Source organism: Bubalus bubalis, chromosome 3 (assembly GCF_019923935.1).
Source record: "Bubalus bubalis isolate 160015118507 breed Murrah chromosome 3, NDDB_SH_1, whole genome shotgun sequence".
Classification (NCBI taxonomy): domain Eukaryota; kingdom Metazoa; phylum Chordata; class Mammalia; order Artiodactyla; family Bovidae; genus Bubalus; species Bubalus bubalis.
Genome location: NC_059159.1, coordinates 141534794 through 141606882, shown reverse-complemented (window position 1 = coordinate 141606882; position 72089 = coordinate 141534794). Strand labels below are relative to the sequence as shown.

The window sequence follows — 72089 nt, the reverse complement described above, 5'->3', positions numbered from 1 at the left end:
GACTGAGTGACTGAACTGAACTGAACTGAATCAATTAGCATTGTGATATTTTAACATTCTCACGTATATTGTTCTTATGCATCCTCTACTATGATTGGAGTCCCTTCTCAGAATGCTGATAATCTCAGGTACAGAACTGAGACCCTAAACTCCAGGCTTGACTCATGAGAAATAGAGGTAATGAATGTACCAACACCTAGGCTGGTGTTGGTCACAGCATTCTGGCTCTCTTTTCCTGAGCCTACAACACACATGACTTCTACAGTGACCATGTACATGTGTTTTTTACAGTTGCCTCTTCCAGGTTCCATAAACTCTGAAAAGCTATATGTACTTTTTTCCTGGCAAACAGAAGTCATGGTGACTCCAAATTCCAACAAATCTAAGGAGGCAACATTGCAGCTAAATGGGTGAGTCTAAGTGCATATGCCTGTGGAAAACTCTTACAGAGATGGGAATACTAGACCATCTTACCTGTCTCCTGAGAAACCTGTATGTGAGTCAAGAAGCAAGAGTTGGAACCCTGTATGGAAAAACTGACTGGTTCAGGATTGAGAAAGGAGTACGACATGGCTGTTTATTGTCATCCTGTTTATTTAACTTATATGCAGAGCACATCATGTGAAATACCAGGCTGAATAAGTTATAAGCTGGAATCAAGATAACTTATAGACACAGAGAGAGGGAAGGAGAAGGTGAGATGTATGGAGACAGTAACAGAGAAGCTTACATTACCATATGCAAAATAGATAGCCAATGGGAATTTACTGCATGTCTCAGGAAACTCAAACAGGGGCTCTTTATCAACCTAGAGGAGTGGGATGGGGAGGGAGATGGGAAAGGGGTTTAAGAGGGAGAGGTCGTATGTATACTTATGGTTGATTCATGTTGAGGTTTGACAGAAAACAACAATATTCTGTAAAGCAATTATTCTTCAATTAAAAAATAAAAAAAGACTTAAAATTTTTTTAAAAAAGAAAAAAAAAGATTGCCAGGAGAAATATCAGTGACCTCAGATATGCAGATGATACCATTCTAATGACAGAAAGTGAAGAGGAACTAAAGAGTCTCTTGATGAGGGTAAAGGAGGAGAGGGAAAAAGCCTTCTTAAAACTCAATTTAAAAATACTAAGATCATGGCATCCAGCCCCATCACTTTATGGCAAATGGAAGGGGAAAGGTGGAAGCAGTGACAGATTTCCTCTTTTTGGGCTCTAAAATCACTGCGGATGGTGACTGCAGCCACAAAATTAGAAGATGATTGCTTCTTGGCAGGAAAGCTATGACAAACGTATACAGTGTGTTTAAAAGCAAAGACATTCTTTTGCCAACAAATGTCCTTATAGTCAAAGCTATGGTCTTTCTAGTAGTCATGAATGGATGAGAAACCTGGACATTAAAGACAGCAGAGCACTGAAGGATTGATACTTTTGAACAGTGGTGCTGAAGACTCTTGAGAGTCCCTTGGAAAGCAAGAAGATCAAATCAGTCAATCTTAAAGGAAGTCAATCCTGAATACTCTTTGGAAGGTCTGATGCTGAAGCTCCAATACTTTGACCACCTGATGCATACACCTGACTCATTGGAAAGGACCCTGATGCTTTCCAGTGATTGAGGGCAAGAGGAGAAGAGGCTAACAGAGGATGAGATGGTTGGATGGCATCACCAATTCATTGGACATGAACTTGGGCAATTCCGGGAGATGGTGAGGGACAGAGAAGTCTGGTGTACTGCAGTCCATGGGTCGCAAAGAGTTGGACACAACTTGGTGATTGAACAACAACAAAAATAAATGAATGCACCTCTGGGAAATTAAAGTGACTTGACCTTTTCATTGTATTGCATTTTTTCTTGATACCTTTATGCAGTTTTTCCTATGTTATACATTTATACCATTTTATTGATGATAAATGGTTATGAGAAATAACATTAGCTAGATTCTGAGGGTTATTTTTATGTGGCTTTAATTGGCATTCCAAACATCAGGAAGAACACATCACTGGATGTAAGAAAAGCCACATTTTTAATTTATGAAGTGAGAACACTAACTGACCCATCTTACAGAATGCTGGATGGAATAAGATGGTGATTAGAGCAAAGAGAGAATAATTGTGGTTATTTTCTATGCTATGACTACTTTCCCATCAAATAATGTAATAGTTGTGATAATTACTGGTTTCTTTAAGTAAGAATTTGCATCTTTAAATATGTGAAAGTCACCAGCAATCCCTGCTGTTGTTTCTGATGTTTTGGCATCACATTAAAAAGTTCCAGATTTTTAATGAAGATCAAATTCCTCCATAACAGGAAAACATCTGTCATAAACACTGTACAAATATTTACAGGGCTTGGCTGGGCAGTTTGCAGTCTTCCCGTCCTAATCGGAGCTGAATGTCCAAGGGCAAACACAACAAGGGGACTGCAGACAAAGCAGGTTTCAGGGTGCCGATATGAGGGGCACTTAAATGCCATCAACATGTAAAGTCTCCAGGCTGGGAAAGAAAGCATGTTGTGGGTAGTTGCCAGTTATTCAAGGTCCTCTGATAGACTCTCTGGTCTATTTTATTTAATGACAGTCTCCCATCCTTTGATCCTGTCATTGCAGATGTTTTGTTTGGAAGCTCGCAACTGAGCTGCATTGTTTTCTCCATGAGGAATACCTGAGTCCCAGAGGTGTTCGTTTTCCCTGATAAACCCCTCTACACATCTATTCTGTCTGATCTAATTCAATTTGGCATTTTCATTTTATCCCATATCCAAATAACATTTATAAGGAATATTTACATCAATGAGGCCAAAAAAGAAAGGGACTGAAAAGATTTGATCAGCTTCTTAGTAAAAAGACAGCAGAAATGTCAGAGCCTTGGTTGAAAAGAACACTATCTGTCTTCCAACCTTTGTTTCTCAGCCTTACTATCACCACCATCACACAAAGTGGATCTCCAGATGGGGAACACTATTCTCTACCAGTTCTCTGTAAGTCAGTGGATGGGAGGTAGAATTTTGCTTTGGATGCTGTATTCAACCATAGGGACTTACATGAACTCTAAGATACTTATAAGTTTCATCAGCTTTGACTTTGAGGTTTACAAATCTATAAAAAATGTCAGAGTCTAGATGTCATTTAGGAATCAGTATCAAAGCTCACTCCAGGAAAAATTAAGAGCTTGATTTGCATGATCTCCTATTATTTTGATTTGCTACCTCTCACCCCAAGTGTGGGAACGAGATAAGATAGTGTGAGTTTTGGAGATGGGCAGACATGGAGTCCAATTCAAAATCTTGCACTTCTTATGTAACCTGAGCTCATTAATAAATTTCTTTACCAGCAGTTTTCCATATCTTAGAAATAAAGTTTTTGCAGTGATGGAGTTGATGTTGTAAAAGCATTTAGCCCCATGTTTTGAGCTGAAAAAGGACTCAGTAAAGAATATTTTCTTTTTTTTTTTTTTGCAATTCTATTCCCTCTCCTATTGCCTTTACATTTTACCTCATAAATAGCCTGTAAATAACTCACAGATCAAAGACAAAATTAAAATGGAAATTCTAAAATGTTTTAACTGAATGAAATGAAAATGCAACATAGCAAATTTGAAGAATACAGCTAAAGCAGTACACGCATAGAGGGAAATATATGCCACTAAAATTCATTTTTTAAAGAAAAAGAAAGTTCTCAAATAAATAACCTTATTTTCCACCTTAACTCCCTGGAGCAATAAGAGCATATTAAACCCAAAATAAGCCGAAGAAAAGAAATAATGAAAGACAAATTTCAAATCAATGAAATAGAAAAGATCAATAAAATTGATAAATCTCTAACCAATCTGAGTAGGAAAAAAGTGAGAAAAGACACAAATTACCAACATCAAGAATGAGGGGTATCACTATAAATTCTACAGATACTAAAATAATAGTGGCATGAACAGTAAAGAATCTGACTGCAATGCAGGAGACTCAGGAAACTCAGATTTGATCCTTGCGTCAGGAAGGTCTCCTGGAGAAGGGCATGGTAACCTATTCCAGTATTCTTGCCTGGAGAATCACATGGACAAAGGAGCCTGGCGAGCTACTGTCCATGGGGTCACCAAGAGTCAGACATGACTGAGTGTGCATGCACTGGCACTTATGAGCAACTCTATGCTGATAAATTCAAGAACTTATGTGAAATGGACAAATTTCTTGAAAAACACAACTACCAAAGCTAGTTCAGGATAAAATAGATAACTAACTAGAAGGCCATATGTCTATTTTAAAAATTAAATTTATAGTTAAAATTTTCCAACAAATATTTCAGCTCCAAGTGACTTTACCAGTCAGTTCTACCAAACATTTTAAAAAGAAAGAATACCAATGTAAGACAAACCTGAAGAGAAGGTCCTACTTCACAACTCATACTATGAAGCTGGCATCAAAAATTACCCAAGTCTAAGGGTCTTCCCTATAGCTCAAATGGTAAAGAATCTGCCTGCAACGCAGGAGACCCAGGTTCGATCCCTGGGTCAGGAAGATCCTCTGGAAAAGGGAATGGCAGTCCACTCCAGTATTCTTGCCTGGAGAATCCCATGGACAGAGGAGCCTGGCAGGCTACAGTCCATGGGATTGCAAAGAGTCGGACACAATTGAGCAACTAACAATAAATATATTACAAGGAAATAAAATTACAAATCAATATCCCTCATGAATACAGATGCAAATATTCTCAAATTTTAGCAAATTCAATTCAATAATATATATTAAAAAAGGATAATGCATCATGACAGAAATAGGAATGCAAGATTGGTTTAACATTAGAAAGTCAATCAATATACACAATACAATCATCTCAAGGCAGAAAAAGTATTTGTCAAAATCCATCATCAAATTCTGATAAAAACTCACAACAAATTAGAAATACAAAGGGACATCTTTGATTTGATTAAAGACATATACTGTCTGGCTTCCCAGGTGGCATTAGAGGTAAAGAACCTGCCTGCCAGTGCAGGAGCCACAGGCTCAATTCCTGGGTCGGGAAGATCCCCTGGAAGAGGGCATGGAAACCCACTCTAGTATTCTTGCCTGGAGAATCCCATGGACAGAGGAGCCTGGTGGGCTACAGTCCATAGGGTCAAAAAGAGCTGGACACACTGAAGCAACTTAGCGTAGCACAAAACAAAAACTTCTATAGAGACCTACAGCTAACATCATACTTAATGGCAAAAGATCCTATGCTTTCCCCCTAAGGCCAGGAACAGTGCAACAACATTCTATCTTGCTATTTCTATTTGACAATGTCATGAAGCATGAAGGTTCTAGCCAATGCAACAAGGCTAGAAAGTGGAAAAAGATGTCCAGACTGGAAAGAAATATGTAAAACTATCTTTATGCTGAGATGACATAAATGATCATATCTAGAAAATTTTATAGAATCTACAAAAACTGCTAAAATTAATGAGTACGTTTATCAAGATTATAATATCAATATATAAAAATCAATTGTATTTCTTAAATACTAACAATGAACATTGGAATTAAAATTTTTAAATAACATTTCTAATAACAAAAAATATGAAATATTTAGAGATAAGTCCAACGAAAGACATGAAAGAACTGTAGACTGAAAATCACAAAATATTGCTGAGAGAAATTAAAGAAGCCCTTAGCAAATGGAGAGAGATACCTGTTCATGGGTCAGAAGACTCAATACTTTTAAAATATTAGTTCTCCCCAAATTGATCCCAGTCAGTATCCTACTAGTCTTTTTATACAAATTTGACAGGCTGCGTCTAAAATTCATATGGTCCCCTCAAAGAACCAAAACAATTTTGGGGAAAAAAAAGAATCGAAGTATTTATACTGCCTGACTTCAAGACTTATTATTAGACCATGGTGATTAAGACAAATGTTGTATTAATTTCAAAATAGAAAAATGCATTAATGGAACAAAATGGAGAGTGCAGAAATACATCTGCCAAAGGCAATTCAGTTGAGAAAGGATAGTATTTTTTTTAATTAATTTTTATAGGATTATAGTTGCTTTGCAATGTGTTAGTTTCTAGTATCCAGCAAAATGAATCAGCCATACGAATACATATATCCCCTCCCTTTTGGACCTCTTTCCTTCCTATTCAGGTCACCACAGAGCTTTCTATTTTATACATAGTATCAATAGTGTATATGTGTCAATTCCAAAGTCCCACTTGCTCCCACCCCTCTTCTCCCTTGATATCCACACGTTTGTTCTCTATGTCTGTGTCTCTATTTCTTCTTTGCATAAAGGATCATCTATACCATTTTTATAGATTCTACATTTACTCATTAAAATACAGTATTTGTTTTTATCTTTCTGACTTACTTCACTCTATATGACACTCTCTAGGTCCATCCACGTCTCTACTAATGACCCAGTTTCATTCCTGAGAAAATAGTCTTTAACAAATGATACCAGAACAATTAGATGGCCATATGTAACAATGACAGCAACAAAAAATCTGATACCCAATCTCACATCATATGGAAAATTGCTCAAAGTAGATATGGACCTAAATGTAAAACTTAAAACTATAAAAACTCTAGAAATAAAAGCAAGAGAAAATCTTTATGATGTTGAATTAGGAAGAGACTACTTAGATAAACACTGAAAGTGCAATCTATAAAAGAAAAAGCTGATATATTGAACTTAATCAAAATGAAGAACTTTTACTCCTTGAAAGACATTATTAAGAGAATGAAACAAGCCACAGATTGGAAGGAAATATTTGCAAATGTCATGTCTGATAAAAGAATTTCACACAGAATATTAATAAAACCACTCAATAATAAAGAACCTAAGTTTTTAAAAATAAACAAAAAGTTTGAGCCATACTTCACCAAAGAAGCCATACAAATTGTAAGTGCACAAAAAGATGGCCAACACCATTTGTCACTACGGAAATGCAAATTAAAATCACAGTGAGAAACCACAACAAATCTATTTAAATATCTAAAATTAAAACGATTGGCCATTCCAAACGTTGGCTAGAATGGATAGCAAAAAGAACACTAACTAGGGACTTTCCTGATGGTTAAGTGGTTAGGAATCCACCTTGTAATGAAGGGGACTTGGGTTCAATCCCCGGCCAGGGAACTAATATCTCACATGCCATGGGGCAACGAAGCCTGCACACCACAACTAGAGAGATTGTGCACCACAAGAAAATATTTTGCATGGTACAGTAAAGATCCCACATGCCACAACCAAGGCTTGAGGCAGACAAATACACAAATAAATACTTTTTAAAAGCACATTCACTAATACAGTGCAGCTGGGAAGGCAAAATGGTACAACCACTTTAGAAAATCATTTGTCAGTCTTTTGAAACATTAACATACATCTAACACAATATCCAGCCATTCCACTTCGAGGTACTTACCATGAGAAAAGAAAACACAAAGATTTATGCACAGATGTTCATTCCAACTTTATCTGTAATCATTAAAAGAAAAAAAAAACACCAGCCCAAGAACTAAAAATGATCACAATGGTCATCAAAGTAATGGAATGCTGTTCAACAATAAAAAGAAGTGAGCTATTGAGTCACATAATAAAATGCATCTCAAAATGCAATGATAAGTGAAAGAAGCAATATTAACAAAGTGAATATTTTATGATTCCATTCACATAAAATTTTAGAAAATGCAAGCTTATCTACAGTGACAGAAAACATTTCAGTGGTTGCCTGGGGATGTGGGGTGAAGGGGAGAGTTGGAGGGAATTACAAAGGGGCAGGACAAAACTTTTAGGAGTAATGGATATGTTTACTACGTTGGTTTTGGTGATGGTTTCACAATATAAACCTTACCAATGATACAATTCAAATATACCCAGCTTCCTGTAAGTCAATCAAAATTCAATAGAGTTGTTAAAAATTCATTAATTAAAAAGTACAATCCAAAATTCAGTTAAAATGAATCGGTTCAGTTTAGTCACTCAGTCGTGTCTGACTCTTTGCTACCCCATGGACTGCAGCAAGCCAGGCTTTCCTGTCCATCACCAACCCCTGGAGCTTACTCAAGCTCATGTCTGTCAAGCTAGTGATGTCATCCAACCATCTCATTCTCTGTCAACCCTTCTCCTCCCACCTTCAATCTTTTCCAGCATCAGAGTCTTTTCAAATGAGTCAATTCTTCCCATCAGGTGGCCAAAGTATTGGAGTTTTAGCTTCAGCATCAGTCCTTCCAATATTCAGCACTGATTTCCTTTAGGATTGACTGGTTGGATATCCTTACAGTCTAAGGGACTCTCAAGAGTATTCTCCAACATCACAGTTCAAAAGCATCACTTCTTTGACACTTAGTAGTCTTCTTTATAGTCCAGCTCTTACATCCATACATGGCTACTGGAAAAACTATAGCTTTGACTAGACAGACCTTTGTTGGAAAAGTAATGTCTCTGCTTTTTAATGCTGTCTAGGCTGGTCATACTTTTCTTCCACGGAGCAAGAGTCTTTTAATTTCTTGGCTGCAGTCATCATCTGCAACAATTTTGGAGTCCCAAAAAACAAAGTCTCTCACTGTTTCCATTGTTTCCCCATCTATTTGCCATGAAGTGATGGGACCAGATACCATGATCTTAGTTTTCTAAATCATGAGTGTTAAGCCAACTTTTTCATTCTCCTCTTTCACTTTCATCAAGAGGCTCTTTAGTTCTTCTTCACTTTCTGCCATAAGGGTGGTGTCATCTTCATATCTGAGGTTATTAATATTTCTCCCAGCAATCTTCATTCCAGTTTGTGCTTCATCCAGCCTGGGATTTCCCATGAAGTACTCTACATATAAGTTAAATAAGCAGGGTGACAATATACAACCTTAATGAACCCCTTTCCTGATTTGGAACCAGTCTGTTATTCCATGTCCAGTTCTAACTGTTTCTTCTTGACCTGAATAAAGATTTCTCAGGAGGTAGGTCAGATGGTCTTGTATTCCCATCTCTTGAAGAATTTTCCACAGCTTGTTGTGATCCACACAGTCAAAGGCTTTGGCATAGTCAATAAAACAAAAGTAGATGATTTTCTGGAACTCTCTTGCTTTTCCGATGATCCAACAGATGTTGGCAATTTGATCTCTGGTTCCTCTGCCTTTTCTAAATCCAGCTTGAACAACTGAAAGTTCACAGTTCATATACTGTTGAAGTCTGGCTTGGAGAATTTTGAGCATTACTTTGCTTGTGTGTGAGATGAGTGCAATTGTGCAGTAGTTTGAACATTCTTTGGCATTGCCTTTTTTTGAGATTGGAATGAAAGCTGACCTTTTCCAGTCCTGTGGCCACTGCTGAGTTTTCCAAATTTGCTGGCATATTGAGTGCAGAACTTTCACAGCATCATCTTTTAGGATTTGAATTAGCTCAACTGGAATTCCATCACCTCCACTAGCTTTGTTTGTAGTGATATTCCAAGATGTTTGGCTCTAGGTGAGCAAATACACCATCTTGATTATCTGGGCCATGAAGATCTTTTTTTGTATAGTTCTTCTGTGTATTCTTAATATTTTTTGCTTCTGTTAGGTCCATATCATTTCTGTCCTTTAGTGGGCCCATCTTTGCATGAAATGTTCCCTTGGTATCTCCAATTTTCTTGAAGAGATCTCTAGTCTTTACCATTCTATTGTTTTCCTCTATTTCTTTGCACTGATCACTGAGGAAGGCTTTCTTATCTCTCCTTTCTTGGAGACTACCCATTCAAATGGGTATATCTTTCCTTTTCTCCTTTGCCTTTAGCTTCTCTTGTTTTCTCAGCTCTTTGTAAGGCCTCCTCAGACAACCATTTTGCCTTTTTGCATTTCTTTTTCTTGGGGATTGTCTTGATCACTCCCAAGACTGGGAGTGACTGTGGTTCAGATCATGAACTCCTTATTGCCAAATTCAAACTTAAATTGAAAAAAGTAGGGAAAATCACTAGATATGACCTAAAATGAATAATCTAAACTAAAAAGTCACATAAAAATGTGCCTGAAGGATCACATACCCTAGTGACTTGGTTACTGGAGACTGAATTCATCTTGGCCTCCCAGTCTGGGGCTCACTCTTATTTCTTCATGTGTAGCAGCAGTTGGCCATTTACTCTACTCCTCTACTAACTGTGTCTCTGGCTGGGGATGTGGCTAGAGGAACGTACGTGATTCCACATATTCTTCACACCCTCAAAACAATTTCAACTATAGATTCCTCACCCATCCTCCCATCACCACTTTCGAAGTGAATAGTGATCATTTTATTTTTTTTTTCAAAGTATTATTTTTATTTTTATTAAGCTGGTTGTGGGTACATGGGCATATGTTTCACTGTTATTACTATTATTATTATTTAAGCTGTATCACTCTATTGCATACACTATTTTATGTGTATATTTCATTTTTATTTCATTTTTTAAAATTTTTATATAATTTTAAAGGTTACTTTCCATTTGCTACAAAGTATTGGCTATCTTCCCCATGTTGTACCTTCCCCATGTTGTATCTTCCCCATCCTTGAGCCTGTCTCACAACCAAGAGTTTGTACCTCCTACTCCCCTAGTTCTATTTTGCCCCATCCCCCACTGGTAACCCCCTGGTTGGAAAGCATTATGCTAAGTGAAATAAGTCAGACAGAAAAAGATAAATACAGTGTGATATTGCTCATGTGGGGAATCTAAAAAATATAGCAAACTAGTGAATTTAACAAAAAAGCAGACTTTCAGGTATAGTGAATAATGATCATTTTAAATGCTCCCTCTTGTTAAGCATCTACTATGTGCCATGTAGTTGACATGTACAAGTACCAATGGTCACAACAATCCTATGATATATATTATTTTCCTTTTGAGTAAAACTAATATTGCTGGTAAACAATGCGGATAGGATTGATACCTAGACTTGTTTACCAAAACATAACAGGTCAGATAAATTCCTTGTGGTGGCAGATAATTCGGTGCTCTGATGGCAACACAACTGTCACCCTTGATCCAGAAAAGAAACAAACCAGAGAGGAGTAGAGCACTTGGATTTGCCCCCTTCTGAGTGTTTTCCTCTTCAGGCCTCAGAACTGGTCTTTAAAAAACGTTTGGCCAAGTCCTCAATGTGTTTTACCAAACACTTTTCCCCTTGAATTTTAAACCCATGTGTTATTCCAGGAATAATAGGAACCATGTGTCTCTGACATATTTGCACTTAAATCATAAAGATGTTTCATCAGAACTTTTTGATGTCTTCTGAGATTTTTTTTTAATGGGCTCCTCCTAGAAGCAGCAAGTCCCCATCACAAATAGACAAATTAAAACAAGAAGACTGACTCAGGACCCAGTTTCAGGCTGGCCATATGGGACAGACTTGAGACTGGGCAAACTGCATCAATCTCCCCTTGCCTCAGGAGGGACTGAAAATAGAATTTGGCTTCTGGTGGTCATTTTGGAGTTTAATTCTGTTTCTAGCTTCAGATGAAACCATGAAAACTTGAGTTCAGTGAGAAACTCTACTGACTGGGTAACACTGTAAAACCTGTTCTTAGTATCTTGGAAAACCTTGGGGAAAAATTTTTTTTAAACCCTTAAAATCTTGGAAAAAGCAAAAGATAGAAGGCAAAACAATGTAGCAGTTTATGGGATTTGGTGAAGCTAAAAGCTTAGATCTTAGAGTGAAAGATTCCTGATGAAATGACCCCTTTGGGAAAGAAACAATCACAGTTGTTCAAACAAGCTGGCCCCTATTATCTCTAACAGGTGTCCCAGCATGCCCACAACCTAGAACCTTCCTTTTTGTTGGGGATGCTGTGCTGAGCTCATCCATAAGTCATACAGCCTTGTTGTTCAGTCACTCAGTCATATCCAACTCTTTCTGATCCCATAGACTGCAGCATGCCAGGCTTCAATGTACTTCACTATCTCCCAGAGTTTGCTCAAACTCATGTCCACTGAATCAATGATGTCATCCAACCATCTCATCCTCTATCATCCCCTTCTCCTCCTGCCCTCAATCTTTCTAAGCATCAGGGTCTCTTCCAATAAGTCAGCTCTTTGTATCAGGTGGCCAAAGTATTGCAGCTTCAGCTTCAGCATCAGTCCTTCCAATGAATATTCAGGGTTGGTTTCTTTTAGGATTGACTGGTTTGATCTCATTGCTGTCCAAGGGACTCTCAAGAGTCTTGCAGACAAGTTCAAAAACATCAGCTCTTCAGTGCTCAGTTTTCTTTATGATCCAACTCTCACATCCATACATGACTAATGAAAAAACCACAGCTTTGACTAGATGGACTTTTGTTGTCAAAGTTATGTCTCTGTTTTTTAATATGCTGTCTAGGTTTGTCATGTAGCATGGTTCTCTAGAATTCTTCTGAAGACAAGATAGGTTAGCTTTTCCAAAAGCCCTTTTCACGGGCTCAAGTATGTTGGAGAAAAACCAAGTGAATTTCGAGAGTCCAGGAATTGTTTTCAGAGCATCTCACCACCCACCAAGATGGTGATAGTGATATGTGGACAGAAACAGGTGCTGATTTCAGATCCCAGTTCTGCTACCTACCAGCTGTGTGATCTTGGCAAGGTTTTTAACCTTCCCAGCTCCTTCATCACTAGAAAGATGTAAGAGTGCCATTCCCACAGGTTGGTGTGTCAATTCATGATATTGACACACGATTGAGGTTTGTAATAAACTGAAGTTGTTATTTTGAAACCTGAAAGAATGGGGAGAAAATATTTAAATGTTTATTCAAGGGAAAAACACTTTTTGCTTCAATGTCTTGCTAATACACTTCTTAAAAAGTTTTATAAATATATACAGTTCTTAACTTTGAGAGATGATGTCATGGTCCAGTGTCACGCCTTCCTTGCTCAGTGACTTCATGTGGACTACTTATTTAGCCTTCAGTCCACTAACAAATGGGAGATGGAAATGGCAACGCACTCCAGTATTCTTTCCTGGAGAATCCCGTAGACAGAGGAGCTTGGTGGGCTGCTGTCCAAGGGGTCACACAGAGTCAGACATGACTGAAGTGACTTAGCATGCAGGCATGCATTGGAGAAGGACATGGCAACCCACTCCAGTGTTCTTGCCTGGAGAATCCCAGGGACAGAGGAGCCTGGTGGGCTGTCGTCTGTGGGGTCGCACAGAGTTGGACACGACTGAAGCAACTTAGCAGCAGCAGCAACCACTGACAAATATCTATTTATCACATAAGGCACTGTTTTTCATATCCAAAGAGTACAAGGATATCTGTGTCTGTGGATTTTGAAATTTTATGTGTTCTTAAGAATTTTAGAGATGGAATGTGGTCCAGAATTCCAGAAGAGGAGGAAACTGGAGTCAGCAGGGCTGAGGGACTTGTTCCAGGTCACGGTGCTATATGTTAGCACTTGGGGATGATCTCTTAGGCCACAGTTCTCGCCACATCACTCCAGTTTCCAGCCTGCAGGACCTGTTTTGTTTGCCCTTCTCTTCTTTCCTTTAATCACGTTACAGTATTAAAAACATAACATGGAATCAATGTGCATCATTAAAAAAATACCCTTGTCAACTCCACAGTTGTACCTGGCCTTCCCAGCCCAGGCTTATGGCCAGAGCGTAAGAAAAGCTCCTTCCTGGGGGACTCCACAAAGTACGGGCCGGGTGGAATGTCAGGAACATGGCAGTCGGCCGACACATGGGGCCGCCTGCTTATGATTACGAGAATGCTCAGGGGAATTGATGAGTTTGGGAAACATTTTTGTAGGATTCTGCTAACAGAAAAAAAGAAAGGGAATCTGGTTCATGTTAATTGACAGATTACTCCAGAAGTGTGTCCAAAAATATAAATTGGCCAATTCGAGAATGTCTGGAACAGGGAACTTTGCTGCATTGCTCATGTGCGTGGAGGAAAGTGATGACATTTGCATCCAAGCCAAACTCCAGAGAGTCACAATTTCCACATTTCATTCATTTCCACCCGGTTCTCATCTGCTTTTCTGAGGCGAGTTTCCTAAATGGGGCTGGGGTCCACATGCTTATGATTCCTGTTAGCCTCAGTTGAATTTACCATTCTCTACTTCACCAGGCCCAGGTGGCCAGCAGCTCCCAGAGAGCCCCTCCCCCCCAACCTCTGTGCAATGGGAGACCTCAGAGCAAAATAAGAAAAGGCTGAGCTAGCCTGGGGCCAGGACTCACAAATGACTCCCAGGGAGGAAATGGTCACCTGCTAAGCACAGGGGCAAAGCGGCCCCCAGTTGCGTGAATGGAGAGGGGATGAGTGCTTGTACTCAGAGGAATGCTGCTACTTGGAGTGAGGGAGGGCCCACAGGAGACCAAGACAGCTGGAAGGAGCTCTGCCTGCCTCACCAAAGCGTGCCTTGGCCATGCCACAGTTTCTGGACAGCTTAGCAGGGGATGTAGCCCAGCTGTTACCAGCTGTGGGAGCCAGGCAGAGTGAGAAAATGTGGGAGGCCCATGAGGACATCAGCCACCTACCCCCAAAGTCAGTTGGCTTCTCCCTGTAGGAAAAGTCTGTAAACTTCTCCCTTTTTTCTCTGCCCCCTGGTCAATAGTTATGGAAAGAAAGAAAAGTGTTAGTCTCTCAGTCGTGTCCGACTCTGTGATCCCATGGACTGTATCCTGCCAGGCTTCTCTGTCCATGGAATTCTTCAGGCAGAAATATTGGAGTAGGTTGCCATGCCCTTCTTCAGGGGATCTTCCCAACCGAGGGATCAAACCCAGGTCTCCTACATTGCAGGCAGATTCTTTACCATCTGAGCCACCAGGGAATCCCATAAGTTATAGGTACCTAAATTTTAGAATTGATGGCTATTTAACCTTTATCACTTAAGGATCATGGATCCATCAGTGCCCCCCTTAACCCATTGGCTTGGTTCCTGACCATAGCCACTGAGGACCCTGTAGAAGGTCTGCTCTGGCTACATGAACATGCTCTGCTGTGTGTCAGGGGATTTACTGCCCAGGGGCAGCCCACACCCAGTGACATATGGACACATAATCCAGATGGAGCAGCTCCGAGAAATGTCCTGCAAAGAGTACCAACAGGAATGAGCACCAGCTGCCCTCAGGGGTAAACAGCTCTCTAGCCCACACTGTCCTGGCAGCTCCCCAGTCTCCCTTCTCTCCTCCCCTATACCCAGCAGTTCTGGGGATCACTGCCCAAGTAAATGATTCACTCAAGAATCCTTGGTTTAGGGTCTGCTTCTGTTGGGGACTTAACATAAAATATGAGGTTTCTGCCACCTGATAAATACTTATCGAACACTGATGCTCCAGGCATTGTGCTAGACCCCAGGGGTGCAGAGAAGGAAACAGTAACTGTAGACCGAATAAGACACACTCACTCAGCCTGCCCTCTGCATTTGTGTGCTTCTAAAGGTGATATAGACAGAAAGCAACATATATCAAATGGGAGAAAGTGAAAAGTTCCATGAAAGAAGAGAAAATGTTACTCTGGCAATTCAGGGAGGAAGCATGGACATGGCTGGAGGCTTAGAAGAATCGGGAAGGCTAGGGGAAGAGGCAGAGGAAAGCTCAAAATGATGGCAGGGGAGTCACTTGGACAGATGGACACAGTGACAAATGTCTTCTTCAGGCAGAGCTGATCACATGAGGGCACCAGTCTGGCCCTGCTGACAGATCCTAGTAAGGCTCGAATGCTTAGGCTGACCAGTCTGCCTGGGGTGGGGTGCTGTCAGGGAGCTCACCTCAGAAGCAAACAGCCTTTACTGGACGATTCAGCCTCCCATGGGGAGTCTCTTGAGAGTAAGTCATTTTAGGGGACTGACAATTCTTGGGGGTAGGGGATAGGGAGTCCAGAGACTGTAGTAACCATGTCTTTACTTCTGCATTCTAATGCTTTGACATCCAGGGTCTTGCTGATTTTGAAAGGACTGCCCCTCTGGTTAGCCTTGAGATAGAAAATAATTTGCCCACAAGCACAGCTTTCAAATATAAAACCACACTGAAACTATTTCCTTTATGGGGCTCTCACTTTCTGGGTCACTATTTGCCTGGCCTACAACCCCATAGCCAGGTATCAGACAAAGCACCCGAGCCCCACAGCCTGCTGAAATTATTCAAACCAGCCAATCCTAGTCTCACCCTTTCCTTCTCATGGAAACCACAATAAAGATTCTCATCCACATCTCTTTCTTCTCCCACTACCTCCTGACTCACCTGGTGCTTCCCCAGGTAACCCTTCATGACATGGCCTGCTCCCTTCTCTTGGGCTTTGTAAGGAAACAAATTATCTTTTCAGTGGTACTCATTTCCTGGTCTGTTGACCTTCCATACCTTCTTTTTTTTTTTTTTTAATTAATATCCTACCTTTTAAAACAGAGATTCACAGAGCAAAGGCAATAAGAAGAAGTCATGGGGCAAAGAGAAGAAGGTATTGAGAAGATAGCATGGTAGAAGAGAAAGAGAGAGAGGGGCAGGCTGACTCACTGGGTCACAGTCCTGCAGAGTGGTAGGTCAAGGAGCAGGGACACCGGCTGCTGCAAAGCTCCACCATCATCTGGTTATGAGAGTGAGATTGCGCCTGATAACGCTATTCCTAGCTCCTTGATGCTGAGCTGCATGGTGGCCGGATCCATTTTCTGTCATCCTTCAATTCCCCTCTGTCCTGGCACGTAACCTACAACGGTGCAGCTTGACTGTGTTCTTTACTCAACTCGCAGAGCCTGAGCAGAATGAACACATGGAGAACTACAGGCAAGTCACTGAACTGCAGAATATAGGCACTGGAGAAGGCAATGGCACCCCACTCCAGTACTCTTGCCTGGAAAATCCCATGGACAGAGGAGCCTGGTGGGCTGCAGTCCATGGGGTCACTGAGAGTCGGACATGACTGAGCGACTTCACTTTCACTTTCCACTTTAATGCATTGGAGAAGGAAATGGCAACACACTCCAGTGTTCTTGCCTGGAGAATCCCAGGGACTGGCGGGGGCCTGGTGGGCTGCCGTCTATGGGGTCGCACAGAGTCGGACACAACTGAAGCGACATAGCAGCAGCAGCAACATTAAAAATATTCTAACCCAGGGGCACAAAAAGTTCTGAGCATTAAAGAAAAGATCGACAAACTGGCCTACACCACACACACATTGATCTGCATCAGACACACACACACAGAAGTACTAAGGGACATCCCATTTAGCCTAAGAGAACAATAAAAAGATATAAAAAAATTAGGAAACAAAGAGTAATTTTAAATGACTTATACTTATATTGTTTTTTTCCTAAATAGGGAACTGTTTGAAATTAATCCCAACGCTTCCACAAAACAATAAAATTATATATTTTCACAAGTAAAAAAAAAATAGCACATGTTCGTCAAGACACTGTTAAGACAGGTAAAAGGTGAGCCACAGAATGGGAGAATATGCTTTTAATACATACATGACCAGAATAAAAACTTGTATAAAGCCTATAAATCAAGAGGGAAAACAAACCAATTTTTTTAATGTGCTAAAGAATTGAGTAGGCACAATACAAAAGAGAATGTCAAAATGGTAAATAAGCACAAGAAAATGTGCTGGATACATGATAATACCAACAACTGGGAAGGATGGAGAATAACTAGGAATTCAAACTGCTGATGGGAATGTAAATTGATACAACTCTGGCAAATTGCTTGGCAATATCAACTAAAGCTGAACATATGCATACATTGTAACCCAGCAAGTCCATCCCCACATATAGCCCACAAATTGGTCAAATAAAATGCCAGTTAAACTTTGCAGAAATCTTCAAAATCTTTTAAACAAATATGCACACATCATCACCAAAACACACATACAGTACTAAAATGTACATAGTAACACTCCTTGTGTGTGCGTGTGTGCTAAGTTGCTGCAGTCATGGCCAACTCTTTGCGACACTATGGACTGTAACCCACCAGGCTCCTCTGTCCACAGGATTCTCCAGGCAGGAATATTGAAGTGGGTTGCCATGCCCTTCTCCAGGGGATTGTCCCAACCCAGGGATTGAACCCACGTTTCCTGCGGCTCCTGCATTGCAGGAGGGTTCTTTACCACTGAGCCACTGGGGAAGCCCAGCCCTCTTTGTAAGAACCCAAAGAAAAATCCAAATGTTGGTCAACAATGAAACAGATACAATAGTAGAATGTTCCTACTGAGGAGTATTATACAACAAGAAAAAAAGAAGAATTATAACCACGTGCAGCAAGTCTCACAAACACTATGCTGAGCAAAAGAAGCTAACACTATACAGATCATATGAACACTTTCATTCATATGCAGTTCAAAACATACATATAAAGACGGAGCTGGCCTGTGATGTCAAAAGTCAGAATAGTGGTTACTTTGGATAAGCATAGTACCTGGGATGAAGAACAAGAAACTTTTCTGAAAGGCGGATAATGTTTTATGTGCTGGTCTGCATGTAAATTACATTTTCCTGTACGCTTGTGACTTGTCCATATTTTATACTTCATTGTAGATATTTACTGTAGATATTTACTGTAGATATTTACTGGAATGATCCTCTGATCTCCCTTCCTATCAGTTTATTACAGAGGTCACTGTACACCTCTCTCAACAAACGGCAACCCACTCCAGTACTCTTGCCTGGAAAACCCCATGGACGGAGGAGCATGGTAGGCCCATGGGGTTGCAAAGAGTCAGACACGACTGAGCAACTTCACTGTGTCTACTTAAATGCCTCACAAATAACAGACAGGCAAGTGGAGAATTCTTTCACAACAGAATTTAGAAGACAAAGTAGAGTGAATTCCAAGAAGCATGTCACCAAATGACCAATTTGCTGAATTTCTAAATTCATTTTTAATCTTGCAACTATATTCACAACTATATTCTTGAACATAGTAACAGCCCACTTCTGGATGCATTCATGAATTAATCAGGCTTCTATTCTTTACCCGTGAGGACATCTTTCTTCCCTTTAGTAGTTTTTTCATATATCTCTGAATATCATTTTTATTGTTCCCAATTTGTTATTTTTATCCCCATCCTTTCAACAAAACCTTTTCTTGTTTTCCTAACAGTAGACAAACTTTAATATTTTTAATTCTAATGAAATACCATATTCTCCATCACAGGTTTCTATTTATTGTAAATGGTGTCTTAATCTTACAGGGAAATTGTAAAATATACTTTTCTGAACAGCAAATATGTTCATAACAGTTTTCCTGGTGTCTCAGATGGTAAAGAATCTACCTGCAGTGTGCAAGACCTGGGTTCAACCCCTGGGTTGGGAAGATCTCTTGGAGAAGGAAACAGAAACCCAATCCAGTATTCTTGCTTGGAAAATCCCATGGACAGAGAAGCCTAGCAGGCTACAGTCCACAGGGTTGCAAAGAGTTGGACACAACTGAGTGACTAACACTGTCATTTTTCTTTTCAAGCATGTTCATAAGAAGCATAAATCCTATGATGTTCCTTAATGATTACTTAAATTGCTCTGAAAAGAACTAAAAATCAGACAAATGTTATTTTGTAGATATCTCCAAAAGTGACAAAAACTACATCATCCAATACCGATTTCTATAAATTACATAATTAAAATTTGTAACAAGTAAACATAAATTACTATTGGAGAAGTTAGTCAAAGAATTCTATAACTCCTAGAATTTTTGGTGAGTAAATAAATGGCTTTTAAAGGATTTCAGAAGAACTCTTAATAAACTGAAAAATTTACGAAGGAATAACTAAAATGGAAAAGAATTGTTTAAATGTTATAGGAAAAAATCATTTAAATACTGAGAATGTGAAAGGGAGCCTCTCAGCTTTGGGATGGCCTGAACACAGAAACATAACTACTGCCATCTTCATTCCTAACTCACTGTCGTAACATGTTAATGGGTCTTCACCATATTCACTTTGTCTAGCGTTTGACAGTAGAAATGGAGTTACTGTTTATGAAGATAAAGGGACAAAGAGAGAGAAGAGGAGAAAAAAATGTATTAAGAGACATTTATTATGATTTTCTCTTACATTTATTGAGATATAATTGAGACGTAGCATTGTAAAAAGTTAAGGTGTTGATTCGATACACTGCCATGTTGCAAAATAAAACAGCTCCATACCATCATATAATTACCATTTCATTTTTGTGATGAGAAGGGCTATTTAATGAACACTTGCTCTATTAAAGACACTATGGGGTGGGTGGAAAGGAGGCTAAAGTGAGAGGGGATATGTGTATACGTATAGCGGATTTTCATTCCTGTATGGCAGAAATCAACATGATATCATAAAAAAATGATCCTCCAAATAAAAATTAAAAAAAATATTCTCACCAAGAAATTTCCAAACAGCAAAGACATAAAGTGGAAAAAAATTGTGCAAATATAGTTAAAGTTTTCAAGGTAATAATAACAAATTCACATATGTACTCGGCTCTGTCCTCAGCCCAATATTTTTATCACTCTAATGCTCACAACAGCCTCATGAGGAAGGTACTAGTATCATCATGGCCATTCTATGGATGCAGTAACTGAGGTACTGGGAGTTGAAGTAACTTGTCTTAGGTCACGCAGATAGAAAGTGGCAGAGCTGGGTGTGAATCTTTGTAGTTGGTGGTACATAATCCTTGTGCTTTGAGTAGACAGCGATCAAGCTCAGGGCATGTGACCAGTTAGTCGTAGCTCCAGTGAAGTGTCAGCTGAGAAAAAAGGGGATGAAAAATCTATTTAGCTACTTGGCAAGAAAATTACATAAAAGGAAGACTTCAGAAGAGTGTTGTGCTCTGCCTTTCCATGGTCAGCCCTACCCCTATTATCTTTAATTGGTGCCCTCATTACCATGTCAAATTAACAGCTGACATCAGCTCTGCTCTGCTGCCACTTTGCCACTTTGCTCTGAGCCCTGCTCTCATTCAGCCAGGTTAAACCGTCTTCCTTAATTACCCGTAGGAGCTCAGTCTTGCGCAAAGAACAGTTGGAAGATAAATTAAAACAAGGGACTTTTGTTTAGTGCGTGCACTTGGCCATCACAGTCACCTTTATTATGTCACCCAGGGCCGGGGGATGTTCTAAGGGCTTAATTGTTGGGAGGCCTGGTGCGCCCACGAGTAATGAGGGGTGGGCCTTGTGGCCGGGATGCACCTCCTCTCCCGGGCAGAGACAGCAGTCAGCGGGGCCTTGTTTCCACTAGAGAAGCAGCACAGCGCAGCGGGCCAGTGCATGGCCTTTGGGATCAGACAGGTCTGTGTTTGAATCCTAGCTTGGCATGACCTTGCTGTGTAGCCTTGGAGAAGTCTCCTCAGTTGCTCCTGTCCAGGGGGTAATGATATCTAGCTCGTAGTAATGTGAGGAGCAAATGACAGAGTGTGTTTTAGTGACTGTTAATAGTTCCCGGGTGAAATAAGCACTCACGTTTGTGTCATGAGAGAAGAGAAACTTCGTTGCCATTACGACTATCTCCAACTATTCCAGGAGGAGCAGGACCAGGACTCCTGTGACTGCCCAGATGTGTCATCAAGGACCCAGGTCTGTGATCCTACTCTGTGATCTTGAACAAGCCTCTTCAGCTTCCTGAGCCTTCATTTCCTCTTTTGTGAGATGAACCTCAGATTTGTGAGCCTTGAACGAGATGACTGATGTCCAAGAACCTCACCCAGTGCCGTCATTTATTTCTAAATCAGAATGGGAGACAAAGTTTTGGGAAGCACAGAAAATGAGGTTCCTGATTTCTTCCCAACCATGTGAAAGTTTTATTACAACCAGCTTCCAGACAAAGGCTCTGAGACTGCTCTGCTGAGCTCGTGATCTGTCACAGAGAAGTGTTTTCTGACTCATTCTGTCTCCTCTTTCAAAGGCTGCTGGGGCTGAATAGTCATGCTGGCTTCTTACTGTCTCCTTTCCATCTCTGGTTGGTCCACACAGGGAAAGAGCAGGAGACAAGAGTCCAAAGATGAGCCTTGCCTTCAGTAATCCCCACTGCTCCTCCTTACCTACCGCTATTTCCACTGTGCTCCTGGTCACCCACCAGGTACACCTCCAATCTGCAGTCTCCTTCCCATCCTGTCTGCTCACATTTTCAGTTTTCCATGTTTTCAACCTTTCCTCTTCTTGGGGAACGAGTGAGAACTCCTGAAGCATGCACTCTCAAGTGGGGCCCTGAATTTTTAGAAATTTGCATCAGCTGAGACTTTTGGAGCACACACATGCACATACACACACATTTATGCACAAACCTACATGCACACACACACCCTCTGCCATCAACAGAGAAGACAGGATTTCACAGGTAAGTGTGGCATGCCACCAATGGATGAGGGCCCCCAGCCTCTCATGGAAATTTCTGGAGTTGATTACAGATGGATTCTGAACAATGAGGGAAAAGGCTTGGCACGAGGGCAGCTGTGATCCAAGTCACAGTGATGACTTGGCAGCTTCATTGGATCCAGAGTTAGCCCCAGCAGTGCGTGCTTCTGGGAAGTATCTCTGCCACGAAGACAAGGCCACCCATGCAAGCTGTTGCCTTCTTGCTTATCCACATCCTATTTATAGCGGCAGTTCTGTGAAACAAATGTTCCAACCATACATCTGCAAGTGTTTCTGGCTCTAAGCTCATTCCTTCTTGGTCTCAAGATGTACCACCAGAAGCTCCCCACTAGGGTTTTTCTAAGGGGAGCAGGGGGATGCAGAGTCACCTCCAGCAGAAACTCTACTGAGCCCACAACAGGATCCATGTGGTGGAAAGTCAAGCCACATGTGGCCTGCGAAGAAAAGGCATGGCTCCTGTCCCCTCCCAGGCCATGAGAAGACCCTACTGGGCATGTTGGCTGTGGAGACTTGTTTCTTGCGGAGCTCTGGGGGATAGGATAAGACAGAACATGCCCATGGCTGTGCCAGTTCTTCTTACTCAAGAGCCACACGCTTTATCATGTCAAATGATGAAAATACTTTGTTTTCTACCTAGCTTGGGGGCTTCCCATTCTGGCAGAGATTACATGGATGCCAAAGCAAGCCGTCTGCTAGGAATGTGAGCAAACTGGCTGCAAGTGGAGGCCTCAAGACTCAACAAGCTGCTGCATTTTGAATCCAAGGAGGCACTGCTCACATTCTCTCTCACTGGGGACTCATGGGGCAGTAATCTCTGCGCTTGTGACTTTGTTACTGAAGGTTGACTTAATAAGAGCTGCCAATCAGACATGAATTTGCTCGTTGTTCTTAGAAAATATCTCCAAAGTGTTTGCGAACGTGTTTCTTCAGCTAAAATGATCAGGGGAAAAACACGATACTTCACCTTTTATTCCACCCTCACTGCTAAATACACCACAAGCCCCAGCCGCACTCACCCAGCCCTGCCCCTTAGCTCTCTAGACTTTGGGCAGGCTGCTGCCCCTCCCCCTCCCCCAGAAGCCTCCTTCCCTAAACACTTTCCTTTAAGATGCAAGACAAGTGTTATCATCCTAATGAAGCCTCCCTCAACTATCCCAGAAAAAAATAAATTATCCCCTCATAGTTTCCCGTGGCTGCCTTACCACACACAGGATGGCTTAAACAATAGAAATTATTTTCTCACAGTTCTGGAAGCCAGAAGTCTGAGACCAAGGTGTGGGCTGGGCTGGGCTACCTAACAAGGCTTTGGGGAGAATCTGTTTCTTACCTCTTGTAACTTGTGGTGGCTCCAGACACTCCTTGGCTCGTGGCTCTATCAAACCATTATGCCTCCCTCTTTGCATCACCTTCTCTGTGTGGCTCAAATCGCCTCTGCCTTGTTTGTATAAGGATACATGCCATTGAATGCAGGGCCCACTTGGGTCATCCTGAGTGATACCCTCTTAACATCCTTAATTATATCTGCAAAGACTCTTTTTCTAAACAAGGTCACTTTCCAGGGATTTAGATATACGAATCTTTTTGGCGACCACGCTTCAACCCACTGTGGTCCCTAATCAAAAACCCAAACACCGCCCCACTGCTTTCTATGTTGTTCAGTTACTAAGTTGTGTCTGATTCTTTGCAGCCCTATGGACTGCAGCATACCAGGCTTCCCTGTCCTTCACTATCTCCCAGAGTTGGTTCAGACTCACGTCCATTGAGTTGATGATGCTATCCAACCACCTCATCCTCTGCTGCCCTCTTCTCCTTTTGGCTTCAATCTTTCCCAGCATCAGGGTCTTTTTCAATGACCCCCTTAAAAGAATTCTGTAAACCTCTTTTGGTACTTAAGATTATCTCACAGATGCCCCTCTCAGTGAGATAACCTTTGTAGTAGTTGCATAATACTCCACTGCATGGAAGCATGATGGTTTAATCAATCAATGGCATATAGGTAGATATCAGGTTGTTTATCTGTAATTTACCTCTAAAAATATTGTCATAGGACTTTCTTTCATGAATATGCCTAGTACATTTCTGATGATGAAGACAAATGGCTTTAGTATATCTGAACCAGTGGTTCTCAGCTGGGGACAATTTCCTCCCCCACCCCCATGATGATATCTGGACACATTTTTGTTTGTCACAACTGGGGAGAGAAGGTTATTGGCATCTAGTGGGTAGAAGGCAAAGATGATGCCAAACATCCTACAATGGCCCCCCAGCAGAGAACTATCCAACCCCAAATGTCAACAGCGCTGATGAGGAGAGCTCCACCTAAAAAGCTTTGTTTTGTAAGTGCAGTTTTGAAAGTAGGATGAGGCAAAGGTCTTTTTGTTAATTATGTCTGTCTCCATTATTTATTAATCATTCTTATCTCACTGAAATAAAATGTTATTTAATCCCATATTTTCTTTACAAACATCTTTATTTCTGAGCTGTTTATAGAGCTTCTGATCCTTCCACCAATCTGTTTTCCTATTCTTATGCTGCTGCTGCTAAGTTGCTTCTGTGAGACCCCATAGACGGCAGCCCACCAGGCTCCCCCGTCCCTGGGATTCTCCAGGCGAGAACACTGGAGTGGGTTGCCATTTCCTTCTCCAATGCATGAAAGTGAAAAGTGAAAGTGAAGTTGCTCAGTCGTGTCCTACTCTTAGCGACCCCATGGACAATAGCCCACCAGGCTCCTCCATGCATGGGATTTTCCAAGCAAGAGTACTAGAGTGGGGTGCCATTGCCTTCTCCAATTCTTATGCTAATGCTATCCAATTTTGCTTAGCTTGTTACTTTCTTTTACAAAATGCAAACATATACTAGGTATAAACTCCTTATTTTTATAGCCTTACAACTATCAAACTAAATCTGCTTTACAAATTAAATGGAAATAAAATCACAAAACCAGCACACTTCAAATTAGCACAAATTAAAAATGTGTTGCCATAACAGAGCCACTGATCAGAAGTGAACAAGATCCTCAATCCTACAGCGTAGGTCCTCCTGAGTTGGGAATGCTGAGTATTTGTTATGTGAGGATCTTACGCTCTCTTGTTGTTTGCACTGATGCCAACTTTTGTTGTCACTGAGCCACAATAGTATCGGTATTCAACACAAACACATTTTAAATCTACCTCTATTTAGCACAGGACTGTTGGTGTTACTTATCATCAGTTACTTATCAGTACAGTGATAAATGCAAATATCACAGGGAGATTTTGTGACTGTACTTAGTTATCAGTGGCTGTTGGATAATCCAGAATAGGATTATGTTTATTTTTTGCCATTATAATTTCAAATAAAACACATTTTAGGTTTGAGAGAGAAATGTCAGATCCCAACAAGCACCACGGATACCAATTTGAAAAGCTCTTTGTATGTCTTTCTACTGTCATTGAAGTTTGCACTGCCAGAAGCAAGGGAGCTCACATGGTATTCCCCTGCCCTAATTTACTATTTTGATTTCAGAAGTTTTATAATATCTGGTTCAGCAAGCCCTCTCTGGCATTCCTCAGTATTTTTCTTTTTCAAATTTTTACTAGGAAGTCTTACACATTTGTACTTTCATATATATATTTCAAATAAAGAAGCACAATTTGTAATGCTCTGTAGAAAAATAAGAGGAATTCTGATGGAAAATGACTTTCATGTACCCAGTGATTTCATGAGGGTCCAGACTTGAGATGTGAAGTATTTCCTCCAAGAACATGATATGTTTCCCTATTTATTTCTACCTTGTTTAAAGTCCTTCAGTAAAGTTTATGGCATTTTTTTTTGTTCTTATTAAATTTAGTCCTGATTATTTTATACTGTTTGTGTGTATTGTAAATAGAATTTTCAATTTTGCCTTTTCTAACTAATTCTTGCTATGCCAGAAGAAAAGGATTGTTCATTGATTTTGTATATTTATATATATTTCAACACTTTATAAAAGTCTTGTGAATTCTAAATGTTTTTAAAATAATCTTCCAATTGTTTTGAGAATAATTAGTGTTTTCTGAAAGCAAAGATTATTTGAGGAGCTTTTAATTCTAAAGTATATTCTGCTGATTTAACTTTCTAGAACCTTTGAAAGATGTTGAAAAATATCAATAATATGGACACTCTCTCTTATCCTCAAACTGTTGAAAACATTTTACCCCTTCATGTTTGTAATCTTTAGAATATTTACTTAGTTTACTTCTGTCTAAGCTGAGTCAAAAGAAGATGAAGAACATTCTTTAAACTTAGTCACATAAACTTCATCACATAAACTTCATCACATGCTTCTTTGGAATCTATTAATATCATTATGTGTTTTTTCTTCTTGAATTAAGAATTATGTTTCTAAATTTCTTGATGGTGAACCATTTTTTAAATTACAAATCCTACCATGTTATGCTATAATATTCATTTTAAAGCATTTTCCTGAATATTCCTTGATAGTTTTTTATTTAAAGTTTGTCATCTTATTCATTTGTTGATTGCTCTATAATTTTTGTTTCAGTGCTCTCTTTCTCAAATATTGATCCTAAGGTTAATGGGCTTTCCTGGTGGTCCAGCGGTAAAGAGTCCGCCCGTAATGCAGTAGCTGCAGGAGACGCAGGTTGATCTTTGGCTGAGGAAGATCCCCTGGAGAAGGCAATGGCAATCCACCCCAGTATTCTTGCCTGGGAAATCCTACGGACAGAGGAGCCTGATGGGCTAGAGTCCATGGGGTCACAAAGAGTAGAACACAACTGAAGCGACTTTGCATGCATGCACTCAAGGTTATGATAGCTTGAAATGAACTGGGGAAACTGCTATCCTTTCTATATACCAGAAAATTTTAATAACATAGAGATTGTCTATTCTTTGAATATAAAATGAATGTTAGTTGTGATTTTTGGTAGACTTTTGGTATATTTATTTTTCTATCATTTTGTCTACTTTGGTGTTTTTAGTTTGTTAGAAAATCATCCATTTCCAGTATTTTTCAAATGTATCATACAGTTGCATAAAGTAGACACCCAAGTTTTTTTTTTTTTTAGTATCTCTCATTATACTTTTTTATTCTTCATGTTGAATTTTTGGTTTCTATATGTTTTTCATTCCATTCTATGATTTTATGTATTTTATCTTTTAAAAACTAGCTTTTTATTTCATTAATTTCAAATTTTATTAATCCTTGTCTCCTAACTTCTTTAATTTACTACATTCTTCTTTATCTAGTTAATTTTCTTAGTATATAAAGTCTATGTATTAAACTATACCTCCCAGAATAGTTTTGGTTGTATTCATTAAGTTTTCATTTTAATCTTTCGTACAGTTTCTAATTCCAATCTTTACTCTTTCATATGGTAAGTTACAATGTTTAGATAAATGTTTCCAAAATTTTAACCAATAAAAAGTTGAAGTAACATCTTTTTTGTTAGAGCTCTTCTAGGTTTGAGGGTTTGGGGATAAAGGATACTTAAAAAAGCTCCCTTATTTGAAACTTCTAGGTCTTCATTCTAATCAAAGACAAAGTTGATCTTTGTTCTTATGCCATGAGTTATAAAGAAAGATAGTCTATTCTCCATACACAGAGATAAATACAGTTTTACAATTGTCAGATTATTATTGATTTTCCTTATTATTTGTGGTTGAAGAAATTTTATATATTTAAATCATGATTTCTAGTCACATCTCATCCTTTCTATAAGATTCATTAATTCACCAAAATTTCTGACAATGGTATCTTTCTTACATGTAAATTTTTGCTCTGTTTTCATTTGTATATATTTCAGAGCATTTTCTTGAGTCTTTTTTGCATTTTCTAAATCAGTTCAGTTCAGTTCAGTTGCTCAGTCGTGTCCGACTCTTTGCAACCCCATGAACTGTAGCACGCCAGGCCTCCCTGTCCATCACCATCTCCCAGAGTTCACTCAAACTCACGTCCATCGAGTCAGTGATGCCATCCAGCCATCTCATCCTCTGTTGTCCCCTTCTTCTCCTGCCCCCGATCCCTCCCAGTATCAGAGTCTTTTCCAATGAGTCAACTCTTCGCATGAGGTGGCCAAAGTACTAGAGTTTCAGCTTTAGCATCATTCCTTCCAAAGAACACCCAGGGCTGATCTCCTTCAGAATGGACTGGTTGGATCTCCTTGCAGTCCAAGGGACTCTCAAGAGTCTTCTCCAACACCACAGTTCAAAAGCATCAATTCTTCAGCGCTCAGCCTTCTTCACAGTCCAACTCTCATCCATACATGACCACTGGAAAAACCATAGCCTTGACTAGACAGACCTTTGCAGGCAATGTAATGTCTCCGCTTTTGAATATGCTGTCTGGGTTGGTCATAACTTTTCCTCCAAGGAGTAAGTGTCTTTTAATTTCATGGCTGCAGTCACCATCTACAGTGAATTTGGAGCCCAAAAATATAAAGCCTGACACTGTTTCCACTGTTTCCCCATCTATTTCCCATGAAGTGATGGGACCAGATGCCATAATCTTTGTTTTCTAAATAGTTAAGTATATAATCTCTATTTATTTCCTTATGTAAGAAGACATTCTGGAAGAATAGAGGATTTTTTAATCATACTTTCTTTTAATAGTTTATAAACATGTTTCTATTTTCTTTTGACTTTTAGCATTGTAGAAGTCCAGTATGAATCTGATTCTCCATACTTTGAAGGCAAGCATTTATGTTTGTCTGGAAGTATATAAACTTTTACATTAATGTTTACATTTCAGAAGTTTCAACAGCTTATGTCTAGATCTGAGCTGTCTTATGTGATAGTGACCTGCCACGTATGAGTACTTAAGTGTAAATGTTTATTAAAATTAAATATCATTTAAAAGTCAGTTTCTCAGTCACACTAACGACATTTCACACATGAAGTAGCCCCATGTGACTCTATGGCTACCATTTTGAAAAGCACAGAGCATTCTATCATTTCAGGAAGTTGTATTGGCCAGCTCTGGTCTGGTTTATCTTATTATTATCGTTATCAACAATAGGACTATTAATCCTGCATGACACTTGCTGAACCCTTTCTTTTTCAAAATTGAAGTCCTCTTTAGCTCAAAATAATTTCTTGTAGTATTTGTTTATAACTTCTTTATCTCTTTTTTCTACTGAAATTTCTCAATATTGTATTTAAGGTCTCAATTCTCCAAGACCCTTGTAATTTCATTCATTGCTTTTTCTTTCTTCCTTCCTTCCATCCTTCTTCCTTCCTTTTTCATTTTTCCTTTATGGAATATTTAATGTAGTAATCAGTAGTGACTATCCTTTTTATCAACTCTTCTGTTAAATATTTTAATTAGCAAAACATTGTAGTTAAAGATTTTTTGAAGTGGGCACTCTGAATAAATTTTCCTTAGAGTTAATTTTTTTTTTTCTTTAAATTTGAGCATTCCATTGCTTCTTCTACTCTGGTTGATCCGTCTTATTGGTCTTCCTCCCTGAGTTGATTTCATTCTCAAATACAGCATTCTTTTATACTTTGTCTTGCTGCCTGTAGCTGTGCTTTTCAGGCAGTCTTGGAACCTGGAGTAGGTTCTCCTGACTCAAGGGGCCCCAAGCTATTATTACCCAGACATCACAGACAACTGAAGACTCACACCAGGTCCCCTTTAAAACTCTAGGTTTCCATTGTTTACTTTGCTCTCCCAAGTAGTTAGAAAGACCAGCTATAAGAACAAGACCTTCCAGATGCCACCATCTGAATTCCTAAGGGCTCAGGTTGTTTCTTATCTGTCACTGAAGGAGAGCCCCAGGAGGGTTCTGGGTGAAACTATCATAAAAGTTGATTCCAATTATTGACCCCAAACCACTGAGATTATTTTCCCCCAAACCACTAGCTAGAGCAAGAAAGGTGTTTTTCACAAGACAGTCCAAATCAGTACAAGTGTTCTGAAAGACAATTTGGCAATATGATTCAGAATTCCTAAAACACCGATTCTCTTTAACCAATTAATTATGTATTTGGGAGGAAATAATAAAGGATACATACAAAGGTTCAACTCTTAGAATATGGTTTTAATGCTATTCTTGCCTAGAGAATCCTGTGGACTGAGGAGCCTGGTTGGCTGCCATCTATGGGGTCGCACAGATCAGACACGACTGAAGCGACTTAACATGCATGCAAGCAAGATAGAAAAACATAAATAGATGATAGGTAGATAAAAAATAGAAAATATTTAGATATCCAACAGAAGCAATAATTGTAATATATGCACCAATACAAAACTATGCATTTACAATGAGATTGTAGATGTTCATGATGTAGGACTAACTAAAAAGCAATATAAATGAGTATGTGCACTAATTCCACTTTATATCTATATCTAAATCTATAAATCTCTCTGTATATATAAAATGTAGGACATAATATACCAAAGTGTTAAAGGTGGTGGATTAATGAGTGATATTTGATCTTTTAAATTTTTATTTTCTTATTTTTAAACATTGAGCATATTTTGCTTATGTGATTTTTTTTAATAGCAAACTTACATTTAAACACTTATACCAGAACTTCAAATGAACTTTCCAAAATGATGCTCATGGTCTCTTGATCCCAGATGCCTCTTCTTGACTTTTCCAGATTTAGTCTAACCCCAGCCCACCTCTCGCATGTCACCTTCCAACACCTCATCCCCATCAGATGAGCTGATGAATGACATCATTACCAGGTCTTAAAAAAATCATGCCTACAGAGAGGGAGAAATGCTTGCTTCCCCATTCCCCTTCCTGCTCTTTTTCCAGGTTCTTATTTTACCAACCAAAGCTAAGAGGGAGCAGGAATGGGTGAGACAGGGCATCTCACATGCTGGAGCTGAGGATCAGGGAAGAGCAGCCAAAGTTGTGGGCCTGCCCCAGTGTCAAGACACTGTTGTGAAGGTTGCAGGGTTTTGTCCATCACCAGGGTACCAAGTCAGACCAGGGTCAGCTACGGGGCTCATTGATGACATTTACCTCCTGGTCTGGTCTCCTTCAATGTCCCCGAATTAACAACCATTAGTCTCAGAGTCTGGAATGGAAGGACAGAAGTTTTCAGTCTGCTACTATCTACTCCACCTTGTTTCAGGCACCATGTGGTGAAGCAGGAGCCCAACATCTTCTCTCCACCAGGCTCTTAAAAAGAAGTGCCAGTACTGAACAACATAGAGAGTCTCAGGCTGCTTAGTGACTGTCTTGAAGCTGACATTTCATTATACCCAAACTTAACTTTTTGACAAAATAAATGACAAAAAAAATGGACAAACTCTTGCTGAGCAGAATAATAAATCAAGGTGGCACTTAACCCTCTTGGCAGGTTAAGTTCTCTTTAATGCATAGACAGCCTTGGAAGCTGGCTCTTGGCCCATGTCAGGATGCTACATAATGGAGCCTTCCCACCCAGACGGAGGCTCCCTCCTCCCTGGAGACGGGAGGCCTTTTCAAGGTTGGTCTTCTGATCAATCTGTCACTGGTGTGGGCCAGGGAGTCCCTGACTTTTCTCACTCATCCATCTGCCTCCAGTAGCATCCCATTAGAGTGGGAGCCCCTCAAGGGCAGAATTCATTTCTTCATATAGCCAGAGAGCCAGCAGGATTTGGTTACATTCTCAAGAGCTGGTTAAGATGTTCAAGGCACAGATATGGTGAAGTGGTGGCCCCCTGACCTGGGTCCTTTTAGTCCTGGAAGCTTACTAGAGGATGAGCAGAGGGGACTCATTTGAGCTTTTAGCAGAGTTTGGTGGGGTGGGAGATTGGGGTGTGGTTAAAGTGGCAATCCACCCCCACCACAGACTCTTCAAGTAAAGTGACCTTCTCAGGGGGTTCCCAAGGGCCCTTCATCTTTTAAAGTAAAATCGCCATCATTTAGTGCCTTTAGAGAAGTGCTTCTCAAATCGCAGTGTTCATAAAAATCACCTGGGAGTTTTGATAAAAGGCAGAATCTCACAGGCCTGGGGTGGGGGGCCCGAGATACTGCACTCTGGCAAGCTCCCAGGCCATGCTACTGTTGTGGCTGCTGCTGGCCCATGGCTCAGGCCCTTAGTAGGGGGGCTTGAAGTGACACACATTGTACAGAAGCCTGTTCTTTCTACAACTCAAGTGGCCTTCATCTGCCCCTCTCCCCCCACGTTGGATTTATGTCCTCTGGTGGCCTGCGGAAAGACAGAAAGATGCTGAGATGAGAGGATGGCCTTGTTTACCAACAGTTCCAACAAATGCATCACCTCTTTCAAGTTCACCAGCTTTCTGCAAAGATACTCTTTATATTTTTCACATTTGAGTTCATTCTGGGCATTTAAGGGGTTAAAGAGGCCAGAGACAGTGAGAGAAAGCTCCCTTTTCATGGCATTTCTAACAAGCTGAACCTGATCCAAACCTTGTTTAATGAGCACTTATTTTATACAAATAAGCTCACAGGCACATACTCATCTCTAATTAAACCAGAAAGGACTCATTTGTTCTAATTGGACTGCATAGCTCAAGAATTAATTGTGAGATTGTTTAGAATTGCAAGCTTGTGACCCATTCACCGAAAGGGGAATTAAAAAAAACCCTACTTTAGGAATTTCACTCTATGTATTTTTTTCTGGACTTTTTTTCTTTTTAATTCCTGGAATCCTTAATACAAGTTGAACTGATGATTTACAAACAAAAGCAAAAACTTCTAAGGGCAGCTTACTGTGCAGTGTTACAAAAGCCTTGGCAAAGGTGAAGATAGCAACTCAATTGAGCATAATATTCTAATGTGCCCCTGAGAAAGTGCCCTCATAATTAAGGATTTGCACAATTTCTATGGGGGGAATCATGTGTCACATCATTTATCAATATCAAAAGAGTCACTTTTGTATTGGGCAGTCTGGAGGGCCTGGAAACAGATGCTCTCACCCAAGACTAGTCTCAAGCCACATTCAGCCAAAGGTGCAAGAGGTTTTTATTGGCACATCTGGTGCCCTTGGGTGGCATCGATTAACAGTGAGTTTGCAAAGGCTTCCTTGACGGGGCTTGGCATCATCAGTTCACAGGCTGCCCTTTTCTGCTTGGGTTCTCTCTTTTGCATCATGTTGGTACAGCTTGCTGAGAAACACTGGTTATTTCCCTGCAGCCCTTTCAGCTCATCTAGCTGCAAAGAGAACATGTTAGCCCTTTGCCCTACAAACATTATTTTTGTTTGTGTTGTTTTTTAGGAATATAGCTATATCATCCTGACTGCATACCACGAACCGTGTGGATAGGGACAGGTGTCTTCAGAGGACCAGGCAGGCTAGGATCCAGGTGCTGTTTCACACCTGGGTGGGGAAGGGGGTTGTCCACTGTTGTGGCTGTGCTCAGCTGCCTATGCCTTGGTTACTAATACTCTGCCAAGGGCAAAAGGAAACCCAGTTCACTGCCAAGAGCTAGCTGGAGCTCGTGATGCTGACACTTGGAAAAGTCTTGCTTTGACTTGTACATGGAAAGAGCACACTTCAAGTTGAATGCCAGCGATGGTGAAAAGGGGGGTGATGTTTGGGATGGTCTTCCCACGAAATGCTGCATTTCATCTTAATGACACTTTAGAGAACATATTCCTGAGAAGATCAGATTTTGACTGGGTGTTTGCCACCCAACAACCTTTATCCCTGCAAGTGTACAAGTTGACACAGTTGCTTGCTATCAACTTAAAAACCCTGGATGTCCTTGAATAAGTTTTAGGGATGGAAAATTGGAGATGACTTTGCCAGAATTACATAGTACGAAGCAACCCAAAGTGGACTGGAGTCATCCAGGATGGGAAAATGGACCTGAACTAAAACCAGGAGAACCGTTTTACTTTGGGAATGGATTTCAATAAAGATCAAGAGAGACACCCTTGTTGACAAGTGTGTCCAGTAGAAACACACGTGAACTATCTATGAAAATAGCCCCCACATATTATGCTGGGACCTGTGGAAGATAAATGGGGAGTGAAAATTTTCCCCACAAGGAGGGAGCAACCCTAACAACTCTGAACCCTGAGCAGACTGCAAGTGAACTTCTCACTAGACAATGAGGTCTTTAAGGACCGGCTTAGAGCCTCGAGTTCTCACCATCCAACACGGGGCCCCATCCCAAGCTGGGCAAATATTTTTTGGAACGAATGGATGAACAACATGAGACAGAGTATAACTAAGGTAAAGGTGAAGATAGCAACTCGATAACCATTGCCATAGCTGCTCAGAAGGGGACAAGGACCCAGGTGGGACTGAATAAGTGAGGAAGGATACTGGAGTATGAATTAAGCCTCCGTTCAGGGACTGATTCTAAATATTCCATGGCCTCTCAATTTCCAAATTCTTATTCCAGACCTTTTCCCACTCTTCTAAGCTTCCTTGAACCATGGACTGTTTGAGAGTTTATTTTCTGCAGAGAAAATCTGATTTACAGACTGCTAATCCCACTGCCCACATTAGGTAACAACCTTAGCATCATGTACTTATTAGACGCAAATTTTTTTAAAAAAGAGCTAATTTGTCTTTGATTCTGTTTGTTGCAGGAAGAATTTCATGAGTCAAAAGCTTTTCATTGTATATATTTTTTACATATACAATAATATGCATACAGAAGAGAATTTTAAATATTTTAAGATTCAACTGTCTAAAAAAGTTTACTTTGAATATATGTTATATTGGTTAGGACAGGTTAAGCTATGCAGTGGTAATAAGTTAGCTCTGAAATCTCAATGGCTTTGCATACCAGAGTTTATTTCTCACTATATGTTCAGGTCTGTGGCAGAGAGAGGGTTTTTCCTCTAGCCACTGCTCCGGTTCCTATGAAGATACAGCTGAGAAGGGTCATCATGTTCCAACTCTTCTACAGTTTAGCCTAGAAGTGACACAAACCACATTCACCCGCTGCCCATTGGTCAGAACTTGTCACATGATTTGCTTAACTACACAGGGACTGGAACTTATGCACTTACGGAGAGCAGAGGGAATGTGTAGAGAGCGCCATCATCCTTTCCAAAGAATCACCCTCCTGAATCCCAGGCCCACCACGGTGGTAAATGCATTGCCCTAACAAGGGGTGGTCCTCAAAGAAAAGATGCTTTTTCCTCCTTCTTGAGAGAATCTACAGTGGCAGGTAGCAGAACACAGGTAATAGAATACCTGACAGGGAGCTGCCACGGACATCCCTGCTTCCCTAGCAAATACGAAGTTCAAAAACAAAGAAAAAGGAAATGGCAGTCCCCATGGGCTAAAAACTTACCAGAGATGCCATCAGCCTCTAAGAGTAAAGCCCAAATTCCTAGCTAAGGCACCTCTTTGATCCTTAAGGCCACCGACATACCTCTCAGTTGGGTGATATCGAAGTGCTCTGAAAGAGTCCAGAGCAGAAGTCACTGCCTACAGCACAGGAGACTGCAGTCTGCAGGGGGATGCTGACGATGGAGTCACTGCTGGGCCTGATCTTCACATTCACAACGTCCCCAGCGTGGTCTCTGTTGTCATTTCTAACGAGGGATAGCATATAATTCTGGAAATATACCATGTCGATTGAACACCTAAAATATATCATAAGTTTTTTTTAAGACCTATTTGGCGTTTCTTCCTTTTCTTAAATACTGGGAACTTCAAAAATCGGACATTCAGGACTTCCCTGGTGGTCCAGAGGTTAAGACGCCGCACTTCCCCCGTAGGGGGAGCAGATTCTGTCACTAGTCAGGGAAGATCTCACATGCTGCGTGGTACAGCCAAAACAAAATTGGACATTCACGACCTCAAAAGTCCCTGAACCCCTGAGTTGATTTTCCAGGGATACAAAATCCTGTGAGTGAGTTGACAAATTCAGTGGCACATATATGTGGGTGTTAGCCCTCCAGATACCAGCCACTCTAACCCGAGACTAAAACAGGGTCACAAGCAAACTACTCCAGCCAGGACACAGACCACATGTACCAAGGCAAGAAGACTCAGCCGTGCTGGGGAACTTCATATCAGCTTTTCAAGCCCCCCGCCGCACCATGTAGTGTGGGGCTGGCCTCCAAAGTTTCTGAGGGATGTCACTTGAGCTGCCAAACCCTCAGAAGGTAATTGACAGAAGTTTGTCAGATTTTTCAAGTTGAGAGGACACAGCATTCAGGCAGTCTGGAGACTATTGCCTTTCAGGGCTAGAAGGCGGTGCTTGGGGAAGGGGGTCTGGCCTGAGGCCCACTCAAGCTGCATCACCTGAATAAATATCTCCATGTCACACGGATGTCACTGGAGAGAACAGCTGAGGTTCGGCCGAGCATCTGCTAAGGAACCGTCTCCGCCGTGTCAGCTCTCCTGCTGGGGCCCATCCTGCGCTCTGATACAGTTCCCCTGAAGTGAACAAAAGGAAACCCAGGATGGCATTTATCCAGGCTCACTGACTAAGCCAGCACAGTTGGCTCCACTAGCCTAAAGACACCTCACTGATTACCGGCTCCAAATCATCTCCAAACTGGGCTCTGTAAATCCTGCTCTGGGAGACAGATTGAAACCAGGAGACTCATCCTCTGGGCTCCAGACCATAGCTCCCTGTGGATGGAAGATGGGCCGTCCTCCAGAGGCTTCCAACTGGGTGACAAAGCAGAAGACAAGGAAGATCTGGCCTTGGGGCAGGGTTGGGCGAGGCTGGCCTGGAAATGTGTTTGTTCCCAGTGCCTCCAGCCCAGGGAACTTGCCTGGGAACTGAGGGAGGAGCAGGGACCCAGGCTGCAGGTGTGCAGCAGCCATGTAGACGCTGAACCTGGGCCAACTTCAGCAAAGGCGAAGTTGCAGTTGGGTTGTGGGACAATTATTTTGCTTTCCTCTGCCAGGGGCAACTTGGGTTTGTAACTGCATTTTGCATTAAAATATGGAAAATGTGGTTGAGCTTCTTGTACAGGGCAGAAGACAGGGCCAGATGTAGGTCATGTATTTTCTGAGCAAAGAAAACACTTATTTGGGCTTTCAAAAAGTGTTTTCCTACTTTTAAAGGTGTGTCAGTGAAAAGTATTTAATAAGTACCTGATAATGCCTGGCTGTAGGCGCCCTTCATATGAGAACAGCTTCATAGACACAGGCATGTGGAACTCTATGAATTGGCACAGATGAAACAGACATGCATATACCCTGCAAATCTGAAAAGTTCAAAGAAGTCTTATGTGGTGAATTTAGGATGGATTGTCCCTGTCATTTTGGAAAAACTCTCTCATGACAATGCACCAGCCATCTCCTTTACAGACACTGCTCTCCAATTCTTTCCTTCCTCTCAGTTTCACCAATAGTCACATGCCAAGGAAATTCTTCAAGGAATGTTCAAGCTGTGCTTCTGTTATCAGGAATGCACTAGAGAACTCTGCTTTTAGAAAATCAGGGATTTGTTTGTTTTTTGAAAATAATGTCCATTTGAACAACTCATGTATTTGGATCTTCTGGCTCACATCTACTCCAGATGGATAAACTGAAATATATATAATGAAGGAAGCAAGGTCCAAAGTGGAACTTAAACAGCAGATGATTGAGTCAGTAAAGAGTCAGATTCTTCTGCAACAAACCTCCATTGCCACCTCTCTGTTATCACCCTTGGGCTATGGACAAACCACGTGACCTATGTTACTTATTGCTGAGCAAATGGGCTCTTCTTAGTGGATTCTTCAGACTCTTCTTGCTCTTGCAGCAAAGTTCTATTCTGATTTATTTATACAGATCACAGATATGAGAATAAAGTGTTGAGGTCATTCATTAACGACCATAAGACTGAGAATGTTGGAAACAATGATTCTAACTTATCTGCTTGAATTGAGATTATCCAAAGCCAAGAGAGTAGAAGAGGTTTTGAGAACAGATGGCTATGTTTTAAAGATGTGGAAATATGTTTTGGGCCTTTACAGTATACTAAGCATCTGCATGCTCTCTTAAGTAAAATAAGCCAACAGCATAGCTCCTGCCAAAAAAGCCCTTAAATTCCTATATTTAAATGAAAAAAAGTAGAATTCCAAGTAAAAAGAAAAAGAATAATTTTTCTTATAAATATCTAATCAGAGAAGATAAACTTCAGGCTGAAGAGGTATAACCAACTCGATGGACATGAGTTTGAACAAGCTCCAGGAATTAGTGATGCACAGGGAAGCCTGGCGTGCTGCAGTCCATGGGGTCGCAAAGAGTCAGACACGAGTGAGTGACTGAACTGAACTGAGGAGATATGACAATCCAACCTATACTAATAAAGTGTGGGAAATACTCGATTTCAGATTTTTATTCAACAAGCACGCTATGGGAAGCAAAGTAGATTTGTCAGTCTTGGAATACTCAGAGAGTAGTGACAATAAATGGGTTTGAGCAAAAGGACATATTAATAAAAGAATGACAGATTGCAATAAGTACTATGAAAGAACAAATAAATGGCTAACTTAGAGAAGAGCAAATCATCAAAAGGCCCATCACAGGATGTTATATTTAATCTGAAGCCTAGAGTGTGAGGGGGCTTCCCTGATGGCTCAGCAGTAAAGAACCCACCTGCAATGCAGGAGACCTGGGTTCAATCACTGGGTCAGGAAGATCCCCTGGAGAAGGAAATGCCCACCCACTCCAGTACTCTTGCCTGAGAAATCCCATGAAGAGAGGAGCCTGGAAGGCTGTAGTCCATGGGGTTATAAAGAATCAGACACAACTTAGCAACTAAACCACCATCACCACCCCCCAGAGTGTGAGGAGAAGAGTGAAGGTACTTCCAAGCAGAAAGCTTACACAGCCAGAAACCCAGAGGCAGGGAAAATGTGCGCACATTTCAGAAACTGAAAGAAGCCCTGTATGGCTAGACATGAGAGATCAAGAGGAAGAGTGAGATGAGGCGCAATGAGAGGTCAGTAGGGTCAGATCCGGAGGGCTTTCCAGCCACAGTAAAGATTTGAGGTCTTGCTCCATGTGCACCTGGAAGGGGTCAAAACCAGTAGTTATGATTTTATCTGGCTCACACAATCAGAAGATTATTCTGAATATTGTGTGGAGAATGGGTTGCTGCTGCTGCTAAGTCACTTCAGTCGTGTCCTACTCTGTGTGACCCCATAGATGGCAGCCCACCAGGCTCCCCCGTCCCTGGGATTCTCCAAGCAAGAACCTGGAGTGGGTTGCCATTTCCTTCTCCAATGCATGAAGTGAAAGTGAAGTCACTCAGTCGTGTCCAACCCTCAGCGACCCCATGGACTGCAGCCTACCAGGCTCTTTCGTCCATGGGATTTTCCAGGCAAGAGTATTGCAGTGGGTTGCCATTACCTTCTCCAGGAGAATGGGCTGGAAGAGAAGTAAAGAAGAAGAAAGAAAAGGACTCAGGAACTGTTGGAATCACCTACAGGAGCTGTTGGAATCGTCTACATAAATGATAATAGTGACCCAAATAAGGGCAGTGAAATGTAGGTAGAGAGGGGTAGACCAGTTAGATGTTAAAAGTTTTGTCTTCAATATGTCAGCTTGGATATATCTGCAAAACATCCAAGGAGGGATAGTGAGCAGGCAATTAGATATAGAAGCCTGGAGTTTGCAAATATATATTTGGAAGTCAGAAGCACAAAGTGGTATTTATACATCTGGGAATGAATGAGTTCACTGAGTGTGAGAGCACAGAGTGAGAACAGGGAGCAGGACTAAGCACTAGGAGCTGCCAGAATGCCGGTATGAAGGAGCTGATGTGCAGTCAGTAGAGGAAACGGCTCTAAGTACTTTAGCCCTAGCTCTGTCACCAAGAAGTCTGTGTCCTCGAGTAGAGAGATGGGTTTATATGGACCCAAAGTCTCTTGATGTTTACCACTCTATGATTTTACCAAAAGGCATTTTCCCAACCCTGCAATCAGAGGAATGTTGGGTGAATTCAGGACTTTCATTAAAGAGGTCAGCTAGGACAACATCCGCATCACCTCCCCCATGTTTCTGCAGACAAAATGCTGGGCATGATCTTCCTGTGGATAAAACCCTCGGATCATTGCAAAGAAAACTATGAGTGATAAGAAGGGCCAGTGATGGATATTTGTCAACCTGGAGGTTAAATTCAAGTGTGCTTTCGAGGTGAGAAAATAACCGAGTAAAGATTCGGAGAGTCAGGAAATTCTCTGTCCAACCAGAGAGACCCAAACACAACATCAGGACTTCAACTAATAAAGGTGGATATTTCTTATGCTGAGTTTTGTGAAAATAGAAGCAAGATGGGCCCTCTGAGCCTTTGGGTCACCTAGAGGCAATGGAAAGGAACCTCTCTTAGTGGCATTGTTTTATGAAGCACTTCCAGGAAATGAATGTCATAGAAAATGTATTGTAAAGGACATTGAATTACATGTCAGTTCTTGTAGGTCCTTAGTTACTCTCTCCTGCAGGTTGTATAGTTTGGGAAGCTATAGTCAGGAAACAAATATGGGTTGTTATTAACAAAATTTGTAAGGGAGTTGTATGTGTAGCTATTGTATCAGTTTGTACTTGGTGTGTAACAGGATGCCTCAAAATTTAGTGACTTGAAGTATTAACCTTTACAATTTTTCTCACAATTCCATGGCTCAGTTGTGCAGTTCTGATTTGCACTGGCTTGGATAATCTCCTCCATTAGCTGAACAGCCAACTAGCTCAGGTTCTTTTGTGTTGTAATGATTGTAGGAGTCCAAGAGAGCAAACCTCCAGACGTGAGCACTTCTCAAGCCTCTACTTGCACCACATTGCTAACTGGCCAAAGTTAGTTATGTTAACATTAATATGACTTAAATATAAATATAATATATTTTATTTTTAAGGGTTTCCCCACTGGTTCAGTGGTAAAGAATCCTCTTGCAATGCAGGAGACCTGGGTTCAATCCGTGGGTTGGGAAGATATCCTGGAGAAGAAAATGGCAACACCCTCCAGTATTCTTGCTGAGAAAATCCCAAGGACAGAGGAGACTGGCAGGCTATAGTCCATAGGGTCACAAAGAGTCTGACATGAGAGAGTCACTGAGCATGCACAATATATTTAAAACGTATTTTTATTTATTCATATTATTTCTCAAAATGTCATGAAAAATCACTAGATATCCTAAGCTGGGGAGCTTCCCTGATAGCTCAGCTGGTAAAGAATCCACCTGAAATGCAGGAGACCCTGGTTCAATTCCTGGGTCAGGAAGTTGCCCTGGAGAAGGGATAGCTACCCACTCCAATATTCTTGGGATTCCCTGGTGGCTCAGACAGTAAATAATCTGCCTGTAATGCGGGAGACCTGGGTTTGATCCCTTGGTCAGGAAGATCTCCTGGAGGAGGGCATGGCAACCCACTCTAGTGTTCTTGTCCAGAGAATACCCATGGACAGAGGAGCCTGGTGGACTACAGTCCATAGAGTCACAAATAGTCAGACACGACTGAGATACTAAGCATACACATCCTAAGCAGCATGAAATAGGATCTGATGTATGTTGTATAATATCCTATGCTGCTATGTAAGGGAGAAAGAGAGGAAATAGTGGTTGGAAGCAGGTGCATCAAACAAGAGGCTCAGTCCAGGTGAAATAAATGGCATCTGGGATTAGGTCAGCAGCTGTGAAGATGGAAAGACATGGACAAACTCAGGACCTATGGTACAGAGCTAGATTTGAAAGAACTCATTGATGGATTGGATGTAGAAGCTAAGGTAAAGATGGGAATCACAGAAGGAATTCCAGATTGAATCTACTTGGTTGGATAAGAGAGTAGCATCATTTATGGAGATATAGCCAAGGGAGAGGGTGAGCAAGTCCATGATTCCTTGTGGGCGGGCTATATTCAGTGACTTTAAGAGCAGAAGTGTTAGTGAAGCATCTGGATAAATGAGTCTTCTGGGTTCCAGATCACGAATAGCTATGTAAACATTAGAGACATCAGCATACAGATGGTATTTGAAATATGGGACCAGGGGGGATCACCTAAAGCCCCAGAGAGAAAGGGATCCTAAGATGGAGCACTGGGGATGCCCCAAAGTTGAGACATGGAATGGAAAGGAGGATTCAGCTGGACATGGAGCATCTCTTAATGAGATAGAAATAAACCTATGAAAACATGTATACCTGTGGCGGATTCATTTTGATATTTGGCAAAACTAATACAATTATGTAAAGTTTAAAAAATAAAAAAATAAAAAAAAAAGAAAACGTAAGTGCCCAGAGACCTGAGATGGGCACGTATTCATCTGCAGGTGTCACGGTCCTCAAGCAATGGAACGCTGGCAACACCTTAGTGCTGCTGGGAAAAGCCTTTGAGGTCGGTTACCTTTCAGAGTGAGGGAAGGGTTCTGAATAGCAGACCTGGCTGAAACAGCATTTTGCTTTCTGAGAGGCAGAAGCTGACTCATAGTTAGGCCACTGAAAACTGCTGACTGTAGAGAGGTTTGATAATCAGGTGTATCTGTCAGGCTAGGCTAGGCTATGATGCAGTTACAGATAAGCCCTAGAGTCTCAGTAACATGATACAATAAAGTCTTCTTTCTTGATCATATTGAAGTCTGAGGGGATTTGGGTGCCTTCCTCTACCTTGTAGCCCTCTGGACATTGTGATCTCCAAGATTGCCAAGGTAGAGGAAGGAGGGTTGGAGGAAACACACAGCCTCTTGGTCAGAGAGAAATAGACAATACCCCACTTACACTGACTAGAACAAGTCACGTGACCCAATCTAATGGCAAGGGAGTCTGGAAAATGCAGAGGGGCAAGTGGACTGTTCAGTAAGCAGTCCACGATCTGCTGCAATGGACCGTATACAAAATTCAAGGGAGGAAGTCCACCTTTGGCCTCTTCCAACTCAGCGACCCATGCCTCTTTCCCTCCCACCATTTTTCTGCTAACTCAAGCTCCTACCCTGTCTCCTTTCCTCCGGACTTGGCTCTGCATCACTCAAGAACTAATAGCGCCTGAAGGAGACAGTGCTCCACGGGAATCTGCCCTTACTCATTAAAATGCGAATCAAGTCTATATAATGACAGCATCTCTGGCCAGCAGCAGGGAGAGAGGGGTGCCAACATACCAATTAAGCATTTATCTAATTTGTGTAATAATAATGGCTCCCTTTTATTGGGTGGTTACTACATATTGCTGCTATTATTTTACTGTTATTACTATCATTTTGAAAAGCAGGATAGTCAAGTCAAATCCCAAGTCTGAGATTTAGCAACCTTGAGGAAATTACTTAATCTCTCAATTCCTCCAACTGACTGAAACACTCACTACGAGGAGAGTAGTATCACCTTATTGGAGCCCCATAGAGGCTGGAAAATGACAGATGAAACATTCAAGTTGTTATGAACAGAAGAAAGGCTAACAATTGGGGTTCTGGGGAGCTAGGTGGCAACCCCCGCTTGCCCATGGGACTTTTTCATTTCCTGAGAGGAAGAGAGAAGCTGGTATGGGAGGAAAAGGAAGGGAGGTCATTCTGATGAAGGCCTTTGAAGCAGGGCTTGAGGCCCTTATTCCTGGTCTGAGGTGCAGCTGCAGATGGAGCCTAGGACCATCACACCACAACGCCAATAACCATGTAGCAACCAGAGCCCTGCATCACATGCCTCCGCCTTGGAAAAATTCCACGTGGACTCTCAACGCTGGTTTCCCTCCTAGGAGCTTGTTACCCTCTGACTCTTTATGGGGAGACTAGCCTGTTTCCATCCCAGGAAAGAGGCTGGCAGCATGCTAAGAATATTGACACAGCAGTGGTTTAATTAAATCCTTAGTGGAAAAACATAGCTAAGAGTTGGGGCCTACTCTGAGCTCCTGCCTTCCGCTGCTACCAATACTGGAGCAAATAGAGTCACACTTGCCATGACAGCACTCTCAAAGGAGCTGAAATGTTATTTGAAACCAGACACCTTCATGGAGAAACCCCTTGGGTATAGCAGTTCTGGGTGTGAACCAACCCAAGCAGAGACCTGGATGAACTGATCCACAGTGTGGTGAGACATGAGGGCAGTGAGAGCAGGGATGTTGGTGACAGACGGGCCCTGGGAGATGGAGACTCACATTCCTGGCCCCTTGAGTCACCCACAGGCTGGCCTCCAGTCTTTCCTGTTTGGAGCCATCTCTTAGTCACTTGAGCTGAGAACCCTGACATCCTAGACGAGACAGTATGGGAGGAAAACTAGCAGACAAGATCATTAAGCCTTTATTGGATACAAGTCTCCAAAGTTTCCATTTCCTCCTCCCTCAAAACCAGGGCTAAGCACACTTCCCAATTCCTTTTATTTCTAATAAGAATACTGGACATTTGTTAAGTATTTAAAATATACTAGACTTGCATTGTCGAATACGGTGGCTACCAGTCACACAGGACTGTTCAACACTTCCAGTGTGATAGGTTGAATGAAATGCGCTATAAGTATAAAACACACCAGATTCTGAAGACCATGTTTAAAAATGCAAAATACCATATTAAGACTTTCTGTATTGATCACATGGTAAATAATAATATTTTGGATATACAAAGTTAAGTAAAATGTTATTCAAATTTATGTCACTTTTTTGTTATTTTTTAAAATTTTTATTCAAGTATAGTTGATATGCAATGCTGTGTTATTTCAGGTACACACCAAAGTGGTTCAGATATATAAATACGTGTGTGTGTGTGTGTGTGTATGCTTTTTCAGATTATTTTCCATAATAGATTATTTCAAGAAATTGAATATAGTTCCCTGTGTTATACAGTAGGTCCTTGTTGTTTATCTATTTTATATAAAATTTCACCTTCTTTAGTATTTGTAAATGTCATTACTAGAAAATTTAAAATCTTATCTGTGCTTAGCACAATATTGTTAAATGGTGTCCTATATGCTTTTCACATTATCATTTCATTTAGCTTGTTTTTCATGTCAGTACTAAAGATGTTTTCATTCTTCCCTTTCTCAAGGCATCATCACAATCAGAAGGTTATAAATCTGCATATAACTTGCTACACTCAATGAGCACAAAGTAGATGAGATAATCTTTCCTGTTTAGAATTTATTAGAAAATAGAACTAGACTTAATGCAGTGGAACTAACATTGAACAGATCGCTACAGTATTGTCCTATTGCTGTTTTACCTTTTTACATTTAAAAGGATTATTTAATCATCAAACAAATGATGTTCCTGAGGTCACTTGGATGTTATAGATGGGACCTTTCCAGGGTGACATGATGCCCATCTCCTTTCTGACTCCCCTTCTACCTTCTGCCCTTTTACTTGCTCTCCACACCAACCATTTGGCTTCCACCATGTTCTCTGCCTTGAGGCCATTGTCCAGCTCTTTTTTCTACCTGGAATATAACAATCTTTTGTATCACCCAAACAGGATTATATTTCAGCAGAATTTTAATTACTGATCCCCAGCTTCCTTCAAATTTTGTTCAGTGTTATCTCTACAAAATATATCTTGCCCATCCAATCTTTGCCCCTCCATTCTCTTGCTGCTCTACTATTTCCTTTTTAGTAGCACTTACCATTTTCTAATTGTTACGCAGCTTACTCACTTGTAATGCCAAAATGGAAGCACCCCAAAGGCAGAGAGCTTGGTCTGTCTTGTTCCCTGCTCTGACGCAGTCCTTTAGGATGGTACCAAGCACAGAGTAGGGTGCAGAGCTTGGAAGATAATAATGGGGTATTGAATAAAAGTGATTGACTATGGATTAGGAGGTAGTTCATCAAACTACACAAGACCAGTTTCAGTGGGGGCACAAATGCAGATGTCAGAACACAGAGAGCAGAGGAACCAACAGAAATGGAGAAAGACAAAGAATCCAGCTGGTTCCAGCAAGAGGATGGGCTGCACTGGGCAAGACCAAGCAGAGCAGCTTGAGGAGAAAGCAGGATCAGGGGTCTGTCTTATGATGATATGGACTTGCTTATGTCGGTAGACCAAGTAAAAAAAGTTTGTGATCAGGAAAAGATTAATGAATGGAGAGAAATAAAGAAACACTAACAGAGTGGAGTCTGGGAAAAGAGATAAAAAGCATGCCATCAGCGCATGTAAAAATAGGTCTCAGTATACTACACAGTACATGTAAAAGGACATGTACTAGCACATGAAAAAGATGTAAAAGTAGCCTCATGCATCAGAGGCTGTATCAGGAGATAATTTGGGTGTAACAAAAGTATCATCTCTATTCAACCAAAAAAGAAACAGTTTCAAGGAGTCCTGAAGCCTTCTCAGAAGCCCTAAGGGCACTCCTTCTCATGTTTCATTGGCTAGAATGGTCTCATGCCCTCTTGTAAAGCCAATATAAAAGTATTGGAATTATCATGATATTTTAGAGCAATCTGGATTTACCCCTGAGCAGGACATAAAGCCATCTTCTCTGATGGGCAATTCCTTAAAAAAGTTGGAGTTCTCCAACCAAGTCTGCTACAGGAAAAGCTTTTTGTGTGGGATTCAGTGTTGTTTAATAACACACCTGAACTGGACTTGATATCATCTTGAGTATCACAGTGGGGTGCCTCCCACACTTTGGGGAATTAGCAGATGATCCATTAAACACACCTTTAGCTGTCCTTAAAAGAAGAATTTGTTATCATAAATCTGATTAAGATAGAAGTGAGGCTGGGCCTGCATCAGGCACCGAATGAGGGGAGAGGTAGTGTAGGGTTGGGACACCTTGATCAGAAGATGGTTTCTGTCACAAGAAGCCAGCCCAACAACCCAAAATATTTCAGCCATCTCCCACCATCAGAAAGCTTTTTCTATGTATCCTCTTCACATAGGAAATCTTCTTCAGGATAGTCAAAACTGGAAAAAGTTGCCAGTAGGTTATCAACAGTCATAGGAGCCTAACATCAAATCTTTCTTAGGGAATTTACATTTATATGGGAGAAAATACCTCAACACAAGGGAACAGCTGTGTTCATGGGGAAATTTGGAACATTAGAGCATAGCCGGTATAATGGCTATGCTATGGTATAATTCAAAACAGGGGGCCTCCCTCCTTTTAGCTGATGTTTTTTCATATTATACTTCACAGGTACACCTTCTGAGAGCAGTGCCTGCCACAAATGTGTAACATATATGCAATATATACAAGTGATTGTGAAGTAATGAGATTACGATTCATGTGAGACATAGAATCCAACTCATTGCATTTTAGTTAGGGCGTCATAAGCCCTGTTTTGCCCAGAATTGTGCCAGTTTACCTGTGTGCCAGTATAATTCTCAATAGCAACTCTCTCTTTTGCTCTAAAAATTAAATAGTTATCCTTAATTATATTAATTCATGTGTGGACACTTATATATTTACTCACAAAACATGTATGTATATGAGAAAAAGACACTACACATCACACACAGGCAGTGTTCTAAAAGGTAGTCAGGTGTGCTGTTTGGATTTGGAACCCAGTACCCTTTAGAAACAATAGTGGTTGGGTTCCGGAAACCTTTTAGGACTAGGGATCACCACTCTGCTCTCTCCTACACTGGTCTGCACAAAAGGCTGATCTGAATTGTCTGTACTCCCTTGGACTGGACCCTTTTATTCTTTGGCTTCCAGATGGGTTCACCCAATGGGGAGGGGATATGTTGACACCCCTGGCTCCCTCCCCACTTAGCACAAGCCAGCTGTGTCTCTCTAACAAAGGGGCCTGGCTGGTGACCTCCCTACAAATCTCTGTTACCAAGTCATGACAACTGCTTCTCCCATTGTCTTTTCAGGACTAGGCACCTAATTTTCTCTGTAGCTATTCTCCAGGTTATTGCAGAATCTGCTGTGATTTCTCTACATCCTACCCACATCTTTGTAAACAATGCCCTCATTAAACTCTCCCAAATTACCTAATTTGAAGGCCATGTGTCTCATCCCTGACTCATACAAGATTCCTTTGTGGACTGATTCAAGAAACCAAGTACCATGTAACATACTGTCCCATGGAAAATTCATTCCACAGAGCAAGGCAGATTGCTGGAAAACCACCCACTCCCACGGTTGGCCCAGGGGCAGGAGGACTCTCACCGTCCCGTGTTGAGTGTATAGGAGTGAACAGCTTCACCCTCCGGTCCTGAGACTCCAGCACTTCCATGGAACTCGAGGGGAGAGCTGCAAGGTGTCCAGCAGTGAAGGCAGCAACCATTCATGGACAGGAGATGTAGCTACACCCCTTCAGCTATTAGTTATGAGTTCAACTGAGGGTTTATAACTCAGAGGTGGCTTAAGTATATGCATGCTTGTGTGGGTAGGAATAGTAACGACTCAGCACATATTTGGGGTTTCCCAGGTGGCTCAGTCTGTAAAGAATCTGTCTGCAATGTGGGAAACCTGAGTTCGATCCCTGGCTTGGGAAGATCCCTTGGAGAAGGGTATGGCGACCCACTCCTTACTGAGTGACTTCTATGCACCAGGCGATGTGATTGAAGGGCTTTAAATCTACATCTCTTTAATCCTTAAGACAATCAAGAATGTCTATCTATCTACAGATAGATACTGATGGATATTCACACTTCTTGATATATGTAATATATCTATATATTGTATCAAAAAATCTAAAATTAAAATTTGAGCTTAAAGATACAATTGACTCAAAGATGAACTCCTTCCAGAAACTGAGATCAAGAAAAATTAAGTGCCTAATATGTGAAGGCACACTGGAAAGTCATGGCGGAAATCACTGGATTTCATGCCGGTCTCTGGATATCTACCTAATTGTCCATCTGTCTTAAATGTATACCTGTGTGTTAGTTGCTTAGTCATGCCCGACTCTTCGCAAGCCCGTGGACTGTAGCCCACAGGGCTCCTCTGTTCATGGAATTCTCTAAGGAAGAATACTGGAATGGGTAGTCATTCCCATCTCCAGAAGATCTTCCTGACCCAGAGATTGAACCCAGGTCTCCTGCATTGCAGGCAGATTCTTTACCATCTGAACCACTAGGGAAGCCCCTTCAATCCAGAAGTCATTTGAGGAATCAGAGAACAAATTGCCAACATTTGTTGGATCATGGAGAAAGCAAGGGAATTCCAGAAAAACATCTATTTCTGCTTCATTGACTACACTAAAGCCTTTGACTGTGTGGATCATAACAAACTGTGGAAAATTCTTAAAGAAATGAGAATACCAAACCACCTTACCTATGTCCTGAGAAACTTGTATGAGGGTCAAGAAGCAATAGTCAGAACCTAACATAGAACAACGGACTGGTTCCAAAACTGGGAAAGGAGTACAACAAGGCTATATACTGCTTATTGAACTTATATGCAAAATACAACATGTGAAATTCTGGTATAGATGAATCACAAGCTGGAATTAGGATTGCCAGGAGATGAGCTTGTAGTCCTCAGAATATTTGCAAAATAAAATATCATTCTCAAAAAAAAAAAAGATTGCCAGGAGAAATGTCAACAGCCTCAGACACGTAGATGATACCGCTCTAACAGCAGAAAGTGAAGAGGAACTCAAGAGTCTTTTGATGAGGGTGAAAGCAGAGAGTGAAAAAGCTGGCTTGAAATTCAACATTCAAAAGACTAAGATTCATGACATCCGGCCCCATTACTTCATGGCAAATAGAAGGGAAGCAGTGAAAAATTTTATTTTCTTGGGCTCCAAAATTGCTGCAGACGGTGACTGCTGCCATGAAATTAAAAAATGCTTGTTCCTTGGAAGAAAAGCTGTGACAAACCTAACTGTATTAAAAAGCAAAGACATCACTTTGCTGACAAAGGTCCATATAGTCAAAGTTGCAGTTTTTCTGGTAGTCATGTACAGATGTGAGAGTTGGATTGTAAAGAAGTCTGAGTGCCAAAGAATTGATTCTTTCAAATTGTGCTGGAGAAGACTCTTGAGAGTCCCTTGGACTTAAAGGAGATCAAACCAGTAAATCCTAAAAGAAACCAACCCTGGATATTCAATAGGACTGTTGCTGAAGTTGAAGCTTCATTTCACATGCTAGCAAGATTATGCTCAAAATCCTTTAAGCTAGGTTTCAGCAGTACAACGGAACCAGTCCATTGTTCCATGTCAGGTTCTAACTGTTGCTTTTTGACCCTCATACAAATTTCTCAGGAGACAGGCGAGGTAGTCTGGTATTCCCATTTCTTTAAGAATTTCCATAGTTTGTTGTGATCCAGTTAAAGGCTTTAGTGTAGTCAATGAAGCAGAAGAAGCTTCACCTGATTCTAAGAGTCAGCTCATCACAAAAGACCCTGATGCTGGGAAAGATTGAAGGAGAAGGGGGCAGCAGAGGATCAGATAGTTAGAGAGCATCACTGACTCATTGGACATGAATTTGAGAAAACTCCAGGAGATATTGAAGGACAGGGAAGCCTGGTGTGTTGCAGTCCATGGGGTCACAAAGAGTCAGACACAACTTAGTTAAGAACAGCAACATTTTTCAGTTGACAATGAATACAGTTTTTTGCTAGAGTACTTATAAATATATGTATGCTGATGAACGAAGAGTTCCCATTCCAGCAGTGAAGTCATCCCATTTGAGGTTAACACCAATGTGCTATACAGGGAAGAGTACCCAGGGGATTCTGTGGTGCCCACTGTGGGAATAGTCACAGTGACACAAAAGTACTTTGAGTGACCCTGTGATAAAGAATGCTATTTCTGGCAGGCTGGAGAGAGCAGACCACGATGTCCGAGATGACAACAGGCATATTTAGGAGGGAGAAAAATGAGCAAATATGCTCTCACATTTGGTTCAATTTCAGCTCAGTCTGTAGGGAAATCCTGTAGTACGTTTGCACAAGGGGATGTCAAAGACCTTCATGAGGAGCCATGCACTATGCGCTGGTGATGGACACACCTCAGAGACTGGCCCCCATCAACTCTTAGGAGGCCTGGGAAACTCCTACTTCCCCCCAACTCCCAACCCTGCACCTCTCCAATGAACTGCTGGTAAGCTCTGGGCCCAGCCAGACATCTTCGTAGAAGCGGAAGGGAGAAATTATGATGTGTCTTCTCATCCCCGCCTCATTCAACACCAAATACTGATCAACACAGCATTCTCCCAAGTTCTGTTGCTCTGTACAAACCAGAAAGAATGAAGCCAGGAAATATTATCCATCTCCGGTTCCCTTGCCCTGGTCTCATGGTTTGTGCTGTTTGGGCAGAACACACAGCCCCGAGATGGCCGCCAGAACACCAGCAAATCCTCTTTGTGTTCCCTGGAGGCTCCCTGTGTTTGAGCCAAAAAATGACTCATGGATGATCAGTTTCATGGTGCTAAACCCCAATCCCATGACAGCATCATACCTCATTGGCTTTGACATGCTCCTTTGTAACTGAATCTTTAACAGAATTAGGTTCCTCTTACAGTCACTCTCATGAAGACATATTGACTACATGGGGTAATTTGCCAATCAAGGTCATTAATTTATAATCTAGATACTGTACTGAAACAAGAGACAACACAGCATTATGGATCATGACAAGCTGTAGTCAGAAATTTTAGAAAGGTCTCCCTGGGGATTCATTTGTTTTTATCATGTTAGATTCCTTTTATAAGCAGGAAATTGTCTGAATGCTTCCCATTAGCCCCTCATAGATGTTCATGGATGTTATCCATGTTTATATTCATTTTAATGATCCAAAATAAAATTAAGTCAGTATTTGAGGAGGAAATTTACAGTGAACTCTGTGGCTCCTTCTACAATTCTTTGGTTTCAAGTTAATACTAGCCCAATAATATTTTTAATAGTATTAAGACTAATAATTACAATTGCTTAGTATTTAGCACTTTGTATTTAGAAGTCCCTGTATCCCCTGTATCAGGTGATGTACATATACAGGATATAAATATACTCTCTAGTTTAAACCTCACACGAATTTTATAAAATAGTACTACTATTATCCCCACTATACTAATGAGGAAACTAGAAATTTGAGAGGTCAAGGTAAAAATCCATGGTCATACTGTTAAGTGTGGCCAAAGTCAGGATTCAAGTGAGGACAGTCTGACACCAGAAGCCTGTTCTCAAAACAAAGTTGGAGGGAAGGGAAATGAGATTTGATTTACTCTTATCCCATATTTTTTGCTGTAGTGTTTGTTTTCCCATTTTCATCTTTCTGCTATGTTTGGAAGGCAGTAAAGAACAACCAGTCTCAAAGCAATTTACCATTTGTTGAGTCAGATGCAGTTGACCTCAGAAAAACTGGGCAGGTTTTTATTTGAAGCTGTATGTGTTAAATCATAATTTATCTCTGAAGAGAAAGAAGATGATGCCAAAAGGAAAAAAAAAAAAGAAAGATAACACCTCATAACAGCCCAACATAAGCAATGTTGAAATCTCAGAATTATATAAGAGCTTCCCACCTGACTTATTTATTTATGCTTCAGAAAAGGTGATGGTGGTGGTGTGTGGGGTGTGTGTGTGTATAACAGAGAGATAGGGAGGAGAGAGGATTTTTTTTCCGTATTTTTGAGAGTCGAGTCTATAGGATAAGACTTCTTGTTCTAGGCAAGTTCACAGTGAGATAAATGAGAGCTGGTACTTAAAGAAATGTGTGCACGTGTGTGTGTATTTTGGGAATGAAGTTAGGATGGAATGGAGTACCATTTCATTATGACAAGGTTATTCTAAATCTCTCAGATTTCCTCTAGTTTAAAACCTTCAGAATGGTTGTAAGTCTTCCATTGCCAATTGGAAAGTGAACCTGTTCATGCATTTGTTCATTAATGCAATTGTTCATTCGGTTATTCTTCTATCATCAAATTCTTATTTGTATTATTTACATTTAAGAGAATCTGAAATTACATATCATTTAAATTGCAACACAGTATGGAAAATTTGTATGGAAAATAGAATATAATGCATTATAACATATATAATTTTTATGTTATACATTGCATCACATTATATACCATGCCTAGTATATACACACAGTATTTATTTTAATCTTACATATATGTAATAGCAGAATTATTGGTAATTTAAATTTTGTCTTTGCCCTTTTGGCTCTTCCAAATTTTTCACAATAAAAATATGTTACTTATGTGCTTAGAAAACACAATGATAATTTCTTTCAGGACACAGCCTATAAGTAAATCAACCTACTTCTTTATTTCCCAAATAGAAAAGCCCAGTTTTCAAATCCTACAGCATCAGCTGTGCCAAAGAGACACTCAACCTATGTGAGCTTGTTAACAACCTCTTTCTTATCAAAATTCTTTATCTCCACTTATCAAATACTTTCAGAATGGGTGGAGGAATGACGTGTGAGCCCCCCTACACATGCACGCATGCGTGTGTGCACACACACACACACACAGAGTCATACTGGGAAATGTGAAAAATACTAGAACTCCCCTGAGTGGCTCAGTTTGACAGCTATGACTTCTCGAATCCCCTGTGGAAATATGACCTCTGAGGGCCAGGGAAGCCCTGATCTGCCCACCCCCATCTGATCATTCATGTTCCCTGTATGTAAATGACATGAGCAGCAGAGTCCAGTCTCCTGGCTGAAACCCCAAAGATGCATCAATCTAACTCTAAACTTCATCTAAGGCATAAAACTCTTAATTGAAAAAGAAGTTCTACTCGAAATCCTAAACTACAAGACAGTTGGTGCTGGTTTGTTAACTAGGATTATGACCATCAGATAGAGCTACAGTGAAGGAAAAGATTGAGGAGAACATTACTAATGGGTCAGTGTTCTTCTAAAGGTGAAGACTGGACAAATCTCTCCACGTGATCACGAATGTCACAGAGGCAGAGTAGCTGGTGTCCGTGGGGGCGTAGGCTGGCTCCTCCCCAGATGAGCAACAAGACACATGCTGTCCCAAATTTAGGGCAGGGTCGGGACCCCTGTGCCAGTTGCTGGAACTAGCATGGTATCCCTCAGCTGTCATTAGATTGGTTCCTCTTGTTAAAATGCTTAGGAAATTTGAGAATCATTTAATAATCTTCAATAAGCTTTCAATATGCTACAAGCATCAAAAGCAGCACAGGTCATCTAAGGCAATGACTGTCAGCCTAGAACCAAGGGATATGAGAGTGTAAGAAGTGATCTCAGCCTTTCCAAGAACTCAGCAGCAGAAGTAAGGCTGAAGAACATGAAATAGCTAGACATTACCAGAAAATAGTGTATATATAAATACATGTGTAATGACTATAAATTTTCCCCACAACTCCTGAATGCAAGGGACATACCACTTTCTTATTCTTCCAGAGCAGAAAAATCTGGTTCCAGCTATGTGATTAGCAGAACATCTGATGTCAGTATTTGTGGGCCCCCTTCCCTACTCCATCACAGTAGAGAAGACTCTCTAGTTATCCTGCCTTTAATCTATAATCTACTGGCTTCTCTCAGCTCTTCTGCTTCTCAGCCTGCTGTCAGGCACGGGCCCACTTTCATTGTGAGGCAGTCACCAGCATAGGTGAGATATATATGGAGGCCAATTCCAGGCTGGACAATAAGATCATCTCCCTTACCCACCCCTTCCACAGCCCTGCTCCCTCCCCGGCTATGAGGTGAGGGCATGGGTCTTCAACATGCCCAGTCAAAGTGAAGCAAAGCAGAAAATTGTATGTGTAAACAAGGCAAAAGTTAGTATCTCAATAGCTTGTCTCCAGAGATTTATGTTTATGTGGTACAGAGTGACAGTACCTTACAAAAGAGTCTTAGTTAAGAAGACAAAAGATTTCCCTACACAATGCTAGGTTGAATTGAATGGAATTTAACTAATGACTTTTCCCAGGCTCACCTTAACTATCCTGGTCATATCACATGCTTAGCTGGAAAGCCCAAAATGGCCTGGGCAACATACCAGAGAGTGTCTTGAACTTCCCTTTGGCTAAAGGAAAATGCCTCTTTGTTACCAAGATCTTGTTGAAGGCCACCTCTTCCCTCTTTCCTCTTGCTTCTTTCCTCTTCTCTCTTTCCCCTTCTCCTCCTCCTCCCCTTCCTCATCTCCCCCTCTCTCTCCTACTCTTTCTCTTTACCCCTTTAATAGCCTTTCTTTGATAAGGATGGAATAACATTGTGCTTCTAGACCATTTCAAAAATCCCCTTCAAAACTTAACCCTCTTGGATTTTTTTCTTCCAACTCCTTGGTTTCTTGTATCCCTTTATCCAAGGCATGATCTGACAAGTCTGTTGTGTACATCCTCCTGGGAGATACGCAGTGGTGGTAAGTAGGTCTTAGCATCATACAGACAAAACTGAATATTTAAATTCCACTTTCAGTTCTTGCTAGCTGTGAAACATTGGACAGTTTCTTAACCTCTCAGAAACCATTTCCTCAGTTAATTCTTCCCTCTGAATGTGGTTGTGAGGGTTGAATGAGGTGTTGCATGAATTCACTACACATTTCCGCTTCCCCCATGGTGCAAAGGGATATTATTCAAAATGTTCCTCATGTTTGAGTGGAGGGGCATGACTAGGGAATTCAATGTATCTTACTAATTCTTTTTACAAACTGGCAGGGTACAGAAAAGACTATCCTTGGTGAACCTTGCAAATTTATACAGACAGTAGGATCTTTTCTCTCCCACTCTGAATTCCTCTCTGGCAAACTCAGCATTTTAGAAATACAGTTTTATGATGATGCTCTTCAGGTATTTCATACTCTTAGGCTTAGAAATTCAATCTTTTGGAAATTACCACCACCTTCAAGAACTAGTTTGGCAATGTGGGCAGTACCCTGAAACGCATGGTGGTTAGCCAAGGTAGGGTTCTTCCTCACAAATGAGACAGCTCAAAATCTTCTACCTTTGGGCAAAGAGAGAAATCTTCAAGAACATCATACTATTGGTACCTCCTTCCTCTGGCCCTTTGAGAGTACTACAAATAGAGGGTTTCTGCAAAGGTCTGGGTGGTAATCTCAGTTACTGGGGTCTGAATCATGGAAATGCTACATAGCTGTCTGTGGTAGATTTCACAGGGCACAAAGTCTTTGCAGCTCCTCCCATTAAGAGGTAGAATCTGTTTCCCTATCTTTTCATCATGGATGGGCCTTGTGACCTGCTTTGACTGATAGAATGTTGTTAAAATGCATGAAATCTGGAATCCCAGCCTAAAGAGAGCTTGTAGCTTGTGCTCTTGCCATCTTGGACTACCTTGAGGCTGCCATGTAAGGAAGCCACTTTAGCCTCCTGGAGGATGAGAGGCCATAGGGAAGAGAACCCAGATACCCAGGCCAAGGATCAGCATCACCTACTGGTCATGGGAGTGACTGGAATCTAGTCTAGCTGACCCTTCAAATAAATATAGCTGAGTGGCCCTATGGAAAATCAGCAGAGGAACTGCCTTGTCAACTACAGTATCTTGAAAAATAGTAATTCATTGCTGTTTTAAAACAGTACGTTTGGGGGTGTTTTGTTACACAGAACAGGTTAACAGAAACAATGTTTAAAAGAAGGAATCCATAGGATTCCATAGGAATTGAAGTCCTCTGCCTCAGTCTCCATGTATTAAGAATAAAAGCAAAGAAAGTCTCAAGCAAAAGTAGATTAGGTCTCCACCACAGGAGGGGACCAGGGTCAGGAATGAAGCCTGCCCCTAACTAATATGACTACCCTGGCTTCATACCATAAATGCCCAGTCTCACGTCTTCTAAGTTCCACAGATGTTTCTCCAGAAAGGTCCTGTTGAAATGCACCTGTGTCAACAGGATAAGAGGGGAACATACTAATTTATTAAAGGCAATTTTTATCTTAGTTAAAATAGTTTTTTATTTAAGTAATAGGTTTTTGAGCACTGGGTTAACAAAGGATACAAAGATTATAATAACAACAGCAATAAGAATAACATCCTAACAACAATGGAAATATGCAGTCTATGAGATACATAAATTATTTAGAATGATTCTGTACATAATGTTTGCTCTTTTTCCTTGTTTATCCAATCATTTATTTATATCAGTATGGACACATGGATACTTATTTTATAGTATTTGTTTGTTTTGTTGCTTATACTTTTGTAGCTCTGGCCATTAGGAGCTCTTATAGTTGGCTCCTGTGTTCCTTTGACAGACCCCTATTATTATTCTGTTTTGTTTTGTCTCGGTTGAGTGCCTCCTTACTTTCTGTCATTACACGATGCCCCAGGCTAATCTATATTTTCCACACCAGTTCTAGAATCAATCATTTATCCAAGGAGTCCTGCTTCTTTTTATTGGAGAATGGTATTAGAAACTGAGATCCAGGCATTAGGCATGTTTGTTGCTACTGGGGTCATATTTACTTTTCATTTAAAAAAAACCCTAACTATGTAGTGTGCTTTGAGATATTAGCTAGTACTAGTAGATTTGTATAATGTAAAAATAAATAAATATATATTGGGAATGCATGTCCCACTTTTTTTTAACCCATGCATAACAGAAAAAAAAAAAAAAAATGTTCAGTGACCACCACTGTAGAACATTGCCATTAAAGAGATTTAACTCTAACAAATCCTAGTCTCTGTGATTCTCCAGTGATTTAATGTTCTGAAGAGAGACTCTATTGCTCCAGAGCTGGGTGTCCACTTCGCAGCCAAGGGTGGTAAGACATAGCTTCCTCGAGCACCCCTCTGGTCAGGAGGGGTCCCAAGAAGGAGCTGGTGCTGTGAACTGGGTAGCTTCTCCAGGAGATGCTCACTGCAGAGGGATAGGAGGGCAGTGTGGTCAGAGGTGAAAGGGCACATGGGAGGAGCTAAGCTAACTTTCACCTGCAGGGGAGAGACACAGATTCCTCCCAGGCCACCATCACCTCGGCAGCCATCTCCTGGTTACGTGATCCCTTTCACCAGGAACATAGGGGAGAGCCTGGGGATTGCCCAGTGCCCCTATGGCCATGAGAACAAGAAAGAATCTGTACACACCCAATGCCCTCTCTCTCCTGGGAAGAGTAACTTGTGTCCATTTAAACACAGGAACGCAGAACATGGCAGAAAATTTGGGATGACTGGTGGGGATGAGTCTGACCACTCATCACTCTTATCCCCAGATGTCTTGAGGGGCCTCGTGCATCATCTTGTTTCTACTAAGCAGTCAGTCAGAGAAAGAGAAATGCTGGGTCTCCATTTCTCCCCCTTAAAAAAAAAAAAATACACTGAAAAAACAAAGTGCCTTACTCTAGTGGAGAACATTTCCAAAAACCCAGTTACTTCAACTGGCTGCAAATATGGCCAACTATAGTTGCTGACTAATGCAGGAGTTTGACCTTAGTTTTCAAGGTCAAACTGTAAGCTCGCTGGGATGTTGGCAATGCTTTTGGCAGAGGCCATGCTAGCTAATGGACTGGGTGGGAGAGATCCAGGAGATTTTGTTCTGGGTAGGACAGGATTGGGTTACCCTAAAGAGCAGCCTTCTGCCTGGAAGCGGGCCTAGACTTTTTCAACTTTCTTATTAGAGGGAAGGAACAATATTACTTATTGCCTCTGGGAAACAGAGGGTCCTGGGACCTGAGATATCACCTCAGGTCTGCCAAGAGGGGTTCAGGATACTTACCCATCACAGGGGGAGCTGGGACCTGCCTTCCCCCATTCCTGTCACTTCCACTGGCCTTACTGAGAAGCCTTCAGGTCTGCAAGGCTCACTTCTTAGCAGCTGGAATACCAACTGAGAATCAGATGCCCTGAGGCAGCCTCCTCCGCCCCCAGTCTCTCAGGCCCTTCTCTCATGCTGTCCTCACAAAACACTCACTCCCATAGCCTGGTCAGGGAAACAAATGCATTTCTGTCTGTGAATCCACAAGACTTCAGTTTGGGGTTAAAAGCATAGAAAATCATAGTATCAGTTATCAGTGTTGTAGCTCTAATGTTACCCTCGTCAAATCGCTGCTGATTAAAACCAGCTCTGTTAATAAACCACAGGCTTTATTTCCCCTCAAATGTCTATAATCACTTTCTGCAACCCCTATTAAAAGGCAAAACCCAAAGGAAAACACAGCTTTGGAGCCCGAGTGCCACTTATTCCCTAGGGAAGAAGTGAACAAGAAAGAAACAACTCTTTTTTTTTCTCACCTTGCCCCCACTTAATGGAGTCAAAATTTTATCATAACTGAAGAAAGAAATCAGTAAGAAGCAGGCAGGCTTTACCAGGGGTCCACAATGTTCGATCAACTGAGAACAGCACTCCTCCGCCTCGTGAAACAAATGCCTTTGCCAGCCATTCCCTGGGTCTGACTCACATCCTTATTACCTCCTTCTCCTCTTGCTTTCCCCTTAAGGGACTGATTTTTTCCTCCCATCTAAGCCAAAAAGAATTTCTCTGGATTAAGGAGACTGATGAAAGCATTTTTAATATTTGAGCTCAGGTTTGCAAGCTCCATAAAAACCGACGTTTCCCCTGCTTTGTCTTCCCCACCCCAGCTTCCTTGTCAATAGTTTTTCTCCTTCATTTGCTGTACAGAAACCAGTCAAGGACCTTCTCCAGATGAGGTTTTGGGCCCCCTGGCCCCTTCCCCTGCAGGACTGCCTGCTTCCCACAGCCTCCACTCTGAAAGGCCCCAGATGCAGGATGCAACATCTTTCAAAAATGTTTCAGAATGTGGGGGTAGGGGCCCCGGGGGTGGAGTGAGTAGTACTTATAATATGACATCTTTCATGTTGATGCCATTTGCCTTTCAAGTAAAGACTGGTTTGACAACGTGCTGAGCAGCTTGGAGGGGAACAAGTTTCAAGCCTGGAGGGAAAAGTTTTGACAATCCATTCCAAGGAAAACTGGAATCTTCCCCATCCACCCCGCCTTTGACTAATAGGAGGTGGAAAGGAGGAAAGCAAACTCTTCCCAGAGCAGCAGGATAATGGTCTTTGTTCTTTGTTCTTCCCACATGTACATCTCTGTTACAAAGTTACCTTCCCTTGCTCCGCAAATTGATGGAGGCTTAGTTGGACTGTAAAGAAAGCTAAGCACTGAAGAATTGATGCTTTTGAACTGTGATGTTAGAGAAGACTCTTGAGAGTCTCTTGGACAGCAAAAAGATCCAACCAGTCCATCTTAAAGGAAATCAATCCTGAATATTCATTGGAGGGACTGATGCTGAAGCTGAAACGCCAATATTTTGGCCACCTGATGCAAAGAACTGACTCGGTTGAAAAGACCCTGATGCTGGGAAAGATTGAAAGCAGGAGGAGAAGGGGACAACAGAGGATGAGATAGTTGGATGGCAGCACCAACTCAATGAACATGAGTTTGAGTAGGCTCCAGGAGTTGGTGATGGACAGAGAGGTCTGGCATGCTGCAGTCCATGGGTTGCAAAGTGTTGGACACAACTGAGCAACTGAACTTAACTGAACTGAACTGGCCAAATTTACCCTAAATTCCTGGAAACTTGAAAGTATTATGTGTAAATAGGCCTTTGCTGGAGTAACCTCACCAGAAACAGTGTGTGTGCTAAGATGCTTCAGTCATGTCTATCTCTGGGACCCTATGGACTATAGTCCACCAGGCTCCTCTGTCCATGGGATTCTCCAAGCAAGAACACTGCAGTGGGTTTCCATGCCCTCCTCCTGGGGATCCTCCCAACCCAGGAATCCAATCCCCATCTCTTCTGTCTCCTGCATCCACAGGTGGGTTCTTTACCACTAGCACCACCTGGTAAGCCCCTATCCAGTTAAATGAAGTGTTTCTTAGGAGGCAAGGGACCTAGTTTTTCTTTTTTTTAAGTTGCACTGATTGGGCCACCCTGGGACTGTTCTGAGCTTGGGGCCTGAAATCGGATTTCTCCACTGGCAGCTGCACCATGCCACCCAACTGCTTGGCCTTATTGTTGTACCAAAAGTTTCCCCGGCTTCCGGGCACAGCATCATTTTGGAACAGTAAAAACCATCTGCCATCAAATGCCTTGCTCCGACATTTTCCATCCCTTTTCATATCCAATCTCATCACCATTCCCAGGATAATTGTTTTCAGATGATGGCAATGTACCAAACGACACACTAAATGATAGATTGGTGTGTGTGTGCGTGTGTATTTTATGATTGGCTCTATACCATTCTTTTAAGAGGGCATGATAAACGTTGTCTCAAGGTACAACACCCTAAAGTGATTGGCTGACACACAAACAACAGTGCAATGAATCATGCAAGAAAATTGTCTGTCTCATGGAGAAGAGATGAACCCTTTTGTCTAGATGAGTAGATTTGAAAATGTGAGTACCCTATTTTTCCCCAGTGGGTGCACTCTAGCAATTTTAGTATCTATGACCTTAACGCTAGCTGATGTTTCCATTTTAAAGATGATCTACTTTAATAACAAGAATGACCAAAATATCATTTCACTGGTGTTCCTCCAGAAGACTAGGAAAACTAATTCACTTTGTGCCAGGAACTGCTTTCTTATAAGTTACACTATTTAATCCTCAAAAAGTCTCATTTGTTAGGTACAGCCAAAAGGCACTCAGCGATCGTGTCACTTGCCCAAGATCATTCTTTGTCATCACCAGGACTGTCATGGTCATTACCATATCTACTCTTTATTTGACTGGGGCCATTCAAAGTATTAGAGGAACATAATTTCTAATCACATCAATAGCATTGTGTAGTAAATATTTTGGCTATCACTTCAAAAATCAGTAAATTGAAGCTCAGTGACTTCTGAGGCTCAGGGTGTGTTGGTTTTAAAATACGTCTACAAAGTCTTTGATACTTTTCCCATCAAATGGTGGACACTAATTTTTGTCTGCTTAAAAGTGGGCTGCGCTTAGTGTCTCAGTTGTAATGAAGGGAATATGGCGGAAGAAAGGTCTTTGACTTCCAAAATTAGGTCATGGCATTGTAGCTTCCTGCCAGCTGCCTCTCTTCCCAGTTCACTCTGGGGAAGCCGGTTGCCATATCCTGAAGGCTGTAAGCAGCTCCATGGCGAGGCCCAGGTGGCAAGGGCCTGCAGCACCACGTGATGGCGCCATCTTGGGAGCAGGCCTTCCAGCCTTAGTCCAGCCTTCAGATGAAGCCCTGGCTGACATTGTGACTGCAGCCTCTAGAGAGACCCTGAGCTGGAACCACTCAACTTGGCCACTCCTGAATTCTCACCCAGAGAAACTGTGAGATAATAGCTGCTCGTCATTTTAACCTGTGAAATTCTGAGGTGATTTGTTACTCAATAATAGATATCTAATGGACATGTTTCTCTCCTAAATTATACCTCAGAAGCAATTACATTTGCCTTTGTGTGCCCAGTGGCATACAAAATTAAGTGGGACAGGAAATGGAAGCCTCTTTCCATCCCTCTTTGGACTCAGCAAATTTAAAAATATGTACCAAGTATCCTGAAACTTCATGACTGGTCACCAGGCCTCTACAGAGAATCACAAAGAGCTGAACTTGACTGTCTTTGGTTGAACTCAGTTTCCTATGGTCCAAACCAGAGTCCCAAAGTAGTGTTGGCTTCTGGAGTTGGAGCTACAACCTTCTGCAATCTCCAAACAATGAAGTGGTTTTATTCCACACATGCTGTGATGTCATAGTGAGACCCAGTGCACTGAGCTGACAGCAGTTGACTGAGCAGCTTGGGAAATGACCACTGAAATCCCTCAAAGGCATTCTTGATTGCTACAAAAGTTTCCCCTGCATGAAACAAATGACCTCAGCATGTCTCTCAAACTCGCATTGAAGAAATGTGAGGCTATCTCGACATCTCCACACTCAAGACTGAGTGTCTCGGTGTTACCTTTGCTCCTCTGGGCCTTGACAGAGCCCTTGATGTAAACCTCAAAATAGCCTGAGAAGCACACACACTGCCAGTGAACTCACTACCCTAGACACAGAATCCAATAGGGCACAGCTGGAAAGTTCAAAGAGTTTGGACAAGTTCCCAAACTCTATCAGGATTTTTGAGCCATCCAAACTCATTCTTCCTGTCACTGCTTTTCCAGTGCCTAGAAGTTCTCACACAGAAGATTAAAAATGGGGAGGTTTTGCCTCTTTATAGAACTGCAAATAAAATATCCCCGAGAGAAGGTCTCCTTGATGAATAAACACATGACTTTCATTTGCCCGGCTCTGCAAAAGTGCTTTTATAGTAATCCAGGCAAAATCTCTATGGACCACGACTCATGGGCTGACTGCTCTCCAATCCTAGCACGAGAATAACACACCCCATGCTTTTTTTTTCCCTTCCTCTTTTTAATCAAATGCATTACAGCATGCTATTACTCCTGGGGCTACAGTTCTCCAGATGGCTTTCCAGCACCACTGTGGACTCCATTCAGAAGGAAATGGAACAGTATTTCCCAGTTTAGTACCTTAAATCGATTTGTTTTCCCCAGGTCTCTATGCATGCTGACCTCACTTTTTACTGAACTCCAAGAGGACTGAGTCTGTATCACAGCAGACAGGCTCGTGTGTGTCTGAGATTATATACTGGTGACAAAATAAAAGTAGCTTTCTCTCCTCCTTGGGGGAAGAAACGAGCAGCATGGGGTTGAATAACCTAAGACCAAAACAATACTTTGAACTTCTTTCATGCTAGATTCATAGAGACTATTCAATAGGTTAACTCAAATCCATAAAATATATCCATATAATATTTTTTAACGATTCTGCCCAGTTTGCGTTCATCCTGACTTGAAAGTCCTTTGGGGGCACAATGAAAATAGCAACCTGTTCATTTTCCATGCACCCCATATCCTCCCTGCCCACCCCACCCCCCAGCAGCTCCAGGCTAGCACCCCCTCAAAGCTCCTATCTAGTCTTTTCTCCAGGATGATGCCTTCTCCCTTAGTGAAAGTTTCCCTTCAACAACTGATGGTAACAGTGGACTTGCACCCACGCCCCTAAATCTGTTACTTTAAGCCCAAAACACCAAGGAAACCATTTCTTATGACATACCCAGTTCCAGATATCTCCAGAAGACAATTCCTATCTACACTGATATGCTAATAGACCATATTATCTGATAATCTTGTTTAATTGTGACTATGTTCCAGACACTGTGCTTCATCTTGTTTAACCTTCATAACAATCTATAAAGTGCATCTTCTTAGCTCCTTTAAACAGAAAATTAATTTGATAGGGGTTGTATGTGTCCACCATCACTTACTTAGTAAGAAGTGGAGTGTGAAGTTCTGGGAACCTAAATCTGTACACTGCAAAAGCAAGAAACAAAAGGATGAACAGAGAAAACTTCAATATCATGTGAAAAATCCCAAAATAGAGTCATGCAGAAACCATGGTGTTCCAGAAGAGGGCATGATTAACTGGATAGGTTGCGTGGATGGGAAGACTGAGTGAACTGCTGAGAAGCGAACTTGAGCTGGACCTTGAATGATGAGTAGATACTGGCAAGGCTTACATAGAAAAAGAGCAGCAAGAGCCTGGAAGGGTATCCAGAGAGATGGCATTTCGTGTAACAGGGGCCTGAAGAGCATGGAGTGGTCCAGAATCCCATCTAGTTTGGTGTAACAGGAGCAGAGAATATATGAGGAACAGAAAATGGAGGACAAGAAAAATCAAGTGGCCAAGAATCAGATTGCAAGGGCTTTTTACACCTCCTTTAGGACTGCATCTTACACTGTAGGTGACAGTATTCCCTCAAGGGTTGTTGATAAGTTCCAAGTCGTGTCCACTCTTTGCAACCCCATGGACTGCGGCATGCCAGGCTTCTCTGTCCCTCACCATCTCCTGAAGTTTGCCCAAGTTCATGTCCATTGAATCAGTGATGCCATCCAACTATCTCATCCTCTCTCTTCTCCTTCTGCCTTCAATCTTTCCCAGCATAAGGGTCTTTTCCAATGAGTTGGCTACAAATTTGTAATTTGGAAGGGTATCTCTGGGGACATGAGTTGGAGAAGGGTGATCAGTTGTCTGCTCTAGATAGTCTGTAACAGAGACGGAGAAGAAGGGGAGAGGCATAATAGATTTAGGAGGAGATGACTAAGCACGGAGGGAAAGCAGGTAGTGGTAGAAAGAAAGTTGGATTCTGGGGTAGCAGTAATGTTTAGGGGTGAATGGTACTGGTCTAAAGAATGCAAGGAAAACCTATTTTTTGTCTGGGGGAATGCAGTTACAATTGTATTATATTATATTTTCCATGAAACACCGATGTCTCCCATCTGAATATGTTGGAGGTACCTCAGAGAGAATCTGGAAGGTCCTGGCCAAGGTGTAGCCATCAGTCTGATTCTGAAACTTCTCAGGAATAAATTTGACACCTAAACTTCTCACATCCCTTAAGATCTCAGTAGAAAGAGTCTGCACAAAACCTGTATTACCCTATGGAGGACCAGGAGCACAAGACTTCTCCCTCATTGAAGCAACCACCTTCACCTTTTAGCACCTGTCTAAGCCCATTAGCCAAACCTCACTGAAGAATGTTCAATGAAAGGTCTCATTGAAGAATAACACCCAGGTAAGACCCACACCCCTTCTGCCCAGCCAAAGCCTCAACTTGGAAGTAGAGAAGCAACAGGAAGGTCTACAGGTCAAGTGAACTAACATTTATTTGGCATTTGGTATGTACTGTGCAGAATACTGGGCTTCCCCGGTAGCTCAGCTGGTAATGAATCCACCTGCAGTGCAGGAGACCTGGGTTTGATCCCTGGGTTGGGAAGATCCCACTCCAGTATTATGGCCTATATAGTCCATGGGAGTCATAAAGAGTAGGACACGACTGAGCGACTTTCACTTTCACATGCAGAGTACTGGTCCTCAGAGTGAATATCATGATCCTTGACCTGAAGGAGGTCACAGTTTGTGCAGGACTAAGAGAAGAGGCAGAGTGACTGAGAGAGATGGAGCTGGAGAGAAACACAGATCCAGAGGAGCAGCAAGGAATGGAGTCCTCCTTGTACTAGCCCAACTTGACTACATCCTGTTCATGGTTAATAAAGATAAACCCAGGTCCAGAACCAGCACACAGTCAGGAAAAGTTCCATCTACATTTTCATATTGAGGTGGCCAAGATATTTCCTGCTGCGTGTTTCCTCTTCAGAACACTCATAATATTAATTACAAGTAAAATTAGTGACTTACTTGGTAATCATTTGCTTCACGTTTGTCTATGCATATCTTGTTCACCATTGTAACCTCTTCTTTCTCATAGTTCCAGGTACATGATTGGTGCTTAAGAAAATATTTACTAAAAGGAAATATTTTAGGGAAACCTCAGGGGGATAGAAACCATGTCTCAGGCAAATATAAGAATATCATGCCCCAGAGAAAGTACCCTATCTCTCCCCCAGTATGCAGATGCTCTTGTTGTTCACTGGCTCAGTCATGTCCTACTCTTTGCGACCTGATGGACCGCAGCATGACAGGTTTCCCTGTTCTCCTCTATCTCCAGGAGTTTGCTGAAATTCATCTCTGTTGAATCAGTGATGCCATCCTACCATCTTATCCTCTGTCATCCCTTTCTCCTCCTACTTGAATTTTTCCCAGCAACTGGGTCTTTTCCCATGAGTTGGCTCTTTGCATCAGGTGGCCAAAGTATTGGAGTTTCAGTTTCAGCACCAGTCCTTCTGGTAAATACTCAGAGTTAATTTCCTTTAGGACTGACTGGTTTGATCTCCTTGCTGTCCAAGGTACTCTCAACAGTCTTTTCCAGCACCACATTTTGAAAGCATCAGTTCTTCAGTGCTCAGCCCCCTTTATGGTCCAGTTCTCACATGCAGATGCTAAGGATGTAGCATTTCATAAACCAGACTTACCGCACAAATCCTCTCTTCAACCCCAAAATTTCTCACAAAGGTTATCACTATAAAGCAGCAAAACATAGGAGTCTGTCTTGAAACAAATATACTCTAGTCTATTTTCATTAAATATTAATCATCTCCCTGGGATGCATTCCCCATTTACTTCTCTTGAATTTTCATTCCTGAGACTTCCTCCTCTCAGTGCTTTCTATCCATAAATAATTTGTGTGTCCATTTCAAAGGCTCCAGCTATCCATGACCACTTGAGAATTGTAATAAAACTGAGCCCTTGACTCTGACACCTCCTATTTCTGCATGCTGTCCTGGTGATGGGGCTAATTGAGAGCAATGTGGAACTTCTCTGGATTAGGTAGTGAGTCTGGATTGCATGGGAGTGAGCTAATGTGCAGATGGACTTTTAGGATGTCAAAGAACTTGAAATAAAGCTCATGTCCAGTTTTGAAAACCTGGAAGAAGCTGACACAGACACATAAAGCTTTATTTTAGTTGCAGATGTATTCCTTGAGGACAAGCCATGCAATTACCCATCTTTGTTGAGACAGTTCATTACCAGCACCTCGCATGGAGTAAGTCCTCAGCAATGATTTGATGAATGAAGTCAATCATCTACCACCACTACTAAGATTCTGGAGACAGTAGACATACTGTACTAATGTGGCAAATATTTAAGAGCAAATGAAAATTTTCATCCCCAAAGAGCTTGCATTGTGCTACAAGGCCACACTCCAATGGTAAGCTGAAAAAAATTAAGCTTCAAAATAAATCTCTTTTGGTTCCTAAGAGTGTAGAGTGTGTGCCTGAGTGTGCACATACACACACACACACACATGCTCACATATATGCATGCACACATCTTCAAGGTGCATGAGTTCCTGATAAATATATTCAGACAAAGCCTGGGGGCTCAGCGGTAAAGAATCTGCTTGCCAGTGCAGGAGGTACGAGAGATGCAAGAAACAAAGGTTGGATCCCTGGGTTGGGAAGATACCCTCAGGTAGGAAATGACAACCCACTCCAGTATTCTTACCTTAAAAATTCCATGGACAGAGGAGCCTGGAGGATTAAAATCCCATAGATGCACAACTGAAAAACTGAGCACATACACACACACACACACACACACACACAAAGGTAAGGACAGATAAGAAAAGTGAGTCCTGCTGCGGGCAGCCAGCCTCTGACTTCGGCCTCTTTATCTGAACTCTCACCTTTCTGCATGACCAACTCAAGCTTAGCTTCCTTCGCAAAGACTCTCTTGACCGGTCTCACTCTGAGGTATTGCTCTTTTCTTAAAACTACAGCAAATGTCTGGTCTGATCAAGGACAAAACGAGTGCACTTTAGAATGAAGTCAGTTGGTGAACTTATCAGACAGAAGATAAATCATATGCACCTTTCAGAGTTTGCTACTCCTAAGTGCTTCCTATCACTTTGAATAAAATCCATATTATAGGTCTTACATAATATTGTCCCTTCCTAGCTGGCTTCACTCACCTTCTGCCTCTCTCCACTTTGTTCACTGTGCCCCAGATACAATGGCCTTCCTTCAATTCCTTGAACCTTGAACAAACCAACCTTGTCCCACCCAAGGGCATTTGCAAGTGTGGTGCTCTTTTCCCAAAATCCTCTCCATACTTCATGCAGCCTGCCTCCTCCTCATTTGGGTGCCAGGTCCCTCGAGTCATCCCCAGAGAGGTACCTCCTGACCACTCTTTCACCTCCACACCCCTATTCTTCTCTGTCATTCTATCCTGATAATAGACTGAGCTTATCATTACCTAGAATAATGTTATTTGTCTCTTTACTCACTTTATTCTCTGGGTGCTTTCTCCCACTAAGGTACAAATTCTGTAAAATCAGCACCCTTGGCTATTCTGTTTAACTTCTATTACTCTAGCCCTTGAAAAAGTAGGTGGCACATGGTGGACTATCAGTGAAGGTCTGTTGAATGACTGATATACAGACATTTATATGATGATATCCACAAGTTTTTTGGATGAGCAAATATGATATATAAAATATGATGTAAGACTTCCCTGGTGGCTCAGACAGTAAAGCATCCGTCTACAATGCGGGAGACCCAGGTTCAACCCCTGGGTTGGGAAGATCCCCTGGAGAAGGAAATGGCAATCCACTCCAGTGCTATTGCCTGGAAAATCCCATGGACAGAGGAGCCTGGTAGGCTACAGTCCATGGGGTTGCAAAGAGTCGGACACGACTGAACGACTTCACATGCATATGTAAATATATGATATGTAAAATACTTGAAAGAGTGCCTGGCATATTGAAACCACTCAACAGGTTGTATTTTATTATTAGTAGTAGAACTATCGGAGAAGGCAACGACACCCCACTCCAGCACTCTTGCCTGGAAAATCCCATGGACGGAGGAGCCTGGTGGGCTGTAGTCCATGGGGTCGCGAAGAGTTGGACACTACTGAGTGACTTCACTTTCACTTTTCACTTTCCTGCATTGGAGAAGGAAATGGCAACCCACTCCAGTGTTCTTGCCTGGAGAATCCCAGGGACGGGGGAGCCTGGTGGGCTGCCGTCTATGGGGTCGCACAGAGCTGGACACGACTGAAGCGACTTAGCAGCAGTAGAACTGTAATCACTACTAGCTTTTCTTGTCCCAGCCTCCTCTTTCTGCACCTTTGTGCAAGTTCTTCATCTCCTTCTCAAGCACCCAGTTACAACATTTCTCTATCCTCCCTACTATCAGCCTTAATCCCCCATCCTCCCATCTATACATGTGAATCCATATGTGAAAAAGGTATCATTCTTTAAAAGTAATAACCCTTCTAGAGATATTGGCCTTTTAGCACTCATCAAAAAGCACTCACCAAAGAGATCACACTGTTTGAGGAATTTCAGATACTAACTGACAGGCTGAGGGTACATCTAGGACCACAACTTTTTTTCAGTGTCCCTAAAATCACACTGTGATATTATCATGTCTGACAGATCAGATCTTATTCCTTAAAAGTCAGTGCTGAATACCTAGATTTTGGCAAAAGTCTGATAATTATTTAAACCCCTTATATTAGCTAAAGCTAAGCTTTATGCAACCAAACAAAGTAACATTTGTCTTTCTCCAACTCAGCTGAAGCCTTGCTCTTTCTTGCACTCCCTCCACTCTCTTGACCAGCCTGTGCCCTCTTTACCTGACCGTCCCCAGCTGTTCTGCTGAAATTCACTACTTGAGAACAAATTTTTTTCCATCAGTCAACTACTCATTAGTAAGAAATTTAGCCAAGGTGCTACATGTGTAGAAATACTTGCCTGTCTTGTTTCATTTTTTTAATTGCAAAATGAGAGGATATCATTGGGAAAGAAATTCCAAGAATCTGTAAACTCACAGGACAGAAAATATTTAGAAGGAACAAGGAGGAAATTTCTGGTTTCTAGACCAATTGTCACTGTTCCATTCAACAGATTAGAAAAGTCAGCCTTGGTCCACATTTTGCCTTCTGTCCATAGGGTCTAAATATACCTCTCAGAGACAACGTATTTGGGTAGAATTCTTTATAAGGAGGAATTTAATTTGCCAGTGAAAATCATGTTAGGTGTACTCATCAGGTTGAAAGATATCCCATTATAACTCTTTTATGTATGTATAAAAGGAATGACTGTGAATTAAAATGGCCTAAAATTTTTCAGCGTGTGCCAAACAGAATGCGTTTACTCCCTGCTTATATTCAGAGATAATAATATTTAACAAGCCCTATTTGGGGTCAGTTTTTCCCTTTCTGTTAGCCCATCTGTTCTTCATATAAATTTGGCTTCAACCTCCACATCATTAAATTGTGCAACAGTGGTATATATGACTTCACTCCAGCATGTGGAGATTTCATTGTGAAATTCTCTGTTAGGTGGAGTGCTTGGTTTCAACTCTGTACACATTCTCTGACTGAAGGCTGAATGAGGAATCTAGGATTTAGACAAAGTTGTCTATATTGTTTTACTCAAAAAGCACACATAAACCCTCTCTCCTCTCCTTATATATTTTTATCAGGGTGGGTGAAACCCCTTGTTGAGCAGATCTTAGTGTCTCTGGGGTTTGGTGATTCCCAAATAGCAATCATTCTCCTATTTCCATGGTACTGACCCATGAGGTAGGTAAATTGGAGAACAAAAATCATTTGCACTCACTAGTTTGTCTTCCCCTCCTTTAAATTGCAGTAGATAAAGAACATCAGCATAAACTCCTGGGTTATACAGAATATCATACGATCTTATAATGGGAGCTTGGAGAGCATGTGAACCAAACATCCTTCTTAGTCACAGATGTCAGTCACTCAGTCACCTCTCCATGGTCATCTGCTTAGTAAATGTCAGGTCTGGACTCAGAGCCAAGTTTCTGATTCCTTGAGCTCAGGGTCCTTTAAAAGCCAAACATTCTTAGACTCTTACTGAAGAGAATATATCTATATAGGGAGAGCATGAAGTGAAATGAAAGATCACTCTCTAAAATATTCAGGCAAGACTAGAGAATTACTTTCTCTTTAATAGATCAATAAAAGTCAACTCATGTGAACTCAGACTACAAAAATGTGATGCTGGTGTCCTTTATGTTTTTCATCTCATTACTCATAAAAAGTAATTACATTTCAGGATTATTTATATATCTTTAAAATCCCTTTTGTGTGTGTATATATATATACATACACACACATTTATATCATTTTTAAGGATATATAATTTACACATGAAATACATATAACATTATGTATAAATTATTATATATAAATATAGAGTAGTGGCTTTCCTTCTTTTTTCTTTCTTAAATAAAAGTAACCTTCAACTAGAAAAGCTTTCCTCAGAAATTAATCTGGGAGCCTGTGGAAAAAGGTCCAAAAGATTGTTAGAGAGGCTGTGAATATTCTATAATTACCTGCAAAATTTTTCACTACGTGCGTATGTGCATTTCTCTGGAGAGTAAATGTCCAACGTTTTCATGAGATTCACAAAGAGGTCTACTGATTTGTGTGAAAACCTAATGCTTAAATAGAAGAAAAAGATGCTGTTCTCCATGGAGGGACTCTGGCCCTTGTCATTTCCCTAATGAGCCCCCGCTTCCCCCATGGGATCCCCAAGGAGGCGCCATGAAACCCCTGGGCTCAGTAGGGCACATTTTAAAAACTCTCGCTACAGGAATCACTTAAATAGAAATCTAAATTCAAGAGTTTTGAACTATTTGTTGCCTATAGACACTCCCTTCAATATCTGTGTAAGGCATGTATGTGGTCCAGACCTGCCAAAATGAGGAACTTGTAAAGAAATTAGGAGATAACTAATGCTTGCTAATAACTATGGGACTTTTCGGCAATGCTATGCTATATTTAGAAGCAGTCTTGTTCCCTTCAAGAAAATGGGTTAAATATTCCCAAGATATATCTCTTAGAGTTAACTACAATTGCAGGAGTTAGAGTATCTTCAGAGTTAA

The 72089-nt window shown here is 41.3% G+C and overlaps 1 long non-coding RNA gene across 2 annotated transcripts; it reads right to left on the bottom strand.

The window, feature by feature from the left end:
* Window positions 1-19430: 19430 nt before the first annotated feature.
* On the bottom strand, window positions 19431-36567 carry LOC123332913. 2 transcript variants are annotated; one of them, XR_006550080.1, is made up of 3 exons: window positions 36373-36567; window positions 35495-35708; window positions 19431-20591 (listed from the first exon to the last, which is right to left on the bottom strand). It is a non-coding gene; the product is annotated as an uncharacterized LOC123332913 (long non-coding RNA). The 2 variants fall into 2 exon arrangements; XR_006550079.1 differs by lacking the exon at window positions 19431-20591 and adding an exon at window positions 30609-32343 and having other exon boundaries at window positions 36373-36565.
* Between the last annotated feature and the right edge of the window lie 35522 nt (window positions 36568-72089).